The sequence below is a fragment of the Marmota flaviventris genome, chromosome X (assembly GCF_047511675.1).
Source record: "Marmota flaviventris isolate mMarFla1 chromosome X, mMarFla1.hap1, whole genome shotgun sequence".
NCBI lineage: Eukaryota > Metazoa > Chordata > Mammalia > Rodentia > Sciuridae > Marmota > Marmota flaviventris.
The window spans coordinates 74534790-74606878 of NC_092518.1; positions in this window are offsets into that span (position 1 = coordinate 74534790).

A 72089-nucleotide genomic window follows, 5' to 3' on the forward strand; every position below is an offset into this window, starting at 1 on the left:
TCTGGCCACATTTCTCCTGGAATAAAGGGGAGAAACACTTTCTACTCATCAAATACACAATTATGAAAGTATTAGGAAAGATGGCAGTCTTCTACATGAGATTGATTTTTCCCCCCAAAATATATTGTGGGAAACGTATGTGAATAACAATTAGATATTCACACAATCTAAAATCTGGGGGCAAAAACCAACCAAACAAACAAAAACCTGCTTTCTTGACCCACCATCAGAACTCTGGTGTTTCTTTTTCCTCAGAGTCTCCCATCTGCTCAGATTCTTAGTATGACTTTTGTAGGTCCCTCATCTACCTGACTTAAGGTACTGGGTTATGTTCAGCAACCTCTGACCAACTGGGAGTCCACCCTCACGTGAGTGTGTGTGTCTGTGTGTGTGTCTGTGTGTGTGTGTGTGTGTGTGTATGAATGATAGCTATCACAAGAAGAAATGGGGGAATTTTAATGGTTTTGTATTTGAATCCGGTTTCCTTTCAAGGGATACCACAGTTTTTAGGCTTTCTTCTCTCCTCAAAGGTGTGGAATGCCCTGGTCTCTGCACAACAAACTAAAATCACACCTGATTTCTGTAGAGGGAATGGGCTCTTCACAAGTACTTCCTCTCTTGATGACCTATAGTATTTTCTTTATATGCTCAGGTCTGGAGGAGGTCAAACAAAAGAAGAACCTTTTGATTCCTGGCTATTTTTCAAATCAAATGAGGATTCCAAGTGAATGCTAATTGTCCTTCCTTCCTCCCTTTTGTTTTTCTTTCTTTGCTTTCAAATATGCTTGTTTAAAAATTATGAAAGAGCTATGTTGTGATAAAAATTCAAATATTCAAAAGATCAATCATCCTTTTAATCCTGCTCCCCCCAAATCACTTTTTTGTTAATCAATTGGGATAAATTCATAATTTAATATGAATATCCTTTACATTCAGATGAATGAATTATTTTTTGTTTACCAAAGTCAGATGTATTTTACGTGTTTCTATAGTTTTCATTTATTAGTACATCACAGATACTTTTGCATGTACATACACATCGATTTCTTTCATGCTATGACTCCATAGTAAAAAAATACATTGTCTTATTCTACTTAACCATTACTCTATTAACAGAAATTTCATTTATTTAAGTTTTTTCTATATGAATTGTATTATGATATGTGCGCTTGTACAACACAATTTTTTGCAGTATAAATTCCTAGAAACAGAAATCATCAGTCAAAAGATCTGAGATGTGATGCAGAATTATTGGAATAGATGTGCTAATAATTTAAAATATGCAAGGCAAATCTACTTAAGAATATATGAAAAGAAATCAGCAATATAAAATAAAACAAGTTTGAAAGGATGAAATGGAAAATATTAGTTATAGTGTATATATTTCCGGACTGGGGTTATAGCTCAGTGGTAGAGCACTTGCATAGCATGTGCAAGGCCCTGGGTTCAATTCATACTATTCTCCCCCACTGTATATATAAATTTACCATTTCTGACACTCTTCATTCCTCTGTGTAGATCTCAATTTCCATCTAATATAATTTTCATTCAATCTGGAAAAAATTCCTTTGCTGTTCTTTTAAAAAATATACTCTGCTTTAGGATAGATCTGTATTTAGAAAAAATTGCAAAGATGGTAAAATTTCCTCATGCCCTGTGCCCTGTTTCTCCTGTCGTTAATATCTTACATTAGTATGGTACCTTTTTTATGACTAGTAAACCAATATTGGTACATTATTATTAACTGATGTCTATATTTTTTATACTTTATTTTGACCTAGTGTCTTTTTTTTTTCTGTTTCAGAATCACATCCATGTCGTGTTCCAGTGGACTCCTGTTGGTTGTGGCAATTTCTAAGACCCCTTATTTTTGATGACCTTGATAGTTTTAAGGATTACTGGGAAGGTATTTTGAAAAATGCCTTCCAGTTGGGTTTGTGTGATGCTTTTCCCATGACTAGACTGAGTTATATGTTCTTGGAAGAAAAAGTATAACTTTACAAATGCTATGTCAGCCAGATGAACAAGGTTAACATCATCAATGATAAGTCACATTGATGTAATTTACCATTGTTATGATGTCATAAGAATGGCATTTTATATCCACATGAATTATCATTGATGATATTAACCTTGTTCACTTGTCTGACATAGTATTTATAAAGTTGGTCTTTTCATTATTTTCCATACTGTGATCTTTGGAAGGAAGTTTCTATATGCAGTTTACATTTCAAGAGTGGGCAGTTATGTTCCATTTCTTTGAGTGGAGAGTATCTGCATGAATTACTTGAAATTCTGTTATATGAGACATTTGTCTATTTTTCTCTATTTTTTTAGTAAATAATTTATTTATGTTATGGATATTTATTTCATATTTTGAGTTATAATCCAAAACTATGTTATTTTCTTGTTCCAATTGTTTCAACTTTGGCTATTGGGTTGACTGATATGCTCTTTGACATAAAGCTATCATTTTTTTGGCATTTCTTTACTTTCTGGTACTAAGCAATGCTCCAAGCCCATCTTTTATTGTCTTAGCTCCAGTTCTAGAGTCAGCCATTTTTCCAAGGAGCCCTGGTTCCTTGTATTGAAGAATGATACTAGAAACCAAAATTTGGACATTGAGTGTAGCATTTATTTTTGTGCAGGTTTTCTGCTGAAAATTCTCTCAGCTTTGGTTTGCCTTACAAAGTATATATTTGGACTTTATTTTGGAAAGACGTTTTTCCCCTCATGGATATAGAATTCTGGGTTAAAAGGTTTTTTTTTTTTTTTTTCTTTAGCACTCTGCTGTCTCTCCATTGTTTTCCAACTTATATTATTTCCAAAGAGAAGTCAGTGTTAATCTTTGTTACCTTGTACCTAATACATAAGGTATTCTTTTTCTCCTTTGGCTGAATTAAATTTTTTTCTTTGTCATTAGTTCTCATCAACTTGATTATGATGTGCCTTGGAGTGATTTTTTTGTATTTATACTGTTTGGGATTTGTTGAGGTTTCTTGACCTATGCATTTATAGTTACCATTGAATTTGAAAACTTTTCAGTCATTTCTTTACATATTTTCTCTGAACCCCATTCTGGGACTCCAGTTACTTGTATAAAAGACTGCTTGATATTTTCCCGCATGCCACTGAACCTGTTCCTTTTTTTAATGTTTTATCTTCTTTGTTTCAGCTTGGACAGCTTCTATGGCCATGTCCTCAAGGTTATTCATTTTATTTTTTAAAAAATATTTTTTAGTTGTCAATGGATTTTTATTTTATTTATTTATATGTGGTTCTGAGAATCAAACCCAGTGCCTCACACATGCTAGGCAAGCACTCTACCACTGAGCCACAACCCCAGCCCCAACGTTACTCATTTTCTGCAATACATAATCTGTTGTTAATCTTATTCAGAAAAATTTCATTATATAAATATTTTTCAGTTAATATAGTTTTATTTGGTTATTTTAAAATCATTTCTAATTTTTTCTTATTATGTTCATGTTTTCCTTTAAATTCTCAAACATATTTTAGTAGCTGTTCTGATTTTTTAATATATTTTTTTTAAGTTGTCAATGGATTTTTAACTTTATTTATTTATTTATGTGTGGTGCTGATGATTGAACCCAGGGCCTCACATATGCCAGACAAGTGCTCTACTACTGAACCACAGCTCCAGCTCTGTTCTGAATTTTTAATCTGTTAATACTATTCTATCATTTCTGCATAGTTTTTGTCATCTGTCACTTTTCTTGGCTGAGTCATCTTTTCCAGCTTCTTTGTTTGTCTAGTGGTTTTTTAATTGGATACTAGATATTGAATGTTTTGTGGTTGAGTGCGTGAATTTTGTTGTCCTACTTTAAAGAATGTTAAATTTTATTTCTGTAGGAATTTAAATCAATTCCATGTCAAACTTTCAAGGCTTGTTTATAAGTTTTGTTGTGGTAGTTCTAAGGTAGCCTTTACTCTAGGATGAGGTTAGTCCTTCTACTAAGGTGTGATCATTATGAAATCTATTCTAAAATTTCTAGTGCTATGGTTTATATTTGGTTTGAGTGTCCCCCAAGGGTCCATATGTGGAAGCTTGTTCTTAAGCATGGCATTATTGGCAGGTAAGATTTATATGATCTAAAGAGAAACCAGAGTATTAGAAATTTTAAAAGAGGTAGTATCTAGTAGAAGGTCCTTGGATCATAAGGGGCATTGTTCTCAAAGTGATTCAGGTAGTTCTCACAAAAGGGTTGTTATAAGAGAACCAATGCTGGCCTCTTCTCTCTGTGCTTCCTTGTTCAAGACATGACCATTTGCTGTTACACATTCTTTTGCCACCATATGACACTGTCACCTTTACCAGAGGCCAAAACAAGTGGAGCCAGCTGATCTTGAACCTCCAAAACTGTGAGCTAAATTAATGTCATTTTTTCATAAGTAAGCCCACTTCAGGTATTTTGTGTTTTATATATATATATATATATATGAAAAGCTGACTAATTTACCTGGATATTCAAAATTTCTCCACTCTGTCTGACTGAAACTTAAGCATTTGCCTACATTGAGTGAACTCTAGAAATTATTCATCTTATAGTTACCCAGCAGTTTTTCATTGTTTAGCCTCATTGGAGTTTTACTACATGCTCAATATTCAACAAAAATCTAGGGGAAGTGTTATGTCAATTTCTGGAGCTCTTTCTTTGTAATGCTCTTTTTTTCCTATACCTGTCCCACAAATCATACCTGCTTCCACTCCATTGAACTCTAATCTCTGTCTCCTAAATCAGGAAAGTGACCATATTTGACTTGGGTTCTCTATCCCTATACTCTGGCCCAGAAATTACCTCCAGCAGCAACTGGGGAATCATAGGTTTACCTCATTTGTTTCCCTTTTTTCAAACAAAGTTCATAATTCTGTTTTGTTTGTTGTCTGTTGTTTGAAAGCAATTCTTTCCTATACTTTGTGCAGTTTCCTAGCCATGTATCCTATGAGGGCAAGTCCAGTGTTAGGTATTCTGTCATAGATGGAAGTGGAGATTCTAGTCATAACAATATAATAGTTGAAATAACACAATTGATGGAATTAATAGTAGGATTAATGTAGCTAAAGAACAAATGTGAGTTACAGATGAAATTGAGGAATTTTCTCAGGAGGCAACAGAGGAAAATAAGAAGATAAACACAAAAAAGTTAAGGGATATAGAAGATGGAACTAAACATTTCAGTATCAATAAAATGAGCCTGAGAATTAAAGAAAATAAAAAATATAGAGAAGTTATTAATTTAAGAAATAATAGAGACAAATTTCCTGGAATTGAAAAGTACTGACTTAATGTTGAAAATAGTCAAAGAGAACTAAACAGCACTGAGGAGGAAAATCTAAACTGGACACTCCATAGTGAACATTAAGAACATTTTCAAAGAGAAAATTCTAAGAGCGTCCTTAAAGAACAAACAGTACACCTACAAAGGGGCAAGAATCAAGTTGATCTCAGATTTATCAGTAGCAACATGAAATATAAAAATAATATCTTTGGGGAGACGAGTAGGAAAGTTTCACAGAGAAACAGCCTGGAAGAGAAGAGGAACTAGAAGAAGAACTAAATTGATAATGGACCCAAAACCCCACCATTAGAGTATCATGATACAAAAGGTCTTATGCATATCATTCAGGGTAGAAAATTAGGTATTAATTTTTTCCCAATGGAACATCATTCTCCTCTGGAGTCAGGAAGAATAATTCCATTTCCCCTTTGTATTATATTTTATACATTTTAAATTGCTTTAATATTTACTGCCACTTATCCAACTTTTATGGATCAGGAAGCTTGGTTGTTCTTGTGTTCAAGTTGTATATTCTCCATTGTTATAGACAAGAAAACTGAAACCTATTAAGGTCATGCCATTGATCAGAGCCAGAGCCGTACCTAGTCCCTCCAGTTTCTAATTGTCACATTTCTGCTGTTTATTCAGCATTCTGAGCCAGACTGAAAACACAGTTGAGTTGGGTGGATCTGATTTGTCAAATTGATCCTTTTTTTGAAAGTCCTTTTGGTTAGGAGTGGGCAAACTCAAGTAAATTGTTAACTGTATCACCCCTGAAAAGTCTTTGTTCTGCTGTACTTGTATATACATTATGATTGTCCTCAGCTCTGAGATATGATCCAATAATGACAAAAAGTCTCTTTTTCTCCTTTGGAGTTATTAGTCATTTATGTGAATAAGGTTTTATTGGGGTAGTTATTGTAAATATAGTGTACATGAAGAGTAGCTCAATTACATTTTTAGAATATAAATGCATGATAATGAATTTCATGGTAACTCATCCAAATGTTCTTGCCCTAAAAGCTCCCAGCAGGTGAGATGTTACTATCTGACATAGAAATGACAGATAGGAAGAAATCCCTTCTCTAATTTTTCCTTTTCTAAATATGAAGTAACTCTTTTCCCTGGAGCCCATAAAGACCCTTACTGTTGTCAGGCATATATGAGAGTTCTTTTTACCAACTACCCTAAGCTTCTAAAAGATCCAGTGTGGTAACAAAAAGAGAATTATAATTCCAAAAACTGACTGAATGTTGCAGTCCCAGCATCTCCTAATCAGAGAGGATGGAATCATGAGTGCCACAGCATGTCATTCCCATAGCTAGTCTCCTCTTTTGAAGGGTAAATATCCTCAAAGGACCCACTTGATAAACAAATGTAGTCTCCTACCTTGTTATTATGGTTTATTTTATGTCTCCATTTGAAAGATGCACTCTTTGAGAATACAGAGACCCACATGCTTCCACATTCTCTTCAGCAGAAACTCTATGCTATGAAAGTGCATGCCTTTGCCTAGCCTGCTGAAAATTAAGGTAGAAATAAGATAGATAGGGCCTGAATTGTATGTTAGGAAATTATCGTGCCCCATGCATCAAAACTTTAAATAAAATATTCAAATCCTGATCTGATAGTGAAGTGTCAAATGGAGCTTCAAATGTAAAGGGTGGCTGTAGTGGCCCAGAGAAAATGAACTGGATGTACCAATGAGTTTAAAAATCTTTCAGGAATAAGTATTTATATGTTAATGTCTTTTGAAATTTTAAGATTAGTAACTCTGCCTTACACTTGAAACATGTTTTTATTTTAATCAGAATGCACAGAAATCAGAACGCTTTGGGCATGTATTTTTATCACTGGATTCAAAATAAAATGTAAAACTCTTGCAAAGCCTACCTTGGTTCAGGTGGGGTTGGCATCTTCCTCTTCAGATCCCATAGCTGTTTGCTTAAGTTCCAAGCTGAATTGTCACTGGGAAGATAGTGTAATTGGAAGAGTTGACTTTAGGGCCCCTGGGCCTCTTTATTTTGTCCTCTTTTCTCTTGGTGCAACTCTCCCACCCTTTGCTTTCAGGCTTCCAGTACTGCCTATTCTCTTTTTTCCCAATAAAGCTGTTCTAAAGAATGGCTGTAATATAGTCATTTATGACTCAGTATGAATTTAAATCAACCTTTTCCTTCACACAGGGAAATTTCTTGCAAGCTTTATTTCCAATTATGGAATTAAAGGCTTTGTCCCTTATTAAAGGGATTTGGGGCATCAGTGGGCTTGTGGGGGGTAGATTTTTGGCCAAGAGGAACTTAAAGCATCTCCAAAATTGATGGATGATTGTACCACCCACAATACTTAACACAGTGGCTATCACACCTAGTCGTAGTTCAATGAGGATTTGTTAATTGGATAAGTGTTTGTCCATTCCTCCTAATAAGTTAGGCTTTTTCTTGGGCTTTTCAATGCCTCCCAGGTGGATATTGTGGAACTTGGACACATTGTGGATCCTGATATTACACTGGAGTTTGATAATGAAAAAGGTTGCAATATTTGAGATTGAATCTTGAAATATAATTCGATGAACAGTTGCAGGACAGAATCAGAAAGTTAAACAGACATATGTGAATCTTCCAGAATTGAAAACTGTTGAAATTGCTGGAAGATTAGATCATATTAGTCATTTGCTGTAAACTTGCTTTGGCTGTGCCTTCAAAGGAGGGTTTATTTCCTGACTGTCAGTCAACTGTGGCTTGATTAGAGGGAGCAGGATCTAAGGAGGTCAGAATCTGGCTCTGGAGTCATTTCTGATGAGTTTTTCTTTCACCTAAAACCCAGCAGGAAAAGAGAGTACAAGGTGGAGAAAAGATTTACATTTTTTCCCCTTACTGCTCATATGATGCTTATATTTCCATTAAAAATCTTTTCACTGAAAGGTCTTGGAAAAATTGACCCCTGAAGTGAGCATTTTTTTGGAGAGTTTGGGACGTGGCTTTCTGGCAAGGTGTATGTTTGAATGTGATTAGCAGACAAGCCCTTTGCTGAGCTTCTTAGCTTCTGCTGGCTGGCACTCATCCATATACCATGTGGCTTTCCCTGCTTCTGCTACTACTAGAAATGCTCAGCTACTGTTCATAAATTCTATATTACATTCTCAAACCCTCTTTCATTGTCATCTGGGAGTGACCCACCCTCTATGTACAGAAATAAATAATTATAATTTTCCCTACGAAATCCTAGGAGGAGGGACTTGGGGTTGAGCTCAGAAGGAGATACTTCTTCCCTAGTTCCCAAAACTGTTTTAATAATATAGGGTCAACTCCTATTTGTTTTAAGGGAGGAAATGGGAAGAAAACAGGAGTGCTTTGCTCTCTCCTTGGCTAAGGCATTTGCCCTACTTGCTAAGTACAGTTTTGTACCTTTCTTTGCACACTCTTATTCTTCAGAAACTCCACAGTTGCTCCCTTTTTTGGCCTCATATTACTTTTTAATAGGTTAAGACTATAACTGTTAATAAGCAAGGGCTTTTGCTCCAGGCCTGTCAAGCTAGCCCTTTTCAAGTCTGCAAAATTTGTTTAGCAATTAAAATAAAAGAGATATGAGATCCCACATATGCATGTAAGTGACTCTTCCTTTCATGTTTTTGTCTGGCTATAACTTGAGATGCTTTTTAACCACAAGCTTTTCATTAAGTAGAAAATGTAATTATTCTTTTAGAGAGGAAGGGCAAAACACCCCCAGTGACCTGTCTAAAAATTCCCTTTAACTAATGACAGCTTCTCTCAAATTAGAGAAAGAATGGTACTGATTCTGAACAATATAGGGATAGGACAATAAAATCAGGAAAATTTTAAGAATAACATTACTTCCATGATAAGTAGTTTGGGGCTATAAAGAGTTCATAAGCACTTTGTAAAAGGTATATTTGGAAAGATAAAAAAATCCTTGCATTGTAGGCTCAATAAAGCAAAATAGTAACGGTGAATAACCTTAAAGATCTTTCAATAATCAAGATTTACTGGAATGTCTAAGAATTTTAGAGCTTTATTTGAAGTAAAATTTTATATAATGAAATTCAAAATCTCATTATGATGAGCTTCAAACAACTATTGAAGTGATTAATACAAGTTGCTTTAACAAGGACTCTTAATTAACTGAACTTTTTTATTGAATTATATATTTACAGAAAGAGGTGTATTAAAAGATAACCATCTTCATCTTCTATGGGTTTTGTTGACAGACTTTTAGTGTATTGTAGGTTCTCCATGGGTTAAACACAATCTCTTAAGTCTTTTACAACTACATTACTAGTCTGGGCCAATGCCATTGATGGTTGGAAAGATGACTCCAAGACCCGGCAATATCTTTAATCTTCAAATATTGAATTTTGTTCACTAATGTAACTTACTATACTGTACTCACTAAGGCAGGAAATTGGACTCATAAGATTTTTGGTAATAAATTTTGAAAAATAATAGGGGTTTCAGGTTAACCCTTAGTTACCCAGAAAAAAACCAAATAGGCACAATATTCTCAGATCAAATAAAGAAAGGATTGGCCATGCTGGCATGCCATTGTACTAAATGGAGCAAAAAATGATGTCCTATGGCTTGTATATAGTTTTGTTTTACAGCAAACTTGTAATACTAGAAAATGACCTGGGACATTTTATTGTTCACTATGTATAGCCACCCAAAACAGAGCCTGGCACATGATAGGTGTTTTTTGTTTAAATATGAGAATGAAAGTGTGTCCTGTATATTTTTGTGATACTAAAGGTGTTTTGTCACTTGCTTCTGATAACATGTTTCCTTGTTGTCCTGTTCTCCTATGACTCAATCAATCAATTATTGCTTCAGGGGAATACAGATAAGACCTAGAATGAACGTGTCATTGCTTAGCTCTGAGTTTCAAATTGAAACTTTTTTATTTCAGAGTGAATAGTAGATTCAAAAGCCAGGCTTTGGTGAAGGTGAAGATTTGCTTTAGAAACCAAGAACAAAATGTGGCGATCTTAAAATAGTACTTTACAGTTAGTCATTGCATAGAGAGGATGGGGAATAGTAACATAAGGGGGAATTTCTGCCATTCAAGAAACCAAAGGATATTTTGATGCTCAGAGGACCTTGGGGACATTTAGGGAGGAATGTGCCTGGGCTTATGATGCTGACCCCAACACTCTAAGTAATGAAAGGGACTGATATTGCCTTTCATATTTATGATTTATAATGAGGGTCACTTCACATGGTACCCCATTATCAACACAGAGTAAACACAGTTGACTAGAAATGGCACCTTTGTGACATGATAAAACACAGAGGACTATAGGCCATATACTTGGTCTTGAAGGGTTGTAGAGGATATCTTAAGTTCCCACATGCCCTGGTGGTAGAAGCAAGTGTGAAGAAAGGACAGGTAAGTAAGATGTCAGGGATCTGGATGAGAAGGGAGTACAGTAACATTTGAATTAGAGTAATAGCAAGGTTCATAGTCCTTAGCAACGGCTCTTGGCATGGTTTCCCAAAGGCTGGGTGTACCTGAAACACTCTGCAGTGGGCACCTGTGCAGGACTCACACTGAGCAACCATGATTAGGGACATCTCAGCAGAGATCAGAGAAGAATCAGACCAACATATAGTTCAAAGGCCCCTCCTGTACCAGCTACTTTGAGGCTGCACAAGCTTTACCTTCATGTTCTGATGGCATCTTAGGGAAGGAGAAGGGAAGATATATTGAGAAGATAGAGTCAGCATTAACAGGATGTTTTAACTTTGAATTGATTAGAGATTGACCTGCAAGATATTGGGGGAATTGAGACTCCAGAACAAGATGAAGTCAGATATAGAAAAAACATTGTTTTTTTTTTTTTTTTGGTAACTGAGTCAAAGTGTATAAATTTGCATCCCCTGATATTTTATGGACTGACATAGGCTCTATCAGCCTTTCCAATTTATTATGAAGTATTTACATGTATTTTACTCTGGGAAAGATATGAAGGACAGTGAGATGATAAGGGAGAAGTTCTCTATTAAATGCAGATTCCCTTGGAAGTAGTTACACCTTAAAATTATATCAATTAATACTGTTATTATTACCAAATTAGTTGTACATTAACATGTCAGTAGGGGCTTATAAGAAAGGAAGACACAGACTAAGTATTTTGGAGGTGGCTAAGGAGGAATTAAGAAGTGGGTGTAGCATTCTTTACATAACTGGAGCTGCTTGAAAAGCTCCCATGGTTCTTTCTCCTTTGTTTAACCTGCTAGAACACAGGAGGAAACTGTTCTACATTTCTGACTGTTATTAAGTCAACCATTTAGGTATTTAAGAGCATGGTCTTTGTAGTCAAATAGGCCTAGGCTTGAATACAAGTATTGTCATCTTGGTTTAAAATACTAGCTGTGTCGCATAAATCAAAGGCATTCCTGTATATCAGTGATAAATCTTCTGAATTGGGAATGAGGAAAACCACCCCATTCACAGTATCCTCAAAAAAAAATAAAATAATTGGGAATCAACCTAACAAAAGAGGTGAAAGATTTATACAATGAAAACTACAGAACCCTAAAGAGAGAAATAGAAGAAGATCTTAGAAGATGGAAAAATATACCCTGTTCATGGATAGGCAGAACTAACATCATCAAAATGGCGATATTACCAAAAGTTCTCTATAGGTTCAATGCAATGCCAATCAAAATCCCAACGGCATTTCTTGTAGAAATAGAGAAAGCAATCATGAAATTCATATGGAAAAATAAAAGACCCAGAATAGCAAAAGCAATTCTAAGCAGGAAGTGTGAATCAGGAGGTATAGCGATACCAGATTTCAAACTGTACTACAGAGCAATAGTAACAAAAACAGCATGGTATTGGTACCAAAACAGGCGGGTGGACCAATGGTACAGAATAGAGGACACAGAAACCAATCCACAGAATTACAACTATCTTATATTTGATAAAGGGGCTAAAAGCATGCAATGGAGGAAGGATAGCATCTTCAACAAATGGTGCTGGGAAAACTGGAAATCCATATGCAACAAAATGAAACTGAATCCCTTTCTCTCACCATGCAGCACAAAAGTTAAATCAAAATGGATCAAGGAGCTTGATATCAAATCAGAGACTCTGCGTCTGACAGAAGAAAAAGTTGGCTCCAATCTACATATTGTGGGGTTAGGCTCCAAATTCCTTAATAGGACACCCATAGCACAAAAGTTAAAAACAAGAGTCAATAAATGGGACTTACTCAAACTAAAAAGTTTTTTCTCAGCAAGAGAAACAATAAGAGAGGTAAATAGGGAGCCTACATCCTGGGAACAAATCTTTACTCCTCACACTTCAGATAGAGCCCTAATATCCAGAGTATACAAAGAACTCAAAAAATTAGACAATAAGATAACAAATAACCCAATCAACAAATGGGCCAAGGACCTGAACAGACACTTCTCAGAGGAGGATATACAATCAATCAACAAGTACATGAAAAAATGCTCACCATCTCTAGCAGTCAGAGAGATGCAAATCAAAACCACCCTAAGATACCATCTCACTCCAGTAAGATTGGCAGCCATTATGAAGTCAAACAACAACAAGTGCTGGGGAGGATGTGGGGAAAAGTGTACACTTGTACGTTGCTGGTGGGACTGCAAATTGGTGCAGCCAATTTGGAAAGCAGTATGGAGATTCCTGGGAAAGCTGGGAATGGAACCACCATTTGATCCAGCTATTGCCCTTCTCGGACTATTCCCTGAAGACCTTAAAAGAGCGTACTATAGGGATACTGCTACATCAATGTTCATAGCAGCACAATTCACAATAGCTAGACTGTGGAACCAACCTAGATGCCCTTCAATAGACGAATGGATAAAAAAATGTGGCATTTATACACAATGGAGTATTACTCAGCAATAAAAAATGACAAAATCATGGAATTTGCAGGGAAATGGATGGCATTAGAGCAGATTATGCTAAGTGAAGCTAGCCAATCCCTAAAAAACATATGCCAAATGTCTTCTTTGATATAAGGAGAGCAACTAAAAACAGAGCAGGGAGGAAGAGCATGATAAGAAGATTAACATTAAACAGGGACGAGAGGTGGGAGGGAAAGGGAGAGAGAAGGGAAATTGCATGGAAATGGAAGGATACCCTCATTGTTATACAAAATTACATATAAGAGGATGTGAGGGGAAAGGGGAAAAATCAAGGGAGAGAAATGAATTACAGTAGATGGGGTAGAGAGAGAAGATGGGAGGGGAGGGGATGGGAGGGGGGATAGTAGAGGATAGGAAAGATAGCAGAATACAACAGTCACTAGTATGGCAATATGTAAAAATGTGGATGTGTAACCAATGTGATTCTGCAATTTGTATTTGGGGTAAAAATGGGAGTTCATAACCCACTTGAGTCAAATGTATGAAATATGATATGTCAAGAGCTTTGTAATGTTTTGAACAACCAATAAAAAATGTCAAAAAAAAAGAAAAAAGAAGGGAAGAACAGAATATCAAAAGATGTAAAGAAGATCATTAGTGTAGAAAAAGAAGATTGAGAGGCACAGAGGGAATGGGAAAGGGAAGGCAATGAAGAATGAAATCTTTAAAATTCATGTTATATGCATATATAAATATACCACAGGGAATTGCACCCTTATGTATAAGTAAAAAGAATCAACCAAATATAAATAAATAGACAGGTGAAAGGAAATCCAGGAGAATAGGAGGGGGAGAATGGAGGAGGAGGGGTAGAACAGGATGGAAAAGAGGGAATCAAGGACTCAACTGGAATTCCATGCATGTATGATTTTGGGGGGATGAACTCAACTACTATGTAAAACTATAAACTCTAATAAAAATAACATTGAAAATGTAAAAAAAAATAAAATACTAGCTGTGTGACCTTGAGAAAGTGATCTAATCATTTTGCTCTCAGTTTTCTCACCTGGAAAATGTAGGAAATAATATTTACCACAAAGATTTGTTGTGAGAAATAAATACAATGTAAAAACTTTCAAAGATAGTCTCCAATATATGATAGGTGCTCCATAAAATTTTATTTCCTTTCCCTTCTCAAACCACACTAGGCGTCATCCTTTGCTTCTCTAGACCTGTTCTTCACCCTTTTCTACCCTATTGCATGTTCTGGAAGACTGACCTACATGGAATCCATCACTGGGCTTCCTTGTCTCCTGGTTCCCAGTGGGTTAGGCCAATGGGAACACTAGTGGGACATCAGAGTGAGGAGAGTGAAGTTATGATATTGGCTCCTCTAGCTTCCTCCCTGAAAGATGCTATGTGCTGATTGTGCCCCTCAATGAAAAGTTATAGACCCCCTGAAATCCCTCTCCATATAACTCTGTGTATCCTTCTAGAAGTAGCTCCGTACTGTCACTCTTTCAGGCCTGAGTTGATAAACCTCCTCCATCTTGTCCTAAGACTCCATGACCTTTTTCTTGTAGTTTACTACAACTTTGTTAATAGTACCTTTATTAAATTCTCCTCAAATTGCTTGATTTGAATGTTCTTGCTTGTTTCCATCTAGGATCCTGATTAGTAGGTAAATTCTCTCATCTTTTCTAGGTATCTGTGAGAAACAAAAGGAAGACCCATGTATTTTTACTTTATTTAATATACATTTTTGCAGTACTGGGGATCAAAAAAGCTAGTGTTCTATCATTGAGATATAGTCCCAGTTTCATATACATTCCTTACTTGGCTAATTTTCTTCTTACAGGTTTGTATTAGCTACCTAAATTCTTGTTTGAAATGCTGAATTCCAACGAGGGATCATTTTGGTCTACTGAAAAGAACACTGTGGTAAGTGTCAGAAGACTCGGAGATGTGTTTTATTTCTGCCAATTCTTTCTGTGAGTTTGCACAGTGACATGGCACCTTTGTTCTCCTCAGTTCTTCTGTAAAATGAAAGGATTGAATTAGATGACTTCCACAGTACCTTTTAGTGCTTACTCCAGAAGTGACTTAAAATTTTCCTAGTAGAATTGTAGCAGACATTCCTTTAGTGTTGACTCACTTAGCTTTCCACAGAAGAGAGGACACTGATGCATCTCCCAATCTTTCTTAAGAAAGTAAGTTTAAAAAAGGGGAGGGAGTGAGCAAGCCCTTAAAAATGATAAGTGAAGCTTTTAGAACCTTCCAATCAATCTCTCTGCCCTCAGATTGGCAGATTAAGGCTCTTGACATCTGAATGATTTATTATGACTTAAAGTCCATGCCTATAGCACTTTAGCTTGATTTCTTCACAACAACAGGAGGCAATGGAAGGAGACAGATGATAGGCAGGAAGCAAAAGACCAGTCACTAAAGAAATGGAAGCTTAAATGGTGATTTTTCCATGTGATTTCAGAATGCCTCAGAATATTTTGTTGTTGCTCTACTTGCTTGATTTGCATAGTTAATAAGTGGGGAAAGCAGAGAGGCAAGGGAATGTCTAGGTACATCTGGAAAAAATAATCATCAATGGATATGGATAAGAGTAAAAGTCCAAGGGGAAACTTTGGAATGTAGGAATGTGGCTATGAATTGAGGTCTCCTTTGTTCGAATCTACTGTTTGCTAGACTTTACATATGTTATATCATTTAACCATCACAGCAACTATGTGAGATAGCAATTATGGATTTTACAGAAGAAGAAATGAGTTCTAAATTATGCCTAAAATATGATTGGTGCTACATAGATGTTTATTTCTTTCCCTTCTCAAACTATGCTAGGCATCTTTCTTTGTATCTCCAGACCTGTTCTCTATACTTTTGTACCCTATTCTGTGTTCTAAAAGACTGATGAACATGGCCTCCATCACTGGGCTTCCTTGTCCTCTGTATTCCTAATAGTTTAGGCTAACAGGGTGCCCTAGTGGGACATCAGAGGGAGGAGAGTGAAGTTAGTATACTTATTTCCCCAGCTTCCTCCTTGCAGGATGTCATGGGCTGATTGTGTCCCTCAGTGAAAAGTTACAGATCCCTAGAATCCCTCTCCATGTAACTGTATTTCTCCTTCTATGAGCAGCTGACTCCTGTCACCCTTTCAGCCTTGACATGATACCCCCCTTTCTAGTCCCTCCTAACACTCCATGATCTTTCTTATGGTTTATCACACCTTTATAGAGGAACTATTTACATATTTATATTCTCCTAAATACTCAGCTAAGTTCATCCAGCTTTATTAGTGAGGTGATAAACTTCAATTTAGACCTGTTTGTCTGGTCTCAAAATTCATGCTTTTCAGAGATGACTAAGGAGTGATACCATGAATTGCATCTGGCAATTTATGGTGATACAGATGGTTTAGAGCTGTTTATGCATTCATTCAAAATTATATTTATCATGTATAGTCAGCCCTCTATATCCATGGGTTCCATATGGGCAAATTCAACTATGGATCAAAAATATTGAAGGAAAATTGTGTTTGTACTGAACATGTATGTAAATGTTTTTCTTGTTATTATTCAGATAATACAGTTGAACAACTTTTTCATATAGCATTATATTAGGGATTATGAGTAATCTAGAGGTAATTTACATCATACACACATGATACAAGAGGATGTGGCTAGGTGATATGCAAATATCACCTACCATTTTATCTAAAGGGCTTGGGCATCCTCAGATTATGTCCATTTACATCCCTCCACAGATACCCAGGGACAACTCTATCTGCTATGTGACAAGCAATGTTCTATGTGTTGAGATATAGTGGTGAAAAGATAAGATGAATCCCTGTTGTCACTGAGTTTACCTCCTATTGGGGGAGATAGTCAACACATACACAAGGAATGCAATGATGAGCAATGTGTTTTGAAGAAGATAAAATAAGGAGAAGGTGGTCACAGGTGGATTCTCTGAAGAATTGACATCGAAGATGAGTCTATAATGACTCAGTAGTCAACCTGTGAAAATTAGGAAGAAAGAGAATGTCAGAAAGAAGTGTAAGTATAACTGGGGTTAGGGGGAGAAAAAGGAAGAAGAAGAGGAAAAGAAGGGGGAGGAAAAGGAGGAAGAGGAGGAAGAAGGGGAGGGGGAGAGGTTGATTGATTGGTTGGTTGATTGATTCAGACCTGTAGAGAGTTTATGAGCAGGTCATTTAGATCTCTGAAAGTCTATTAAAATGAAGGGTTTGGATCTTTTAAGGGTAATAGAGAATCATTAGTACCCTTAACTATACTGTTTCCATCTAGGTCTCAACTGAAGGATTTAATGAGAATTAACTTAGTGACTTAAGATCTCGGTTTGAAATGTTAGTCATCTCTGAGTTCAATGGAGTTTAAGTAATTAATATCCTTCATGATAAAAACGCTAATGAGGTGTCCATTTGTACCTGGCATTGGGCTCCAATTCAGTAGTTACCATCCCTGAGGTGTGTGTGAGGGGTAGGGAGTGTTGCAATAGGTGTGATATGCACACTGCAAGATCTAAAAGGTCAAGAAAGTATGTAAGTAAAGTTGAGCAAGTGGATCAATCATGGGGAGGGATGGTGAAGGGAAAGGGAAGGTACTGGGGAACAAGATTGATAAAATTATGGCATGTACAAATATGTCATAATGAATCTAACTATTTTGTATAATTATAATACACCAATGGAAAATAAAAGAAGGTGGATAGCACTACTCACAAACCTCATTAATCCTCTGTCCTATCACCTCTCCTATTTAAGGACTCTTGATCACTTTTCCTTGGTGCTTGAAGCTATTTCCTAATCTACCTGCTGGAGTCACTCCTGAAGGAACTATAGCTTCCAGTGAAAATGAAAGGAAGGTGTTTGCATGGCTTTGAATCTTGCATAGGCAACTCCAATGAATGCACAGAACATATTTACATGATGCTGAAAGAATTTACATGATGCTTGAGTCACATAGTTTATGGAGAGGAGGTTGGTTATTCAAATGTAAACTGAGAGGTCTAATTTGATTCCCTAATTCGGCTTAAGACTGTGATGATAGGGCATGTAAATAACTTGCCCACTGATGGAAGGTTTCTTTTTCTATTAAAAAAATAAAAGGAAATAAGGAGAATAGTGTCTGGAGAAGGGAACAAGGGAAATTCTTGTATGCTAGTTATTGAACCATGTGCTGCTTCAGTTTGTGAAAATTCTCTGAGCTATATACTTCCGAACTGTGCCCTTTTCTATATGTATGAATATGTATGTGTGTGTATATATTTATATACACACACATTAATAAAAGTCAGCAAAAAATGGAGCAAGTGAGATGCAGCCCTGAAGACATTTGCAATATAATGAAGCCAGGATATTATTAATGAGCACTCAAGTGGGAGTTTGGAGACTTAGGTTTAGAATAAGCTCTTGCACTATCTCACATGAATGAACAATAATAATACAGGGGTTTAAGGTGATCTAATAAATAACACCTATTTTTTTCTTTTTCCCATTCTGAACTGACTGAGAGAGACAAATAGCATGTAGATATCAGGAGTTTTATTTGTAGTGGAAGTGCTAGAAAAAGTGACATAGGAATATCTGCCAAGTAGGCTTCTTACTTCTCAACCCCAGAATTAGGCAGATAGCCCCACCTAGGCACAGGAAATACAAGAACACTACAGATCTAGCTCATAAGGAGGATTGTTTTCACTCTTTTTATTTTTTCCATATTTTATTGGTGCTTTATAATTTTACACAATGGTGGGATTTGTTGTTACATATTTGAACATGCACACAGTATATAATATAATTTGATCAATATCATTTCTCAGTATTTCCCTTTTCCCTCCATTCCTCCCTCCCTCATGAGAATGATTTTATAGCTGTGAGTAGACTAGAGCTTATTTCTTCTAAAAGCAGATAGACCCCTATTGGCTACACATGTCCTATTCCTGCTCCCTAAACTCAGTCAGAATTACCTCCTCTTGAGGAGGAGGATAAAAGAGGGATGAAGAGAAGACAACACTATTATGCTAATTAATGTTTCTCTTCACTTGGGAACATAAAGCTAAGAGAAAGGGTGTCCCCCAGCTTTCCTTAACAACAAAAACAACTTTGGCTATAATGATAATAGGGACTTCTGTTTACTGAGTACTTACTCTGGTGAGGCACAGGACTATGTGGTGTTTACTCATATGTGTTTTCAAGTATAATATCTAATTATATTCTCATAATAACTCCAAGAAATAAGTAATGCTATTGCTTCCATTTCATAGATGTCATAATTTATACCAGGTTACATAGCAGGAAAATGGTGGTGCCAGGAACAAACATAGACTCTAAAATTCATTCCCTTAAAGGTTGCTGTAGCACAGTGAAGAGTAGAGATGGGATTGGGATATCTGGGTTTTTAAAAGTCAGTACCACTTACTACTTGTGTGACCTTGAGAAAGTTACTAAACTGCTTATTAGTTTCCACATCAGTAAAGTGGTCATGTTCTTTCCTTTCTATGGGACCCAATTTCCTTATCTGTGAAATGCATAGAATAGGTTAGTGTTCTCAAAGTGTGGTCCCTGGGCCAGAATTGTCAGCATCATCTGGGAACTTGTTAAGAAAAGTCTTTCTGTCAGACTCTGTAGGGTGGGGCCTTGTAATCTGTGTTTTAATGAGTCCTCCAGAGGATATGCTGGAGTTTAAGATCCACTAATCTAGATGATCTTAACATTTTTTCTAGTCCTGCCATTCTGATATCTAACCTCAGTGTTTCCTGTTAGTCTTTCTTCTTGTCAAGTGTACACGATTAGAAGAGACACTGCTTCACTCCATGGAAGCTCCCACTGTCATACTGGTGGTAGTGCTGTTGGGAGGGCTCAGAGATGCTTTGAGGCATGCCTTTCTGAAGGGAGAACCACAGTATTTTAGTCTCATGGAAAAGCCTGGTCATAAGGCTTAATCAGGTCAGTTTCCCTACCCCAGATTGTGCCAGTGACAGGTAAGGTAAAAGACAACACAGACTCTCAGCCTAGGATGGGAATTGTTATTGGGTTTCAGCAGTTGCCCAGGAGTGGCTGGGCTATAGGTTTGGCCTGCAGTTCAGACCATTAGAGTATTAGGTTGTGGGACAGGTAGAGAAGATTGCCTTTTCAGCACTTCACCTGACTTTCCTGGCTTTCTTCCTATTGTGTCTGCTTTTACCCTCATCCCCTAGATTACCTGGTTATTCTGACTTCCCATGTCAGCCAGACAGGATTTGTCAAAGCAGGGCCAGGACCTGAAAAGAAACAATAGATTAGGGCTACAATTTGGAGCAGTTCAGGGGCACCTTCAAACATGCATTTGTATTTTATGGCAGTGGATAAAGTCCACATTAATACCTCAACACAACTAGGGGATAATATTTAGTAATTAAGTGAAAAAAATTTTACCAGTTAGAGAAATAGAGGGTATTATTATTAAGAGTACTGAATCAGGGCTGGGGTTGTAGCTCAGTGGTTGAGTGCTTGGCTCGCATGCATGAGGCACTGAGTTCAATTCTCAGCACCACATAAAAATAAATAAATAAAACAAAGCTATTGTGTCCATCTACAACTAAAAAATGTTTTTTTTAAAAAAGAGTACTGAATCAGACCTATAGGTTTCCAGTAGGCCAATGTAGGGGGTTACAGATATCTATATAATATGATTTGAGGGGGGCTGTCACTTAACATTTTTAGCATAGATTAATTTGTCAGATAAATAGCTATTATCTTGGTAATTCAGGAAGGATCCTGACAGTAGGGGACATGGTAGAAGAAAGTTCTGTCTGGATGCTGATGGTAAGGGCAGGAGGTCTACAGGGAGCTTTTTTAGGATTAAGTGATATACCATGTATAAAGTACTTAGTGCAGTAACTGGCATGGAGAAAGTGCTTAATAAAAAAAATTGAAGTAGCAGTGACTGGAAAAATTGGAAGCATGGGGTATCACTTAGAGCAGTTTGGAGGAAGCGTAGGTACTTAGTGACTATGGCTAGGGACATTTTGGAAAGTGGAGATGAAGAGAAGGGAGTGCAAAGAGGTGGAGAAGCAAGTCAATTGGCTGACCTGTTGAGAAAGGTAAGGGCCTAGCATCTTTATGCTGAAAGGTTCAGGGAGACAATGACAAAAAGGCTGGTTTGTTTTGCGGTTAAGGAGGTTATTTTTAAATCTTGATTTTTATTCTAAGCTTCCTTGGAATGTCTGTGCCACACAGAAATCATGCAGGTCAGTAACCTGTTGGCATGGGAAATCACTTTATTTTCTCTGGACTCTTCTGACAGAGTAATAATATACTGCAGCAAAATCAAGAGAATTAACATGATTCCTGTAGCTTTCTTTTACAAACAAACAAACAAAAAACAGTGCTTAACTGTGGTAAAGAAACATTTCAGGCCAGTGCTTTCCTTGGGTTGAACAAAACACTGGCTGAAACCAAATTAGGGCTCTCTCACTGTTTCTGTGAATTTGGGAAGTCATATGCCCATACCAGGTGATCTTGCTTCTCCAGAAAAAAAAAAAAAAAAAAAACAGTTTCTAAGATCCTGCTTTGGATTTCTAAATCTTTGGTACTCAATAAACTTATAAACTTACATACTTCCTCCTTCCACTCCACTATGGCCCTCAACTTCCCTGGCTGCTTTCAGAAGGCAAGAGACTGCTATAAAGTTTGCATATTGACTGTAATCATAAATGCATAAAAGCAAGCCATGCCCCAAACACCAGTTATCATCATCTTCAAACCCTGCCACATCCCAGAGAAACAGAACAAGGACTCCAAGAATGAATTATGTCCTGATTCTAGATACCAAAATGTCATATTGTGTTGGCCAATTTCTGCAGATGTTGTCAAGCAAGAGGCATCAGGAGACATTAAAAATTCTCTTTGTGACTACAGAGTGCCAAACATCAGGCTTGCCTCTCTCTAGAGTTACAAACTCGGCTGCTGACTGATCCTTGCCTTTTCCCCTTCAGCTCTTTGATGTGGGCAGAGGCCAAGTGCAGGTTTCCTTGGCCTAACAGCAGTCTTTTATGTGGAAATTGCTGGAATCCTCCAGAAATGTCTCTACAAAACTTATGAACACAACAACACAGTGATTTGCTCTTCTCAATAGGCTATATATATGGAAAATGTAATTTACAGGAACTCTTTAAATGATTGCTCGGACTTTGAGAAATTGCATAAAACTGCTTTAATTAGGAGTTTCAAATTTGCTTTGTATTTATTCTGCTTCCAGTTCTCTTCACCTTTTCTTCCCCATCTCCTAAGTGTTTTAATTCAGCAGCAGTTCTCCTTTATTGGGACCCCAATTTCCTCTCTGGCACTCTCCCTGTTCTCCCCAGCCACAAGTCACTTAGAGTCCTATGCATTTGGGATGGTACCTTTTCATATTCTACCATTTTTCCATGCCCACCAGCCTATCCAGAGCCCCTGTTACTTCTACCTCTCTCTTAAACCTCACTTTATATGTCTTTGAGATCCTCGGAGCATCACTGGAGTCACATGATATATGTGAAATCCATTTTAACTTAAAGAAAGAACAAGGTTCACAGGGTCAGGTTTCTGAATAAACTGTGATTAGGCTGATGAGCCTGAAATAGGCTGGCAGAAAAACGGCCTTTGTATGTGTTTTCCTACAGCCAGAATGCCATTTCCAAACTTCTATCTTTTAAACCTAGCTGACCATTATATCTACTACTTCTGCAAAGGTCAGCCTGGATATCTTCACCTTCTTTGTGGAGCTTTCAATAAACTCTGCTCGACTGGAGTTGTTTGTCTTCTTACACACCATTAACAACAGATAACATTCATTGAGTACTTATGTGTCAGACACTTTCCATGTGGTAACTCATTTAATTCTCACAATCCTTCTGTAAGGCAGGCATTCGATTATAATTCCCATTTTCCAGATGAAGAAACTGAGGCACCGATAGTTTAAGCAATAGTTGGAAGGTGGTAAACTAGAATTCAAACCCAGGCATGCAGCCTCTGAAGCCCAAACTCTACTGCCTCCCCCTGTGCCAGCATAGCTAATGTAGCCATTGTTGCTACTAGTGTACTTTCCTGTATCTATAATTGTATTGAAAACTGTGCAGAGCATGTTATCTCCACATCTCTAGGACCTGGCATAGTGTTTGGTGAAAAACAAATGTTCTATAAGAGTTGAATTAATGAACAAATAAATGATTTTATTGAAGTACAAAGCACAAAAAGATACTAGAATTAGGAATCTGAATTGAATCCTGGTTCTACCTGTGTGATCCTGGTAAAGAGAGATAATTTTTTTCAGCTTCAATTTTTTATTTTATGAAGTGGAAATAAAAGACTACTAAGTCTTATCCAGACGATTAATTATGATGATGTTTTTAAAGCACCCATCACAGTAAAGGTATTCAGCATATGATTTTATTCATTCATCCATCCATTCATTTATTCATTGAAGAAATAATCATTGAGCATATGGTATGTGTCAGAAAGTATATTTGTTGGGAATATGCTGTGAAAAAAAACAGAGCTCTTACCTTGTGGAATTATATTCTATTGGGAAAGGGTGCAAAATAAAGGAATAAACAAGTTCAGAAATATACATTTATAAAGAAATAGAAAATAACTGGAGAGCTATTTCATTTAGATAAGATAGCCAGGAAAGGCTATAGAAGAGTGATGCTAACATTTGAGACTTGAAGTTGAGGAGGAAGCAGCCACATGAAAAGCCAGAAGGTGATCATTCCAGGAAGAAAGACAAGTCAATACAAAGCCTTGAATTTAGAAAGAGATCAAATGTTCAAAGAAGAGAGAGGAGGCCAAGATAGCTGGCACCTGGTAAATGAAGAGGAGAGGGCAGGAAATAAGATTCAAGATTCCAGTAGAGGTCAAATGATTGTCTTTCAGTCCCTGTTAAAGATTTTGGATTAATCTAAATGCAATAGGAAATTAAAGCTAGGTTTTTAGTGAAGGAGTGGCATGGTGTTATTTATATCTGTGACAGCCCCATTTTGGCTGTTATGTGGTTTTTGGATTTTAATGGGCAAGAATAGAAGAAGAGCCACCTAGCAGTTTATTGAGGTAGTTAAGGTAAGAAATTATAGTAGCTGGGACTAGGGTGGTAACAGTGTAGACGAAGAGAAACAGACATATTTGAGGTAGAACTGTCATAAGTGGATACTGGGAATCATAGAAATGGAGGAACCAAGGATGATTCCTCAATTTGGGATTGAATTACTGAGTTGGTGGTGGTATACTCATTGAAACAGGAAGGAGCAAACTTGGCAGAAAAACAAGAGTTATATTGAAGATATGCTAAGTATGACATGTCTACTACATATAAAAGGAGATGTCAAATAAACAGTTGGATAGATGAGTCTGAAGATTGTAGTGGTTCATTTTCTTTGTCAACTTATCTGTGTTAAGGAATGCCCAGAGAGCTATAAGGCCATTCTTTCTTTTCTTTTTCTTTTTTTTTTTGAGGTAACTTTTTTATATAACTTTATTTTATTCATTAATTTTTAAAATGTGATTGTGAGGATTGAACACAGGACCTCTCACATACTAGGCAAGTGTTCTACCACTAAGCCACAACCCCAGCCCATAGAAGGTCATTATTTCTGAATGTGTCTGTGAGGGTATGTCCAGAAGAGTTTAGCATTTGAATAGTAAACTGAGTAAAGAAGATACATCCTTCACCTAATATGAGCAGGCATCATCAAATCCATTGAGGTCCTGGATAGAATAAAAAGGCAGAGGATGAGTGAATTACCTCTGTCTTCTGAAGCTGAGTCATCCATCTTCTCCTGCTGTCAGACATCAGAGCTCCTGGTTCTTGGGCCTTCAGATTCTGGGTTATACCATCAAACCCTTGGTTCTCAGGATTTCAATCTCAGAGTGGGAACTATGTCTGGTTCTCAGGTTTTCAGACTTAGATTGAATTTTACACTGTACTTCAGCTTCCCCCATTTGAAGACAGTATATGATGGCACTTCTTCATCTCCAAATCACATGAAGCAAATCCCATAGTAAATCTGCTCTCTATTTTCTTCCCTCAAGCCCACCCTCCTACCCTCCCTTCCTTCTTCTGTCTGTCTTTCTTTCCCTCTTTCTTATCTATCTATCTATCTATCTATCTATCTAATCTATCATCTATCCCTCTCCTATTAGTTCTATTTCTCTGGGCAATACTAATTCAAAGGTTAAGAGAGAGGTCAGAGTTGGGGCATATCAATTTAGGTGTCATTTACCTATGACTGATATTTAAGATTATAGGAGTGAAAGAGAAATACCCAGGCAAAAGTACAAATAAAGAAAAGAATAATAATGTCATAGTAAAGATGGTGATCATGATAATAATGAACACGTATACAGTGCTTATTATATGCTAGGTACTATTCCAAATGCTTTGAATCTACATTAACCCATTTAATCTTACAATAACCCATGAGGGTTGCTATCATTATACTTTACAGATGAGAAGCTGGAGGCAATGATAGATTTAGGCAAATTATCCAATTTGACATGAAGATTGATAAGATTAAAAACGTATCTTTGATAAGATTCAAAACTAGGCATTTTGACTTTAAAGTCCATTCTCTTAACTACTATGCTATTATTGCCTTTCAAGAGAAGAGAGTCCATAATCAAGTCCTGGGGCTCTATCACATACAAAGTGCAAGAAGAATAGGACTCAGCAAAGGAAACCTCTAAGGTGGAATAGCAGAGTGTGGCATCATGCCAGGCAAGTGAGTAAAATATATTAATAAAAAGGAAGTGCTTATGCATGTTAAATATTTTTTAGCCATTAAATAAGAGGATACAGAGGTTTCCACTGGATTCTCCAATATGAAGCTTGCTGGTGTCCTAACAAGAGCATTTCCTTCTTTATTAATGCTGACCATTTTCCAAGACTCCACTCTTCAGTCTCTACCTTCCTTTGTCAACCCTTGTGACTCCCTTGACTTCTTTGTGAATTTCATATGCCACTAGGTATATGCAATTAATTAAGTCACTTCAATTTCCTATGGGATGTGTTTCTGATGGCATTTTATATTTGAACTTTTATCTCATTGTCTTAATTTTGGATGTCACAATCAGTTTTCATTGAGTTTTTAAATTTCTTCTGGAGATATTTTCTCATGTCATCAAAGGAGTTACATAAGAGGCCTTCTCTTTAGCTCTATTACTCCCACTTCTTCAGCTGGTTGATTCAGAGTGGGAAAGAGGACAGGATTCCTGAGTGTTTCTGAATGACTAACTCAAGAGCTATGTTACTAGGTGATTCTAATGTACAACAGTCCTTCCCTCCTTTCTACACTTGAGTAATCAAGAAGTAGTACCTGAAGGCTAAATCTCCTTCTAGCAAGGATAATGATTCCTAGTAGGCAGTTTAGAGTAAGAGAGGTCACATGACTAGTGGTGCCTCTAATTAGCCCCTCTGCAAACTCTAGTCTAGATTTCTTATTTAGGGCACAGTGGTACTTAAACAGGGTGTGATTCAATCCTGCCAGTGTGTTCAACAACAACTGAATACATAAAAAGGAAACTCATTTCCAGATGGAGTCCTCTTGAGCAGTGCTGCCTGGAGAGGGTGAACAGTGACACACTTCAGCTTCAATAGGACAAGATGCTTGGAGAGGGAGCTTCCCTTTGCTCTCTGATGAGGAAAAGAAATGCCCCCAATTGGATGTCATAAGCCTATAGATTCTCTCTCAAGCTTAGGAGAACAGATGGCACAAGCACAGCAGGAAATTGACAAATGCTTATCACTCTTTCTCACTAGCTTTCTTAAAACATGTCAACATTGACCTTCCCTAGAGATCTCAGTTAAGTCATTACTATCAAGGAAAGCATTCACAGAGCTGAATTCAGGAATTCACAGAGAATTGAATTCTTCAATTATATTTGCCATTTCATATGAGATTTGGAGTTCTTAGGGGTCAAAAAGTCAAAACTTTTGGTCTGTCATAAAGTGTCTTGCTTTTGTAGAAATGGTTCAGAATGAACAGAAACTCCAAAACACTATATTCTTTGGGCTTTTTTTATCCTTTAGAGTCATGGAATCCTTCAGCATAGATAGAGAAAAGGTCACCATTGTTGCTGAAGACACCAGCAGAAAGGAATGAGTTAGAGGAGGACCTGCAATCCTGGAACAGTAGAATTTTTATTTTTATTTTTATTCTTTAGTTACACATGACAGTACAATGATCTTGACATATCATACATTTGAATCAAATGGGGTATAAGTTCTCATTTTTCTGATTGTACAGGTTGCAGAATCACATGTAGAATCAATCTGCAGACTGGCAGCTGGATAAAGAGACTGGGAAGAGAGAGATCTTAAAGATAATTAAAGAAAGGAAAATTGGAATCATGAGAGGAGTTGTGAGGCCAAATTACCTTCTAGAAACAGAGATGAGGCAAATAGCCTACGAGATGATGAAGATCCACATGAGTAAGAATAAATAAGTTTCCCACTCTTTACCACTTGCAATCCCTCCTATGTATCTAGAAGTAGGCAATAAGAGATTCTGTGGACTTTTATTCCATCTAGTACTAAAAGCAACGAAATGCATGAAGGGAACAGAAAGGAAGGCAGAGGGACCTTCCCATTAGTTCAGAAATAGAAACATCTGAAACTTTCCACTGGAAAAACTTGGCAGGATCAGATCCTCATGGGACTGTAAAGGAATCTCAGTTTAACTCTTATTGGCCTGCATAGTGCAAGGGTGTGGTGTGCTTGGAAGAGCTTGCAATCCCAGGAGAGAAACGTGACCATGAAAAGTTACTCTCCTATGTGAGAGTTGAGGGTGGAATATTCTTTCTTCCTTTTTTTTCTTTTGTACACCACTTCAGACTCACTGGAAATTTATGATCACAGTGAAATCTGTCTTGAGGTCTACACTTTACCTTGACCAACTCCCACTCTGTCAGTGATGACTTTACCTTCTTTTGAGTTTCTAGAGAGAATATACTGTTAATGCCAAGCAATCAGTTTTTATGGATCTCTGCCTGGAATTTAAGTTTAGAGTTAGATTCTTTATAATAAGGACAGTTTATTGGCCAAAGTTAGACCCAAGTCATAATCAATGTATGAGCCAATGTAATAGCATCAGACTGATGAATACAAGGGACAATTGACCATGATTTTCCAGAAGTCCATCAGAACTTGAGACTCACCCTAAAAGAAGTGGGTGATGAAATATTGCTGGAACAATTTTTCTGGGCTCTGGGAGTTTTGTACCTAAAGGATTAACTTTGGCTTCAAAATCTACTCCAGTTAGAAAAGTAGAGGACTAGAGGGGGCAGGGTTTCAGGGTCACATTCTTAAAAAATACACCACTTCTCCCATCTACTGGCAGATGACTAAAATTATTTTAGAAGGGGACAATGCCTTCATTCTGTAATCTTTTGACTCTCCCAGAATTTCTAACATGGTCATGGTTACCCAGAGGTGTTATATCATTTGGAGAGCAAATTTTCCTAGCATAAAGGAAGGGTACAGCACAAGGGTACTGCCTGCTTGAAGTGGGAATGTCAAGCACTGGGAGGGTGAAGAGGGAAAAAGTGAAGTTATGGAAGCCAAATTACTAACCTTATACTTTTTGTAAGGATCACTAGCCTATTCAAGTAGAAATTTTAGGAAAATTTCACTCTAAACTGATGGTAAGATTCTTCTTAAATTAGTTAATATTCTCAGCTATCTGATATGTCAGAATTGTGCCTTTGAGAAGTACTTAAAGGGCTGCTGATATTTTGCATGCAAATTATTGTATTTCTTTCTTTTTCTTTTTTGGTACCAGGAATTGAACTCAGGAGAACTTAACAACTGAGCCACATTTCTGGCTTTTTAAATATTTTATTTAGAGACAGGGTCACTGAGTTGCTTAAAGCCTCACTAAAATGCTGAGGCTGGCTTTGAACTTGTGATCCTCCTGTCTCAGCCTCCTGAGCCACTGGGCTTACAGGCGTGCACCTCCGTGCCTGGCTGCAATAGTATTTCTGACTTAGCAGTTCTTTTGTCATTTCTTGCAAGTTTGATGAAGCTTAGACTATCATTCTTTTTTCAAAAATGTCAATTTCTGATCAGTCTGGTTGGGTTAGATATTGCTTTACATCAATAATCCATAGATTTGGGGGAGGAGGTGATAAGATTGAATCCAGGGTCACTTTTACCACTGATCTACACCCCTAGCCCTTTTTTCATTTTTTAAATTTTGAGACAGAGTCTCACTAAGTTGCTTAGGACCTCACTAAGTTGCTGAGGCTGGCCTTGAACTTGCAATCCTCCTGCCTCATCCTCTTCAGTCACTGGGATTATAGTTTTGCACCACCACACCTGGATCCATAGATTATTTAAAAATCCAATATATTCTGGGTTGTACATAAAACACTTTCTATCTAATAAGGAGATATCTTGATATTCCCTTTGAGGGGGGAAACGTTTATAACAAAGGAGACCTGCTTTCCAGCTTCAAGGCCTAGTATGTGCTGGATCTCTTGGGGTGCCATGCATCTGAGTTCCTCCTTAGTCATGGTAGGGATGGACTGCTGTATCTGGGCAGTGATGTTCTGCAGTAGAAAAATAGTCACATAAGCAAGATATAAGCCAAAATGATGTCTTAAGTTTCTCCTTCTTTTTCAGCTAGACACCATAGCCATCTCTATGATTATCTTTCCAGTTTGTTTGTCCAAAAAATGTTTCATAGATTTTTATTTCAGTTGAGCTGGGGTGGACCAACAACAACCAAAGGCAAAGGAGTAGCACATGGCTGGTCACATAGTTCAAATGGATGCAGGGAAACTCAGGGTGTATTTGCAGCATTTTTGTATTGTGTGGAGTGCTTGTGTGGAGGAACATATGTTGAAAGCAGTGAGACTTATGTACTTCATTCCAAGTAAAACATTCTCAGTCTATGTGGCATCCCACTAATAGGCTTCAAGAAGCCAGCATTGCAGAATGGTGTGCCAATGCTAAAGCTCATCACCAGCTCCCAGAGGATTCCCAGAACTTCTGCATCATCTCTTTTATTAACTTGTAAACAGCACTGAACTGTAAGCTGAATTGTAGCAATAAGAAAAGGAGATGGAGGCAAACAGCCAGGAGAATGTTAGGCTAAATACACATTCATCAGGAATGTTGATTCCTGTCCTTCAAGTACCCCTGCCTTTAATCTGATGGAATGATTGGACCAGGATAAGTTGTGTTGAGGAATAAACTCAAGACAAAACATTCTACATTATAGCATATGAGGTGCCTGATCCTGAAAAGTCTCACAACTGAGACTCAAATCTAAGTGATTTGTTTAATAAACACTGAGAAATATAAATATAAATAATAAATAATAAATATAAATATATTTATATTTATTAAATATAAATATAATTTTTAGACTCAAATCTAAGTGATTTGTTTAATAAACACTGAGAAATATAAATATTTATATTTATATAAAAAATATTTATATAAATATAAATATAGCTTAAAAATTATAGGTGTTGGATCCAGGATACTCTACTACTGAGTAATATCCCAACCCTTTTTATATTTTATTTTGAAATCGGTTCTTGTCAAGTTGACCAGGCTGGCCTCAAACTTGCAATCCTACTATCTCAGCCTCCTGAGTAGCTGAGACTACAGATGTGCACCACCATGACTGGCTATAAGAAAAAAATTTTCAAACAAAAGAACACCCTCAAAACCTCTAACACAGTGGCTATTTTCACTTTTCCATTTTTCTTCCTGTGAGTCTGCATCCAAATGTATACACATGTTTTTATATAGTTGTAACTGAAATGAGTATAAACTACGTATTCTGTTTTTTCCTCATAGCATCATATCCTAAACATTATTGATGTTTCCACCTAACTTACAGTCTTTTTCAAGTTTTCATTTGATTATTTGTGATTATAAGATTATCATAATTACAGATATTATCATTTATTTTAACGTTATGATTATTGTAGAAAATTTGGAAAATGCAGAAAAGAATAAGTCAGGAAAAGGTCATCCAAAATTTCACTTTTCAAAGGTAACTACTGAAAACATATTGAGTTAATAATTCCTCTTCTTCTTACAATGTATATTTCTTTATATAATTAAGATTATACTATATATAGATGCTAAGAGTCAGCCAAGTATATGATGCATGGCATTTTTGGTTGAAAGGTGACGCCAGCTAGCCATTGAGATGATATGATTATGTTAAGATTTGCATTCATATGGATATTGGGCTCCTGCTGTTCACCTGGGCCTGCTATGGGACTCCTGGAGAGTTCCCATTGGTTGGGGAAGTACAGTAGGAGGGAGTTCCGGGGGAGGAACTCTCTCTGGGGGTGCCAGGAGAACACAGCATGTGTGGATCGGCAATCTTCCCGGGGACATACAGAACATTGGCGGCAGTTTCAAAAAATAAAGTTTGTTCCTGCTTGAGTGGCTTGTGATTTTGTGCCCAGCCAGACTGCGGCATATAGAGATATGATGCTATGAGGAAAAAACAGAATGTGTAGTTTATACTGGTTTGTTTTAGTAATATTATGCAATGAACATTTCAGTGTGCCTTTATAAATAATTATAAACATACTACATGAGGATTGCCTCATTTTTCATCTTTGGAAGTTCCCTACTATTAGATTGTTTTGATATTTCTCTAATGCTGATGATGCTGTGATGATCATTGCATTAGTTGGGACAATGCCAACTCCTGTTACAAATAGGCTGCCTAAAATGCAATGGCTAAAATCAGTCATTTGTTTCTCTTTCAAGTAATGGAATGAATTCCAAGTCAGCTCATGGTTCTTAAAGCATTCATTCAAGAATGCAGATTTTTTTTCTTTTATTACCTTGCTAAAAATCATGTCACTTCAACCAGTGTAACTCCACATCATGTACAACCACAATAATAGGGATTTATATACCATGTATGTATGATATGTTAAAATATATTCAACTGTAATGTGTAACTAAAATAAACAAATAAAAAATTTAAAAAAAACTGTGTCACTTGAACATCCATGGTCAGATTCACAGGAAAAGGAAACAGCAGGTCAGAGTTATGCCAACTTCTTAAGAACTCTAGTTCAGGAGTTGCACATTCCTTTGCTTGAATTCTTAGTCATACCAGTCACACACAGCAAGGGAAGCTTGACTGTAGCATAGATGGGTAGCCATGTGTCTGGCACATATACTACTATGGAGGAAGTAGAAAAGAGTTTGCAGGTAGAAAAGATAGTAGGAATGAGATGAACATTATTACCCAAGGCACATGTGTGACTGCACATGTAGTGTGACTCTACATTGTATACAATCAGAGAAATGAAAAGTTGTGCTCCATTTGTGTACAATGAATCAAAATGCATTCTGCTATCATGTATAACTAATTAGAACAAATAAAAAATAAATTTAAAATAAAAATATTATGCTAGGTTCTTACCTACTTTTCTATAAATCTACCACCAAGAAGGCCTATTCAACTTCATGTACCACCAAAAGGACTAAGTAATCCCCATAGCTACCCCCTTCTAATTTTTCTTCAGCAATGTCAAGCAAGATAAATGAATAAAGGTTATCCAAATTAAAAAAAGACTTTTGAGGAGATAGCTAGTAGTTTCTGCCACAAATATGTATGTACACAAATATTTGTTGGCATTTCAGAACTCTTTTCCTTAGGATATGTTCTTAGACTAAGTATGACTCCTTTTAATCCATAACTGTTTCAGTCTTGCTGTCTTAATTTTAATTCATATCTTGGCTATCCTGAATGTCCTAAACAATTTCTTTTAAGAACACCTGATGTGTTTTCTGGGCTCTTCTGAGATTTGTGTGTGTGTGTGTGCCTTCACATATGAAAGACAATTTCTCTTAGAATGATTGACTAACAAACTCCCCCCTTAATACTCTGTAGCAATGTTTCTATTGTCTTCCGATATTCACTCATTCAACAAATATTTATTTAAGCAATTACAAAGGCCAATGATTTCTACCAATGCTTAAAATATAGCTGTGGACAAAACAGATATAAATCCCTCACCCTCATACAGAAACCAGTGGGTTGTCTTGGGTTTATTCTGTTTGCTCCCAAGTACTGAGCCATTCTATGCCTGCTCTGTATCTTGAAAGACTGACTCCTATACACTGCCTTCCCCTGACTCCCTTGATGTCTAGTTTTCATTTTTTCCCCTCAATGAGTGATACCAGTGAGATATTGGAGGTCAGAGGAGAGAATCTAGAGTATTTCTTATCTGCTTCCTTCCTATTTCTGCATCTCATCTTTGCCAATAGCTGCATCCTTTCTGAAATACAGCTCCTTTAAGGCAGCCTCAGTTACATTTTTCTCATTTAAATTATTTGGGACTAATTCTGTTTATTTAAAAATAATCCTGCTATGGGTGTAAACTATGAGGGTCACAGCAGGAAAGACATAGCTTGCTCAAATGGTTTAACTAGGTATAGTTCAATGACAAGACTGTTTACAGAGTTATGTGAAGGGTTAAGGAGCCCAAAAGGATCATGAGGCATCCAAGTGTATCAATAGTAGAAAGGCATTACTACTGGTAGGTCCAAAAGCACAAGAGGAAAACCAGGTAAGACCTATTGCTACGCTAGAGGGCCTTCCAAATAGGTAGAAATATGTAACCATTATCCAGATGGGGAGAAAACAGAGTTGTAGAGGAAGTGCCCTGACTTCACTCTCTTCCACCTTTAGATCTCCTGCCATTTTCAACTTTCCAAACCCAACTGGAAGCCCCAAATAAAGGAAGGTCTGGTGATACAGTCCATATGGCTCACCCACCAAGACACTGTGGAAAAGTCAGATAGATCTGGGGATACAAATGGAGACTACCAAATGAATATAGGTTAATATTTATGCTTAATATTGCAGTCAAGAACGAGATTTGTTCTTTTATTTATTTTACTTTTCATTGACAAATAATAATTGGATATATTTATGAACTACAATGATGATATTTTGACATAGATATACATTGTAGGATGATTATCATTCCACTTATCTTTTTTTAATTTTTATTGTTGGTTGTTCAAAATATTACATAGTTCTTGATATATCATATTTCACACTTTGATTCAAGTGGGTTATGAACTCCCATTTTTACCCCGTATACAGATTGCAGAATCACATCAGATACACATCCATTGATTTACATATTGCCGTACTAGTGTCTGTTGTATTCTGCTGCCTTTCCTATCCTCTACTATCCCCCCTCCCCTCCCCTCCCCTCTTCTCTCTCTACCCCTTCTACTGTCATTCATTTCTCCCCCTTGTATTATTTTTCCCTTTCCCCTCACTTCCTCTTGTATGTAATTTTGTATAACCCTGAGGGTCTCCTTCCATTTCCATGCAATTTCCCTTCTCTCTCCCTTTCCCTCCCACCTCTCATCCCTGTTTAATGTTAATCTTTTTCTCATGCTCTTCGTCCCTACTCTGTTCTTAGTTACTCTCCTTATATCAAAGAAAACACTTGGCATTTGTTTTGTAGGGATTGGCTGGCTTCACTTAGCATAATCTGCTATAATGCCATCCATTTCCCTGCAAATTCTATGATTTTGTCATTTTTTAATGCAGAGTAATACTCCATTGTGTATAAATGCCACATTTTTTTTTATCCATTCGTCTATTGAAGGGCATCTAGGTTGGTTCCACAGTCTTGCTATTGTGAATTGTGCTGCTATGAACATCGATGTAGCAGTGTCCCTGTAGCATGCTCTTTTTAGGTCTTTAGGGAATAGACCTAGAAGGGGAATAGCTGGGTCAAATGGTGGTTCCATTCCCAGCTTTCCAAGAAATCTCCATACTGCTTTCCAAATTGGCTGCACCAATTTGCAGTCCCACCAGCAATGTACAATATACCCTTTTCCACACATCCTCGCCAGCAGTTGTTGTTGTTTGACTTCATAATGGCTGCCAATCTTACTGGAGTGAGATGGTATCTTAGGGTGGTTTTGATTTGCATCTCTCTGACTGCTAGAGATGGTGAGCATTTTTTCATGTACTTGTTGATTGATTGTATGTCCTCCTCTGAGAAGTGTCTGTTCAGGTCCTTGGCCCATTTGTTGATTGGGTTATTTGTTATCTTATTGTCTAATTTTTTGAGTTCTTTGTATACTCTGGATATTAGGGCTCTATCTGAAGTGTGAGGAGTAAAGATTTGTTCCCAGGATGTAGGCTCCCTATTTACCTCTCTTATTGTTTCTTTTGCTGAGAAAAAAAACTTTTTAGTTTGAGTAAGTCCCATTTGTTGATTCTAGTTATTACCTCTTGTGCTATGGGTGTCCTATTGAGGAATTTGGAGCCCGACCCCACAGTATGTAGATTGGAGCCAACTTTTTCTTCTGTCAGACGCCGTGTCTCTGATTTGATATCAAGCTCCTTGATCCATTTTGAGTTAACTTTTGTGCATGGCGAGAGAAAGGGATTCAGTTTCATTTTGTTGCATATGGATTTCCAGTTTTCCCAGCACCATTTGTTGAAGATGCTATCCTTCCTCCATTGCATGCTTTTAGCCCCTTTATCAAATATAAGATAGTTGTAGTTTTGTGGATTGGTTTCTGTGTCCTCTATTCTGTCCCATTGGTCCACCCGCCTGTTTTGGTACCAGTACCATGCTGTTTTTATTACTATTGCTCTGTAGTATAGTTTGAGGTCTGGTATTGCTATACCGCCTGATTCACACTTCCTGCTTAGAGTTGTTTTTGCTATTCTGGGTCTTTTATTTTTCCATATGAATTCCATGATTGTTTTACCTATTTCTACAAGAAATGCCATTGGGATTTTGATTGGCATTGCATTAAACCTATAGAGAACATTTGGTAATATCGCCATTTTGATGATGTTAGTTCTGCCTATCCATGAACAGAGTATATTTTTCCATCTTCTAAGATCTTCTATTTCTCTCTTTAGGGTTCTGTAGTTTTCATTGTATAAATCTTTCACCTCTTTTGTTAGGTTGATTCCCAAGTAGTTTATTTATTTTTTTTTTTTGAGGTTATTGTGAATGGAGTGGTTGTCCTCATTTCCATTTCAGAGGATTTGTCGCTGATATACAGGAATGCCTTTGATTTATGCGTGTTGATTTTATATCCTGCCAGTTTGCTGAATTCATTTCTTAGCTCTAATAGTTTCTTTGTAGACCCTTTTGGGTCTGCTAGGTATAGAATCATGTCACCTGCAAATAGTGATAATTTAAGTTCTTCTTTTCCTATTTTTATGCCTTTAATTTCTTTCGTCTGTCTAATTGCTCTGGCCAGTGTTTCGAGAACTATGTTGAACAGAAGTGGTGAGAGAGGGCATCCCTTCTTGTTCCAGATTTTAGAGGGAATGCCTTCAGTTTTTCTCCATTCAGAATGATGCCAGCCTGAGGCTTAGCATAGATTGCTTTTACAATATTGAGGTATGTTCCTGTTATCCCTAGTTTTTCTAGAGTTTTGAACATAAAGGGATGCTGCACTTTGTTGAATGCTTTTTCCGCATCTATCGAGATGATCATATGGTTCTTGTTTTTAAGTCTATTGATGTGGTGAATAACATTTATTGATTTCCTTATATTGAATCAGCCTTGCATCCCAGGGATGAATCCTACTTGATCATGGTGCACAATTTTTTTGATATGTTTTTGTATCCGATTCGCCAGAATTTTATTGAGGATTTTTGCATCTAGGTTCATTAGAGATATTGGTCTGTAGTTTTCTTTCTTTGAAGTGTCTTTGTCTGGTTTAGGAATCAGGGTGATGTTGGCCTCGTACAATGAATTTGGAAGTTCTCCCTCTTTTTCTATTTCCTGAAATAGCTTGAAAAGTATTGTTATTAGTTCCTCTTTAAAGGTTTTGTAAACTCTGCTGTATACCCATCCGGTCCTGGGCTTTTCTTAGTTGGTAGTCTTTTGATGGCTTCTTCTATTTCCTCAATTGATATTGGTCTGTTTAGGTTGTCTATATCCTCCTGACTCAATCTGGGCAGATCATATGTCTTAGAAATTTATCTATGCCTTCACTATCTTCTATTTTATTGGAGTATAAGGATTCAAAATAATTTCTGATTATCTTCTGTATTTCTGAAGTGTCTGTTGTGATATTGCCTTTTTCATCCCGTATGCTAGTAATTTGAGTTCTCTCTCTTCTTCTCTTTGCTAGCATGGCTAAGGGTCTGTCGATTTTATTTATTTTATCAAAGAACCAACTTTTAGTTTTGTCAATTTTTTCAATTGTTTCTTTTGTTTCGATTTCATTAATTTCAGCTCTGATTTTAGTTATTTCTTGCCTTCTACTTCTTTTGCTGTTGTTTTGCTCTTCTTTTTCTAGGATTTTGAGATGAAGTATGAGATCATTTATTTGTTGTTTTTTTCTTTTTTTAAGGAATGAACTCCAAGCAATGAATTTTCCTCTTAAAACTGCTTTCAATGTGTCCCATGGATTCCGATATGTTGTGTCTGTGTTTTCATTTATCTCTAAGAATTTTTTAATTTCCTCCTTGATGTCTTCTATAACCCATTGATCATTGAGTAACCTACTGTTCATTCTCCAAGTGATGCATGATTTTTCCTTCCTTCTTTTATCTTTGATTTTCAGTTTCATTCCATTATGATCAGATAAGATGCATGGTATTATCTCTACTCCTTTATATTGTCTAAGAGTTGCCCTGTGACATAATATATGATCTATTTTTGAGAAGGATCCATGTGCTGCTGAGAAAAAAGTGTAACTGCTTGATGTTGGGGGGTATATTCTATATATATCAATTAAGTCTAGGTTATTAATTGTGTTTTTGAGTTCTATAGTTTCCTTATTCAACTTTTGTTTGGAAGATCTGTCCAGTGGTGAGAAAGGTGTGTTGAAGTCTCCCATGATTACTGTATGGTGGTCTATTAGACTCTTGAACTTGAGAAGAGTTTGTTTGATGAACATAGCTGCACCATTGTTTGGGGCATATATATTTTTGATTGTTATGTCTTGTTGGTGTATGGTTCCCTTGAGCAGTATGTAGTGACCCTCTTTATCCCTTTTGATTAACTTTGGCTTGAAATCTATTTTATTTGATATGAGTATTGACACTCCTGCTTGTTTCCGAAGTCCATATGAGTGATATGATTTTTCCCAACCTTTCACCTTCAGCCTATGTATGTCTTTTCCTATCAAATGCGTCTCCTGTAGGCAGCATATTGTTGGGTCTTGTTTTGTGATCCATTCTACTAGCCTGTGTCTCTTAATTGGTGAGTTTAAGCCATTAACATTTAGGGTTATTATTGAGATATGGGTTGTTCTTCCAGCCATATTTGTTTATTTGTGTTACTAAACATGGTTTGTTTTCCTCTTTGATTATTTTTCCCGCTTTACTGTCCTACCTCCCTCTGTTGGTTTTCATTGTTATTTTCCATTTCCTCTTCCTGTAATGTTTTGCCGAGGATGTTTTGAAGAGATGGTTTTCTAGCTGCAAATTCTTTTAACTTTTGTTTATTGTGGAAGGTTTTAATTTCATCTTCCATCCTGAAGCTTAATTTCGCTGGATACACAATTCTTGGTTGGAACCCATTTTCTTTCAGTGTTTGAAATATGTTATTCCAGGATCTTCTAGCTTTCAGAGTCTGTGTTGAAAGATCAGCTGTCATCCTGATTGGTTTACCCCTAAATGTAATCTGCTTCCTTTCTCTTGTAGCTTTTAAAATTCTCTCCTTATTCTGTATGTTGGGCATCTTCATTATAATGTGTCTAGGTGTGGATCTCTTATGATTTTGCACATTTGGCATCCTGTAGGCTTCTAGGATTTGGGATTCTGTCTCATTGTTCAAGTCTGGGAAGTTTTCTCGTATTATTTCATTGAATAGATTGCTCATTCCTTTGGTTTGGACCTCTATACCTTCCTGTATCCCAATGACTCTTAAGTTTGGTCTCTTAATGTTATCCCATATTTCTTGGATGTTCTGCTCATGGTTTCTTAACAGTCTTGCTGAGCTGTCTATGTTCTTTTCAAGTTGAAATACTTTGTCTTCATTGTCTGATGTTCTATTTTCTAAGTGTTCTACTCTGCTGGTAGTATTCTCAATTGAGTTTTTAAGTTGGTTTATTGCTTCCTGCATTTCTAGGATTTCTGTTTGTTTGTTTTTTATAACCTCTATCTCCCTGTATAGTTGATCTTTTGCTTCTTGGATTTGTTTATGTAATTCATTGTTGAAGTGATCTTTCATTGTCTGATTTTGCTGTCTGATGTCTTCCTTGAGACTCCAGATCATCTGAAGTATGTATATCCTGAATTCTTTATCTGACATTCCATCTGCTGCAGCTATTACCTCTTCTAACGTTGAGTTGACCTGCATTGCTTGTGGTCCTTTCTTTCCTTGTCTTTTCATACTGCTCACGTTTCTTTCTGCTTGGTAAAACTGTTGTGTTTTTGAAATTTTCCCCCTATATATTTATATTGCTCTTGTATAGTTGCAAAGTCTCCCTTGCAGGGGCAGGCGGCGGCCGTGCTCCTACTCCAATTGGGGTGATCTGTCTACCACTCTGACGGGCCGCTGGGCCTGTTCTGCCGGTTGGTCGCAGGTCTGCCTACCTTGCAGGCGCGGGCGGCGGCTCTGCTCTGCCCCTCCTCCAATTGGTGTGACGTGTCTACCACGCCCGCAAACCCCTGGGCCTGTTTTGCCGATCGGTCACAGGTCTGCCTACCTTGCAGGCACAGGCAGCGGCTCTGCTCTGCCCTTACTCCAATTGGGGTGACGTGTCTACCACGCCGGCGGGTCTCTGGGCTTGTTCCAAGCACGGGAGGTGGCTCTGCTCTGCCCCTACTACAATTGGGGTGACTTGCCTACCGTGCCGGCGGGGCGCTGGGCCTGTTCCAGGCGTGGGCGAAGTCTCTGCTCTGCCCCTACTCTAATTGGGGTGACGTGTGTACCATGCCGGCAGGCCGCTGGGCATGTTCCACCAGTCGGTCGCAGGTCTGCCTACCTTGCGGGCACGGGCGGCGGCTCTGCTCTGCCCCTACTCCAAATGGGGTGACGTGTATGCCGCGCCGGCAGGCCACTGGACCTGTTCCGCTGGTCAGTCACAGGTCTGCCTACCTTGCGGGCGCGGGTGGCGGCTCTGCTCTGCCCCTACTCCAATTGGGGTGTCGTGACTACCACGCCGGCGGGCCGCTGGGCCTTTTCCGGGCGCGGGCGAAGGCTCTGCTCTGCCCCTACTCCAATTGGGGTGACGTGTGTACCACGCTAGCAGGCTGCTGGGCCTGATCCGCCGGTTGGTCGCAGGTGCCTACCTTGCAGGCGCGGGCGGCGGCTCTGCTCTGTCCCTCCTACCATGCCCGCGGACCACTGGGCCTGTTCTGCCTGTCGGTTGCAGGTATGCCTACCTTGCGGGCGCGGGTGGCGGCTCTGCTCTGCCCCTACTCCAATTGGGGTGACGTGATTGCCACGCCGGCGGGCCGCTGGGCCTGTGTCGGGCACGGGCTTTGGCTCTGCTCTGCTCCTCTGGCTTGATGACAAAGTGAGAGAGACTTGGGTGTTTGTGACTCACTTTCTTTACCAGGAGACCAACTGTTTCTGTCGCCGCTGGTATCAATGAAGTTCTCTCCTCCGCCGCTTTCTGATGACATCATATCTCTGCCATGTTGGTATCCCATGCGAATGGCAGCATTTCGTTCCCTTTGCTGGGTGACCAAAGCAACGGGTGAGTCCTGACCGGCCCTCATAAGCCCCGTCTCAGTCCTGTTGCCACTGCCTATGAAGGCTCGATTGGTATTTACCTCCACAGTATTCAGTAGGACCTGGACAGAGAAGCAGTTTCCGCATGTTCTTTAGCCCTGGGCCAGAGCAGTTTCGGGAGCTGGAATTCGGCAGCACTGGGCTCGGTGTATGTTCTGATAGGAGCAGGCTCCAAGAAGCAGTTTCCGCGGGTTCTTTAGCACTGAGCCTGAGTAATTTGTCTGCGAGACGCAGGCGAATGGCAGCCTGAAATTACCTGTTCTATGGCTGAATGAGCTGTGATCAGTCGAAAACAGGGATGGTGACGTCAGCTCTCCACGATGGTGGCCGCTGGCTTCCTCTGTGGTCTGACTGGTGTGGAGAACCGAATTGGACCGCTTCCTTCCCCCGTCTCAAACCCAGAATTCAGCACTGAGCATGGTGATTGCACAGCTGGCAGAAGCCCGCAGAATCCACAGCGCTGTATCTTTGCGTTGCTATCTCGTCGTTTCCCAGTGCGCTCCGCAGACTCTAGCCGAGGGGCGATTTGCTGATTTATCAGCGTGACCCTCCGTGCAGACAAATCTCTCGCGTTTGAGTCCCCTTAGCTGATCCTCGTGCGATGGAAATCCTTCCTCTAGGATTGGGAGCACCCCAATTTTGCTGGAAATTCCTTACAAGATAGCTTTTAGCCGTTCTAACTCGTCATTCTCCCGCACAGTGACACGGTACATAGGGGTGATGCACTCCCTTTGCCGCCATCTTCCCCTCCTAAACTTACTTATCTTTCTGGTGAGAACATTCAAAATCTGTCCTTTTAGAAATGTTGAAATATATAATGCCTATATTAACTATGGTCAAAATACTGTGGGATGATCACACTAAAACTTATTCCTCCTGTCTAAATAAAACTTTTTACCCTTTGATCAACATCTTCCCTTTACCCATCTGTTATGATTTGGATTGTCAGGTGTCCTCCAAAACCTCTTGTTGATGCAAGAATATTCAGAGATAAATAATTAGATTGTAAGAGTTATAAACTAATTAGTCCATCCTGGTTTGAATAGACTGACTGGGTGATAACTGTAGGCAGGTGAGGAATGTCTATAGGAAGTGGGTCACCGGGTACATGCCCTGGGAGGGTTCTTCTTCTCTGTGACATATCCCCACCCACTCTTTGCTTCCATGAGGGGAGCAGCTTCCCTCTTTCACACTTTCCACCATGTTCTCTTGCCTCACCTTGGGCCCAGAGCAATGGAGTTGGATATTCTTGGAATGAGAACTATGAATCTGTGAGCCCACAATAACTTTTCCTCCTCTAAATTGTTTTTGTTAGGAGTTTTTGTCAAATAATGCAAAAGCTAACTAAAACATCATTGTATTCACCTATTCACCTCAGCCCTTGGTAAGCATCATTGTACTCTCTACTTCTGTGAGTGCAACGTTTTAAGATTCCACATATAAATGAGATTATGAAATGTTTGTATTTCTATGCCTAGCTTATTTCACTTAGTTTAATGTCCTCCAGATTAATCCATGTTGTAAAAAGTGACAGAATTTCCTTCTTTTTAAAGACGAGTAGTAGAACAGGCCCAGCTGCCCGCGGAGGGGCAGAGCCGCTGCCCGCGCCTGCAAGGTAGGCGGAACTGCGACCACCTACAGAACAGCCCAAGGGGCCCGCCAGCGTGGTAGACACATCTCCCCCGTTGGGGGAGGGGCAGAGCCGCCGCCTGTGCCTGTAAGGTAGGCGGACCTGCGACGGACCAGCAGAACAGGCCCAGCGGACCGCGGAGGGGCAGAGCAGCCACCCGTGCCTGTAAGGTAGGCCTACCTGCGACCCAAGGCAGAACAGGCCCAGCGGCCCGCAAGCGTGGTAGTCACATCTCCCCGGTTGGGGGAGGAGCAGAGCCGCTGCCCGCGCCTGCAAGGTAGGCAGACCTGCAGACATAAAAGGCCCAGTGGCTGCAGAGGGGCAGAGCCGCAGCCTGCGCCTACAAGATAGGCGGACTTGCTACCTACTGGCAGGACAGGCCCAGTGGCCTGCCGGCATGGTAGGCACATTGCCCCAATTGGAGGAGGGGCAGAGCCGCCGCCCGCGCCTGCGAGGGAGACTTTGCAACTATACAAGAGCAATATAAATATATAGGGGGAAAATTCAATAACACAACAGTTTCACCAAGCAGAAAGAAACGCGAGCAGTATGAAAAGACAAGGAAAGAAAGGACCACAAGCAATGCAGGTCAACTCAACTTTAGAAGAGGTAACAGCTGCAGCAGATGGAATGTCAGATAAAGAATTCAGGATATATATGCTTCAGATGATCTGGAGTCTCAAGGAAGACATCAGACAGCAAAATCAGACAATGAAAGATCACTTCAACAATGAATTACATAAACAAATCCAAGAAGCAAAAGATCAACTATACAGGGAGATAGAGGTTATAAAAAACAAACAAACAGAAATCCTAGAAATGCAGGAAGCAATAAACCAACTTAAAAACTCAATTGAGAATACTACCAGCAGAGTAGAACACTTAGAAGATAGAACATCAGACAATGAAGACAAAGTATTTCAGCTTGAAAAGAACATAGACAGCTCAGCAAGACTGTTAAGAAACCATGAGCAGAACATCCAAGAAATATGGGATAACATTAAGAGACCAAACTTAAGAGTCATTGGGATACAGGAAGGTATAGAGGTCCAAACCAAAGGAATGAGCAATCTATTCAATGAAATAATACAAGAAAACTTCCCAGACATGAAGAATGAGACAGAATCCCAAATCCTAGAAGCCTACAGGATGCCAAATGTGCAAAATCATAAGAGATCCACACCTAGACACATTATAATGAAGATGCCCAACATACAGAATAAGGAGAGAATTTTAAAAGCTACAAGAGAAAGGAAGCAGATTACATTTAGGGGTAAACCAATCAGGATAACAGCTGATCTTTCAACACAGACTCTGAAAGCTAGAAGATCCTGGAATAACATATTTCAAACGCTGAAAGAAAATGGGTTCCAACCAAGAATTGTGTATCCAGCGAAATTAAGCTTCAGGGTGGAAGATGAAATTAAAACCTTCCACAATAAACAAAAGTTAAAAGAATTTGCAGCTAGAAAACCATCTCCTCAAAACATCCTCAGCAAAACATTACAGGAAGAGGAAATGGAAAATAACAATGAAAACCAACAGAGGGAGGTAGTACAGTAAAGGGGGAAAAATAATCAAAGAGGAAAACAAACCATGTTAAGTAACATAAATAAACAAATATGGCTGGAAGAACAATTCATATCTCAAAAATAAATAGGATCGACAGACCCTTAGCCATGCTAACGAAGAGAAGAAGAGAGAGAACTCAAATTACTAGCATACGGGATGAAAAAGGCAATATCACAACAGACACTTCAGAAATACAGAAGATAATCAGAAATTATTTTGAATCCTTATACTCCAATAAAATAGAAGATAGTGAAGGTACGGATAAATTTCTTAAGTCATATGATCTGCCCAGATTGAGTCAGGAGGATATAGACAACCTAAACAGACCAATATCAATTGAGGAAATAGAAGAAACCATCAAAAGACTACCAACTAAGAAAAGCCCAGGACCGGATGGGTATACAGCAGAGTTTTACAAAACCTTTAAAGAGGAACTAATAACAATACTTTTCAAGCTATTTCAGGAAATAGAAAAAGAGGGAGAACTTCCAAATTCATTGTATGAGGCCAACATCACCCTGATTCCTAAACCAGACAAAGACACTTCAAAGAAAGAAAACTACAGACCAATATCTCTAATGAACCTAGATGCAAAAATCCTCAATAAAATTCTGGTGAATCGGATACAAAAACATATCAAAAAATTGTGCACCATGATCAAGTAGGATTCATCCCTGGGATGCAAGGCTGGTTCAATATAAGGAAATCAATAAATGTTATTCACCACATCAATAGACTTAAAAACAAGAACCATATGATCATCTCGATAGATGCGGAAAAAGCATTCGACAAAGTGCAGCATCCCTTTATGTTCAAAACTCTAGAAAAACTAGGGATAACAGGAACATACCTCAATATTGTAAAAGCAATCTATGCTAAGCCTCAGGCTGGCATCATTCTGAATGGAGAAAAACTGAAGGCATTCCCTCTAAAATCTGGAACAAGACAGGGATGCCCTCTCTCACCACTTCTGTTCAACATAGTTCTCGAAACACTGGCCAGAGCAATTAGACAGACGAAAGAAATTAAAGGCATAAAAATAGGAAAAGAAGAACTTAAATTATCACTATTTGCAGGTGACATGATTCTATACCTAGCAGACCCAAAGGGTCTACAAAGAAACTATTAGAGCTAAGAAATGAATTCAGCAAACTGGCAGGATATAAAATCAACACGCATAAATCAAAGGCATTCCTGTATATCAGCGACAAATCCTCTGAAATGGAAATGAGGACAACCACTCCATTCACAATAACCTCAAAAAAAAATAAATAAACTATTTGGGAATCAACCTAACAAAAGAGGTGAAAGATTTATACAATGAAAACTACAGAACCCTAAAGAGAGAAATAGAAGATCTTAGAAGATGGAAAAATATACTCTGTTCATGGATAGGCAGAACTAACATCATCAAAATGGCGATATTACCAAATGTTCTCTATAGGTTTAATGCAATGCCAATCAAAATCCCAACGGCATTTCTTGTAGAAATAGGTAAAACAATCATGGAATTCATATGGAAAAATAAAAGACCCAGAATAGCAAAAACAACTCTAAGCAGGAAGTGTGAATCAGGCGGTATAGCAATACCAGACCTCAAACTATACTACAGAGCAATAGTAACAAAAACAGCATGGTACTGGTACCAAAACAGGCAGGTGGACCAATGGTACAGAATAGAGGACACAGAAACCAATCCACAAAACTACAACTATCTTATATTTGATAAAGGGGCTAAAAGCATGCAATGGAGGAAGGATAGCATCTTCAACAAATGGTGCTGGGAAAACTGGAAATCCATATGCAACAAAATGAAACTGAATCCCTTTCTCTCGCCATGCACAAAAGTTAACTCAAAATGGATCAAGGAGCTTGATATCAAATCAGAGACACGGCATCTGATAGAAGAAAAAGTTGGCTGCGATCTACATACTGTGGGGTCGGGCTCCAAATTCCTCAATAGGACACCCATAGCACAAGAGGTAATAACTAGAATCAACAAATGGGACTTACTCAAACTAAAAAGTTTTTTTTCTCAGCAAAAGAAACAATAAGAGAGGTAAATAGGGAGCCTACATCCTGGGAACAAATCTTTACTCCTCACACTTCAGATAGAGCCCTAATATCCAGAGTATACAAAGAACTCAAAAAATTAAGCAATAAGAAAACAAATAACCCAATCAACAAATGGGCCAAGGACCTGAACAGACACTTCTCAGAGGAGGACATACAATCAGTCAACAAGTACATGAAAAAATGCTCACCATCTCTAGCAGTCAGAGAAATGCAAATCAAAACCACCCTAAAATACCATCTCACTCCAGTAAGATTGGCAGCCATTATGAAGTCAAATAACAACAAGTGCTGGCGAGGATGTGGGAAAAAGGGAACACTTGTACATTGCTGGTGGGACTGCAAATTGGTGCAGCCAATTTGGAAAGCAGTATGGAGATTTCTTGGAAAGCTGGGAATGGAACCACCATTTGACCCAGCTATTCCCCTTCTAGGTCTATTCCCTAAAGACCTAAAAAGAGCATACTACAGGGAGTCTGCTACATCGATGTTCATAGCAGCACAATTCACAATAGCAAGACTGTGGAACCAACCTAGATGCCCTTCAATAGACGAATGGATAAAAAAATGTGGCATTTATACACAATGGAGTATTACTCTGCATTAAAAAATGACAAAATTATAGAATTTGCAGGGAAATGGATGGCATTATAGCAGATTATGCTAAGTGAAGCTAGCCAATCCCTAAAAAACAAATGCCAAATGTTTTCTTTGATATAAGGAGAGTAACTAAGAACAGAGTTGGGACGAAGAGCATGAGAAGAAGATTAACATTAAACAGGGACGAGAGGTGGGAGGGAAAAGGAGAGAGAAGGGAAATTGCATGGAAATGGAAGGAGACCCTCATGGTTATACAAAATTACATACAAGAGGAAGTGAGGGGAAAGGGGAAAAATCAAGGGGGAGAAATGAATTACAGTAGATGGCGTAGAGAGAGAAGATGGGATGGGAGGGGAGGGGATGGGGGATAGTAGAGGATAGGAAAGGCAGCAGAATACAACAGACACTAGTATAGCAATATGTAAAACAGTGGATGTGTAACCGATGTGATGCTGGAATTTGTATTTGGGGTAAAAATGTGAGTTCATAACCTACTTGAATCAAAGTGTGAAATATGATATGTCAAGAACTATGTAATGTTTTGAACAACCAACAATAAAAATTAAATAAAAAAAAGAAGGAAGGAAGGAAGGAGGTGAAAAAAAGACGAATAGTATTTCATTGTTCTAGTCAACTTTGCATCATTATGACTGCAATAATTGAGAAGGAAGAAAAGTTTATTTTGAGTCATGGTTTTAGGTCTCATTTCATGTTCAGCTAACTCCATTTCTTTGGGTCTGAAGTGAGGCAGAACATCATGGAGGAAAGACATAGCAGAGAAATTCCACTCACCTCATGGCAGCAAGGAAGAAGAAGAAGAAGAAGAAGAAGAAGAAGAAGGAGGAGGAGGAGGAGGAGGAGGAGGAGGAGGAGGAGGAGGAGGAGAGGAGGAAGAGAGAGAGAGAGAGAGAGAGAGAGAGAGAGAGAGAGAGAGAGAGAGGCCAGAGAGAAGATAAACCCTTTCAGAGTGCCTACTTCCTACAACTACTTCCCATATCCTAGTAGTTCATTCAGTCTTCAATGGATTAATCCACCGATGAGATCATAGCCATTATAGTCTATTCACTTCCCAAAGCCCCACTACTGAGCACATGAAATTGGGGGGGATATTGCAGATAAAAACCATAACATCAATTGTGTGTATATATCACATTTTCTTTATCTATCCATCCATTGATGGACAAAGGTTGATTTCATATCATTACCTATTGTGAGCAATGTTACAGTCAACAGGGAAGTGCAGATATCTTTTTTACCCTAATTTCAGTTCCTTTAGATACATACCCAAGAGTTGAATTGCTAGATTATATGGTAATTCAACTGTTAGTTTTTTGAGGAATCTTCATACTGTTTTCCACCATGGCTATACTAATTCACATTCCCAAAAACATTGTGTTAGGATTCCCTTTTTCCTGCACCCTTGCCAATACTTGTTACCTATCATCTTTTTAATAATAGTCATTCTAATAATTGTGAGGTGATATTGTAGTTTGAATTTGCATTTTCTTGATTATCAGTAATATTGAGCATTTTTTATTATCTGTTGGCTATTCATGTCTTTTGAAAAATATCTGTTCTGGTCTTCTGTCATATTTTAATTGGGTTATTTGTTTTCTTGCTATTAAATTTCTCAAGTTCCTTATATAGTTTCACATTAGTCCCTTATCTCATGTGTGGTTTGCAAATATTTTCTCCAATTCCATAGGTCATATCTTTATTCTATTAATTGTTTCCATTTCTGTGCAGAAGCTTTTTAGTTTGATAAAAACTCACTTATCTATTTTTCCTTATCTTGTTGTTGGACCATCACTTACAATCATTCCAGAGGTAGCTACAGGTTAAAGTGAAAATCTAGGTGTCATTAACATATTTGCAGTATTTGACCCTGTGGGGTAGATAAGATTTCCTGGAGTGCATACAAAGAGTAGGAAAGAGGCAGGGATGGGATCCTGAAGAACATCAACATCTTTTTATGTTAAAGAGGTTTTTTTTTTTTTTTTTTTTTTTTTTTTTTTTTTTTTTGCTAAATACGGTGTTGCATAACTTTAATCCCAGCTACTCAGGAGGCTGAGGCAAGAGGATTGCAAATTCCAGGCCAGCCTGGGCAACTTAGTGAGACCCTATCTCAAAATAAAAATTCAAAGGTCTAGGGACATACTTCAGTGGTAGAGCACCCATGCATTCAATCCCCAGTACAAAAATATTAAAGATTTCTATGCTGATAAACTTATTAAGCACTTATATACTAAGAACTGTATATGTATTATCTCATTCAATTCTCACATTAGCCCTAAAATGTAATATAATTATTCCCATTTTATACATGTTCAAACCAAGGCTTATGGTTATACTAATAAGAGGTAGAGCTAGGAATGTCATCCAAGCTTTCTAACTCTAGAACCTATGTTGTTAATTGCTACAATCTCTAGGGTTCTGTTTAAAAAGGGGGATCCAAGGGACCTTATCTGCAATTCATTCTGAGAGAGATGGTGCTTAGGGGCAGAACCAGATGAGTGATACAAAGTGGCTTAGTGAATTAAGGGAATTGGAATGGGCTCATTGGAGAAAATGTCTGGGCACACACTAGAGACAGTTGTTAATATCTAGAGTAGGCTTTTTTTTTGGATGGGATGGGTTTGTTGCATGAATTTTCATGACTTGCTTTTAAGGATATGGCAGATTCATATAGCAGAGTTCCCTGGCTTAAATGGTCAGGTGTGGAGTGGATAATTCCTGGATGTTGGAAATGTTCTGATCATGTCAGACTGGGTTGGTTGGAATCTTACAAGATCAACTACTTGTGGAAGAGCCTTGAAGAGAGTTTCTGTGATCTGGTCTGTGGGAAGAACTGTGAGATATCTGAACATTTCTCCAGTCTCAGGGTGTTTTTTAGCCTTTGCTCTGTAAATGAACTGAGAATTTGGCTCCTATCAAACAGGAACAAAGTGGGCAAACCCTTTAGGAATTTGGGCTTATGAAAGAGAATAAATAGCCACTTTCTGCTATCCTGGCAGGCAAGGAAGGCATGAAAGAAAGAAGTCCCCACAGATGCTTTATACCTTTCTCTGAGCCCAGCATAACAATCAGCAAATTTGAGTTTCTCTGAGGAGGAAAAACTGCCTTAGTACACAGCTAGTGACTGTTGTTCAAACAAAGTGAATATAATACACCTGTTTTTTTTCAAAACAAATATGATTAAATGATGCTATATTTTAGAATAATTTATCTCTTACCACTCATCACTTGCTGTATCCCACTGCAGACTCTGCATGGTGGCAGGAACTTTATCTTCTTTGCTGCTATGGCATGCTGCCTAGAACAGTGCCTGGCATATTGTAGGTCTTCAATAAATATCTGTTGAATGGATGAACACAAAGATAAATGGATCATAGAGGAGGTGAGAGAGAGTCCTGTATTCATAGAGGTCTTTATAAAAAACAAAGAATCATTGTTTGGAACATGCAATCTGATACTAGACTGCCTGCCTTCAAATCCCATGCAACCTTGGGCAAGTTGGTTAAGTTATGCCTCAATTTTCTCATCTAGAAATGAGGAAAATAATAATAATAATAATAATAATAATAATAATAATAACAACAACAACAACAATATCTATTTCATTGGGTTGTTGATAGGACTGAATTAATAAGTGTAAAGTACTTAGAATAGTGCCTGACACATGGTAAAAGCTATATAAATATTTGCTGTAATAATAACAACTGTTATCATTTTGAAATGGGTAGTGAAAGAAAATACAAGTGGTTGCTCTATTTCGGGCACTTTGCTCCATAAATTACTTGTACTCCCTTATTGAACTACCACTATAACCTTGTTAGGTAGGTAGCATCACTATCTCACTTTAAAGAGGAGGGTACTGAGGTACTTGTTCCAAGTCATGAAGCACTGAAAGTGAACCCCAGTACTCCATCTGAGCTCTTTCCACTTGAGAATACTAAATCTAAGCTCCCAGATCACAGAAAGGGCCATGTCTATTTTTATCTGTTATTTAATTCTCAGCACCTAGCAAAGAGTAGGGACTCAAAACTAGTTGATGGATTTGAATGAATGATGAATGAATAAGTACATTAAATAGCAACAGAAAGAGAAATTCCAACCAAAGACTAAGGAAAAAGCAGCTATGGAGGCTGCCATTCTGAAGTAGGATACACTCTGGAGCATGGTGGACAATCTAAACCTGTAAGAGCTGGACTGAGTATGACCTTGGGATATTACAGTGTCAATATAAGCTACTCCTGGGTTTCTGGTCTATGGTTGGAGTTTACAATTATGGTCTCTAAATTAAAAGGGAAAATATAAGCATATAAAATAGGGTTTCATTAAAAAACACATTAAAGATGAAGCAAAGATTCTCTTTGATCTACCTTCTATCATCAGCCTGATGTGCATCCCTTAATTTTTTTTTTATCAATTTGTAAACATATTGAAACATACTTTTGGGTTGCATGGTATTTTACATAAATAATATCCTACAGTATTCATTGTTTTAAAGCTTGCTTTTTAGTTCAACAGTATGTGTTACAGTTCTTTCTGTGTTAGCATAGAAAGATTTATTTCCTTTTACATGGTTGCACAGTAGTCTATATTTTTTTTTTCAGTAGTCTATGTTCCATTGTTTGGATAAACAGTTGATGTAAATATTCCCCTTTTATGCTTTCTCCTCCCTCCCTTCTCTCCCCACCTCTCCCTGACTCTTTTGACATTATAAACGGTGCTGTAGTGAGAACCCTCATAAATATTCCTTTCTGATCATGTGCAGGAATTGCTCTGCACAGATAATTGGAAGTAAAATTTCTTGACTGAAGAATATACTCATGTAAAATTTAGTATATAACTACCAATTTATAGAATTAGAGTTCATGAAAGTATTAGTGCTCTGTGAACTCATTGTATTCTGCTATTGGATTATTTTGCCTATTTGATTATTGTTTTCCTTAGCTTCTCTGAGAGATCACTTTTGAAATATTTTAGCCTATCTTGAAAAAACTAAAGAGGAAAGTTATTCTTTTATTGTTTTTTAAAAAATATTTTTTAATTGTAGATGGACACAATACCTCTCTTTTACTTATTTATTTTTATGTGATGCCAAGGATCGAACCCAGTGCTTCACACATGCCAGACGCGTGTGCTACCACTGAACCACAAGCCCAGCCCCAAAGTCATTCTTGTTACACAAATTTCTTTGAATCTAGGGAACACCAAGAGCGCCCCTGGTGGTCACATCGCAGAAATGCAGCACTGGCTGCCGGGGTTCAGGTGGGGCAAAGAATCCAGAGAAGTTAAGAGTGAGATTTGTTTGGAGAGAATCTGGACGGCTTTGGTATTCATCATTTTAGACTTAGAGCGTATATACATAACACCTTACTTTTCTCCGAGGTCTTTGAGAACCCAGCATCGTGGGTAATCCTTTATCCCCGCCCCCCCCCCACCCTACGAAGAAAAAGGGAAGCCATACATTTTATAGAGAAATGGGCATTCTGAAGAACTAGTGCCATCTACAGTCCTATAAAGTGCCCACAAGATTTCTTGATAATTTCTTTACAGGTGTCTGTATACTTTTTCACTTGCTTTATATTGTATGTGCTTTCCCCAAAACCTTTTAAGTCAAAATAATAGTAATAATAAATGGATGATACATAATTTATAATTCAGCGATGTTTTTCTGTTAGGGTTTTTAACCACTCGTGTAGCAATTTTGTTTATTAGTATTTTGGTTTTCATACATTTGGCCATACTAGCATACTCACAATTTGTATATCCCCTAGAGTTTCCAAAGCACTTTCCCATGCAACATTTTATTTACTACTGTAGCAACCCCCATTGTCCTTGATTTTATAGGAAATGATGTTCAGGGAAGTTTAGTTACTTGCCTAAGATCAAACAGCTTGTAAGTGACAGAGCCATGCTCCAACTCAGGGCTACTTGTACCTATTTTCCTTGACCATTATATTGTAATACATTGAACCTGGGGTTAATGGATTAATTCAATTTTGTCACCTATGGATATCCTCTGAAGGTAACGAAACTAAGGCTTGCATTTTAAGTTTTGGGTTCCTCAAGGCTTATAAATGAATTTCTGCTGAATAAGATAAACTGGAGATGAAGATAGCTTTTTTTTATGGTTCTGGGACTTGGACCCAGGGCCTCATGCATGCCAGGCAAGTGCTCTACCACTGAGAAACATCCCCACCCCTAAACATAGTTTTGTACTTGGATTTTTAAGGGGTAACTCCTTAGGCATTAGGTGTGACAGAGGAAACCAAGCTACTGTCTGATAGCACACCCTCCTCCCTCCAACTCCCATCTGCAAATGAACTGAGCTGCTAGTGCTGCAGCTGTCATTTGTTGATTCTGGCTCTGTGGGTGATTGCTGCCTGGTTCCCATTCTCAAGAGGAGGCTTCCCCTGTTGGATGCTGGTATACTTGGTAGGGCTGGTGCCTCTGATTTTTTCTTAATACTCAGAACATTAAACAAGTTTAACTCTAAAGTGACACTAAAGTCTTCTTCTCCATCTCTTTTATAATAATGTATAAGTAATTTTACTGAGTGCTTGTTAGGTTCTAGGCACTGTAGTAATAAGATCTTTATATACATATTAGCTCACATAATTTTCATCTCTATGAATTAGGAGGTATTATCATCAAATATGTTTTGCAAATGAAGGAACTGAAGCTCAGATGTTAAGTGACTTGCTGGAATTTACAGAACTAGTGTGTAACACAGTTGAGACATGATTCCAAGTTCATCTGATTTCAAATCCTGTGTTCCTAACCATTATAACCCCCTTGAAAACCTTTTCCCCATCCTCTAACCCCATTTCAATAAGTCCCAAAAGAACATCTAAGATGTAACACAAAATCAGAAGTGAGATAGCAACAATGATCTTTTTATCTGGAATAATACTAATTTCCCAGTAGACAAATGACTTCCAAGCATAAATTAGAATACAAATTTTGGAGTCTCCAAAACTTGGATTCAAATCACAGCTTTGATTCTTCTCTATCTCTTGGTTATCTCACCTACAAAATCAAGATAAAGTTAATAGCTACACTGATACCCTGATAGGGTGTTTGTGAAATATAAATAAGTTAATACACATAAAGCGTTTAGAACTGCCCTGCTCCATAGAGCTATGTGGCAAGGATCTGTTATGAAGGTCTAAGAAAAATCTGAATACTTTGTCCTTTTTTTGACTTAGTGGGTGAAGAGGAGTTTAATCTAGATCAAAGGGAGCACAAGAATGGCAATAACATTGCCATTGAAAAGGACTGTTATTCACCTGTCCTGTTGAAGCAGCATGGGGTGGGGAGTGCATTCACAGCTTTGTCACAGCCCTTGTCAGTGCTGGCCTTGGACAGATTTATGAACCAGTCAAGTTTGCTTTGTAGTGGTATCGCCTTCATTTACCCTCCTTAGGCACTCTGTACAATTGTTCTCTTCCCACTCCCATGCCTTACTCCCATGCCTTGTGATTGTAGAAGTCAAATACTGCCTCTGGCTCTTGCTAAGTTGTCTCTGACTGATAAAACTTTCTCCATGCAGTTGCTTGCATTTGAAATAAATACTGGACATTTAGTCTAAACCGATGCTGGGATTTCAGGCAATAATCAGTGGTCATATCATAAATCATGCTACCATAATAAAGTACCAAAGATGGGGTGGCTTTGTGTAAGCCACATTGTATGTGGAAATTTATTTTATCACATTTCTAGGTGATGGAAAAATCCAAGATCAAGGGGCAAACTAATCTGATTCCTGGTGAAGGCTGTCTTCTTGGCTTGTGAATAATCACTGTATCATTATGTCCTCAAATGGTAAACAGAGATAGTCCTGGTATCTCTTTTTTTTTCTTACAAGGGCATTAAACCCACCATGAAGCCACACCCTCATGAACTCATCTGAACCCAATTGTCTCTAAAGGTCCCATCTACAGCCAGGTGCAGTGGCGCATGCCTGTAATCCTAGCAACTCAGAGGCTTAGGCAGCAGGATTGTGAGTTCAAAGCCTGCTTCAGCAACTTAGCAAGACCCTGTCTCAAAATAAAATATAAAAAGGGCTGAGGATGTGGCTCAGTGGCTAAGCACCCCTGGGTTAAATCCCCGGTGCCAAAAAAATGTCCCATCTCCAAAACCATCATTTTGGTGGGTTAGGGTCTCAGTGTATCAATTATAGGGGAACACAATTGAGACCATACTAGGTCATAAGAAGATTATTTGAACCTCAGGATCTTTAGGTGCCCATAAAACCATAGCATGTTGTGTAAGCCAAAGCTTTCTGCCCCGTGCCTCTACATGGTTCAGAGTGTACACGTTCTATGAAGCTTCCTTACATTCTGTATAGTAAGAAGTAGAGATTCTCCCTCTTACTTGTAGATACAGTTTAGGAGTCAGGTTTTGGAAACATGGACTAATACATATTATCAAGCTGTCAAGAGAACAGTTTAATTTGACTTGGTAATTGTTTTCTTTTATTAACTTTTCAGTGCAAAATATCCTTTCATTGTAATTAGACTTAGTGATTAGAATCTCTTGAGCTGGCTGTTTAAGTACCAGCAAGTGTTACATTGCCAGGGACTATGAAGAAAGCTTCAGTTTGAGTTGTTGGTGAAAAGGGAAGATTTGGGCAGACCCTCAGCCTCTAGCACTATTGATTTATAACAGGCATTAAGTGCCCAGAGAGACCTGGGAGAAAAGGTGTTTATAGGAGCCATTAATGAATGCATAGGTGAGACTGAATTATTTCTCTAATAACATGGTTCATTTATTTTTAAGATCATTTGTGGATTCCTTATATCTTCTAGCTTGTGGTGGGAAGAAAGAAAAAGAAATATTTTGTCCTTTTTGGATTTTGAAAAATTTTGCCCTGATGAACACATAAAGACTGCAGAACTATAATAGTGCCATAAGTGTGGAGATACTCTCTAAAAGGTAAGTATGTATGGTGGATACATTCTGATACTATCATTTTATTAATATATAAAGAGCTCTTACAGATTCATAAGAAAAAGACAAACACCATAACAAACAAGAAGTCAAAAGAGATGAATAATTTGTACTCAAGAAAATAAAGAGAAATAAACAGATATGGACAGTAGACATATTTTAAAATAACAATGATTTCATGTGCTCCATTAATGCCTAAAACATTGATAATCTTAAACAAAAGCAAATGACTGTAGCCAGTGTTGTCTAGGTAGAGGTAACAGAAACAGACATCACAATGTGTTTTTTTTTTTAATTTTTTCCTGCAGTACTGGAGATTAAACCTAGTGCCTCACACATGCTAAGCAAGCACTTCTGCCACTGACCCACAACCCCAGCCCTACAATATGGTTTTAGGGGAGGTATAAAATAGTTTATCCTTTCTGAAAGACAGTTTGAAAATGTATAACAAAAGCTTTAATATGTACATATTTTTGATTCAGCATTTTCACTGTTAGGTATTTTAACCTAAGGATGTGTAAAAGGATTTGGCTATAAAAACAATTGTGGTAGCAAAAATTGGAAGCAACTGTATACCCCCCAAATAGGAAACTGGTTAAATAAATTATGATAGAGGCATAGAATAGAAAATTATGCAGCCATTAAAAATCATGTTTTTGAAATGAGAAAATGCTCATGTTATCATAATATTAAAATAAGAAAGTAAGATATGAAGCTGTGTATACAGAGTATGATCTCAATTTCATAAACAGAATTATATTAAAAGACTAGAAGAAAATGCACTTAAATGTTAACAATGATTATCTCTGGGTGGCAGAATGACAGATAATCTTTACTTTCTTCTTTTTAGGCTTTTATGTCTTTTACAAATTTCAAACAGTGAATATGTGCTACTTTTATAATTAGAAAAAAACAACAGCAACACAGAATCTATTTAAAAAGACATTTAGGACTGTTTCTGAAAGCTAATCTTTGATTTAATTTTTTCTCTTCAAATTTAAACACAGCCATTTCCTTTAGAAAATGAGGAAAAACATTTTAACTGTCTGGTGGGAGAAATTAGATAAACGCATAATTTTTCTGGGGTATATGGGGAATACCCCAATATAAAAGAGCTCCACTGGAAAATGTGTATTCCATACTGACCCTTCTTTGAAAGGCTTCATACTACCCTTTTTTAAAAAAATCTGCTTCGTTGAGATATAATTCATACACCATAAAATTCACTCATTTAAATTGTACAAATCAGGTTTTTAGTATATGAACAAGGTGTGCATTAACAAGCTATATGTAATTCCAGAATATTATCAAAATTTTAAAAACAAAATTCATACTCCTTAGCAGTCACTCCAGGGTTTTCTTTTTTCCTCAGTCCCGGGTGACTGTTAATTAACTTTCTACCTCTATAGATTTGCCTGTTGTGGACATTTCATATAAATGTATCACACAATATGTGAGCTTTCACTTAGTAAATTTTCAAACTTTATTCATGTTTTAGCATGAGTCTGTATTTCATTCCTTTTTTTTTAAATCTAGGAAACAAGTATATGGAAATTTAAAAAATCATGGTGAGAGCAGATATAAAAACAGTCATGCAGAATTTCTAGAAGGGAAAAATATAAAGTGGATTTTTAAACTTTTCATTTTAAGTAATTATGGATTCACAGGAAGTTGCAAAGGTAATATAGATAGATCCTATAACCATTCACCTAATTTCATCCAGTGTTTACATCTCATAACAATGTCAAAGTCAGGAAATTGACATAAAGTGTGTATTTATTTCTGTGTCATTTTATCAAAAACATATATCACCATGCCAATCAAGATACAGAAAACTATTATATCACCACAATGCTCTCCTTTTAAGTCATGTTCGACCCCTTACCCTCCACCATTCCTGATCCCTAGAAACTACTATAACATTGTCCTCTATAACATTGTAATTTTAAGTATGTTATAAAAATGGAACTATAATGGGGTAGGAAAGACAGTGGAATGAGACAGACATCATTACCCTAAGTACATGTATGAAAACACGAATGGTATGACTCTGTATACAACCAGAGACATGGAAAATTGTGCTCTAGTTGTGTAATATGAATTGAATTGCATTCTGCTGTCATATATAACAAACCAGAACAAATAAAATTTATTTTTTTAAATGAAACTATAGAGCTTGACTTTTTAAGCTTGACTCTTTTTTTACTCAGCATAATGCCCTTAAATTCAAATTCATTTAAGTTGCTGTGTGTATCAATAGTTAATTCACTTTTATTTGTAATATTCAATGGTATAGTACTTCATACCCTTTTATAGCTGAGGAGTATTTCATTATATGTATAATAAAATTGTATGTATTCATAAACTATGTTGTGTTTATCATCTGATAGACATTGCAGTTGTTTTCACTTTGGGGTTTTCATGGATAATGCTGGCATGGATATTTGTGTACAAGTTTTGGCCTGAAAATATGTTTTCATTTTTCTTGAATATATACTTAGCTGAATCACATGATTAACTTCTTGAGGAAATGACAAATGGTTTTTCAAAGTGGCTGCATTCCCACATGTTACCTTTCACTAATAATTCTTACATTCACAATAAGAAATATGTAAAAAGATGATCATTTGTAATAGTAAAAACTAGAAACAATCAAATATTCATAATAGAGGCTTAATTAAATCAATTATGTTCATTTAGATAACAGAGGACTAAATTACAGCTGCTGAAAAGAATGAGTTTTTATGTTATTATTGAGAAAATATCCAAAAAATATGAAGTTGAAAGAGCAAGTTGTAAATCAATATGTTTGATATTATTTGTGTAAATATAATTATTATGCATGTGTATTTATGGGACATTTTTTGGAAAGATACCTAAGCAATTACTAATAGTGGTTACTGCTAGAGGGTAGACCTGGGATATATTGGTGGTAGTCTGGCTTTCCAGTTTAAAGTCTTCATTGCATTATTTTTTCAAAAATAATATATATTATTTTATAATAAAAACTCTTAAGGAAACCTGAATTAATAAAACTTAGTTTTTTCACTGGTATAGACGGTTCAATTTTCATTATTTGTGCAAGTGCAGTGGAGGGAAGTACACATTTAGTAGTCTTTTTAAAAATTTATTTAAATTAGGTATATATGACAGCAGAATTCATTTTGATTTATTGTACACAATTGCAGCACAACTTTTCATTCCTCTGATTGTGCATGATGTAGCGTCACACCATATGTGTACCTAGGGTAATGATGTCCATCTAATTCCACCATCTTTCCTTCCCCCATACGCCTGTGTTTCCCCTCCTTCCCATTTGCCCAAAGTTCCTCCATATTTCCCATGCCCCATTTTGGATCAGCATCCACTTATTACAGAGAACATTTGGCCTTTGGTTTTGGGGGATTGGCTTGCTTTGCTTAGCATTATATTCTCCAACTCCATCCATTTACCTGCAAATGCCATAATTATATATATAATCTCACAGTTTCTTTATCCATTCATCTATGGAAGGGCATCTAGGTTGCTTCCACAGATTAGCTATTGTGAATTGAGCTGTTGTAAATATTGAAGTGGCTGCATTACTATACTATGTTGATTTTTAAGTCCTTTGGGTATAGACTGAGGAGTGGGATAGCTGGTTGAATGATGGTTCCATTCCAGGTTTTCTAAGGAATCTTCATACCGCTTTCCATATTGGCTGCACCAATTTGCAGTCCCACCAGCAATGTATGAGTGTGCCTTTTTCCCCACATCCTCACCAACACTTATTGTTTTTTGTATTCTTGATAACTGCCATTCTGAATGTCATGAAATGAAATCTTAGAGCAGTTTTAATTTGCATTTCTATAATTACTAGAGGTGTTGAACATTTTTTTCATATATTTATTGATCAATTATATATCTTCTTGAGGTACGTTTCTACTATCCCTAGTTTTTCTAATGTTTTTAACATGAAAGGGTGTTGTATTTTTTCAAATGTTTTCTCTGCATCAATTGATATAATCATATGCTTATCTTTTGTTTCAGTGGTTTAGAATAGTTTTTAAAATTTATTCTAATTTGTTATACATGATGGCAGAATGCAATTCATTTCATATTACACATATAGAGCACAATTTTTCAAGACACTGATTGTATACACAAAGTATTTTCCCACCATTTGTGTCTTATACAAGTACTTACAGTAATGATGTCTAACTCATTCCACCATCATTCCTACCTACTTGTTTCCTTCTTTCCCCTCCCTCCCCTTTGCCCTATCTAAAGTTCCTCCATTCCTCCCATGCTCTTCCCACCAACACCATTATTAGTCAGCATCCTCATATCAAAGAAAACATTTGGCCTTTGTTTTTGAGGGATTGGCTTGTTTCACTTAGCATTATATTATCCAACTTCATCCATTTGCCTGCAAATGCCATAATTTTATTCTCTTTTAATGCTGAGTAATGTTCCATTGTGTATATAAACCACAGTTTCTTTATCCATTCATCTGTTGAAGGGCATCTAGGTTGGCTCCACAGTTTAGCTATTGAGAATTTTGCTGCTATAAAGGTTGATATGGCTGTGTCCCAGTAATATGCTGTTTTTAAGTCTTTTGGGTATAAACTGAGGAGTGGGATAGCTGGGTCAAATGGTGGTTCCATTCCAAGTTTTCCAAGGAATCTCCATACTGCTTTCCAGAGTGGCTGCACCAATGTTCAGTCCCACCAGCAATGCATGAGTGTGCCTTTACTCCCACATCCTTGCCAACAATTATTGTTGTTTTTATTCTTGATAGCTGTCATTCTGACTGGAGTGAGATGAAATCTTAAGAGTAATTTTGATTTGCATTTTTCTAATTGCTAGAGGTGTTGAACATTTTTTTTCATATATTTGTTGATTGTATATCATCTTCTGAGAAATGTCTGTTCAGTTCTTTCGCCCGTTTATTGGGTAATCTGTTTTTTTTTTTTTTTGGTGTTCAGTTTTTTGAGTGCTTTATATATCCCAGAGATTAGTGCTCTATCTGATGTGCTTGTGGTAAAGATTTGCTCCCATTCTGTAGGCTCTCTATACACTTCACTGATTGTTTCTTTTGCTGAGAAGAATCTTTTTAGTTTGAATCCATCCCATTTATTGATTTTTGTTTTTAATTCTTGTGCTATAGGAGTTTTATGAAGAAAATCTATTTTTTAGTTGTACATGACACAATGGCTTTATTTTATTTGTTATTTTTTAATGTGGTTCTGAGGATTGAGCCCAGTGCCTCTACCACTGAGCTACAACCCCAGCCTCTGATTCTTATCTTTAAGTCTATTGATGTGATGAATTATATTTATTAATTTCCATATGTTGAACCAGCCTTGCATCCCTCAAGTGAACACCACTTGATCATGGTGGACTATTTTTTTAAATATGTTTTTGGATGTGATTTTCCAGAATTTTATTGAGAATTTTTGCATCAATATTCATCAGGGATATTGGTCTAAATTTTCTTTCCTTGAGGGTGTTTTTGCCTGGTTTTGGTATCACGATGATATTAGCTTCACAGAATGAGTTTGAAAGAGTTCCCTCCTTTTCTATTTCATGGAATAATTTGAGGAGAATAGGTATTAATTATTCTTTGTAGATCTTGTAGAATTCAGCTGTGAATCCATCTGGTCCTTGGCTTTTCTTGGTTGGTAGGTTTTGATGGCATCTTCTATTTCCTTGCTTAAAATTGATCTGTTTAAATTGTGTATGTCCTCTTGACTGAGTTTGGGTTGATCATATGCCTCCAGAAATTTGTTGATGTCTTTGAGATTTTCTATTTTACTTAAGTGTAAATTTTAAAAATAATTTCTAATTGTCTTCTGTATTTCAGTAGTGTCTGCCATGATATTTCCTTTTTCATCATGAATTTCAGTAATTTGAGTTTTCTCTCTCCTTCTTTTCATTAAGCTGGCTAAGGGTTTGTCAATTTTATTTATTTTTTTGAAGTGCCGGCTTTTTGTTTTGTCAAGTTTTTAAATTGTTTTCTTTTGTTTCAATTTCATTAATTTCTGCCCTTATTTTAATTATTTTTTGTTTTCTACTACTTTTGGTGTTGCTTTGTTCCTCTTTTTCTAGGGCTTTGAGCTATAATGTCAGGTCAATTATTTGTTGCCTTTTTCTTCTTTTAATGAATGAGTTCCATGCAAGGAACTTTCCTCATAGCACTGCATTTATAGTGTCCCATAGATTTTGATAAGTTGTATTAGAGTTTTCATTTACCTCTAAGAATTTCTTTCTTATCTCCTTCCTAATATCTTCTGTTATCCATGTGCCATTCAATAGCATATTGTTTGTCTCCAGGTGTTAGAGTAGCTTCTACTTTTTATTTTATCGTTGATTTTTAATTTCATTCCATTATGGTCAGATAGAATGCAGGGTAGTATCTCTATTTTTTTATTTGATAAGACTTGCTTTGTGGCATAGCATATGGTCTATTTTGGAGAAGGATTCATGTGCTGCTGACAAGAAAGTGTATTTGCTCATTGATGGATAAAATGTTCTATACATGTTCCTTAAGTCCAAATTATTGACTGTATTATTGAGTTCTATAGTTTGTCTGTTTAGTTTTTGTTTGGAAGATTTATCCAGTAGTAATAGAGGTATATTAAAGTCACCCAGTATTATTATGTTGTGATCTATTTGGTTCTTGTTGTTGAGAAGGGTTTGTTTGATATACATAGATGACCTATTGTTTGGGGCATAAGTATTTATGATTGTTATGTCTTGTTGATGTATAAATCCCTTAAGCAGTATAAAATGTCCATTTTTTCCCTTTTCACTAGCTTTGGTTTGAAGTCCATTTTATCTGATATGAGGGATGGAAACCCCTGCTTGTTTACGTGGTTCACCTGAGTGGTACATTTTTTCCCACCCTTTCACTTTCAGTCTGTAGATATCTTTTCTTGTGAGATGAGTCTCTTGAAGGCAGCATATTGTTGGGTCTTTTTAAAAATCCAATCTGTCAGTCTATGTCTTTTAATTGATGAATTTAGGCCATTCACATTCAGGGTTATTATTAAAATATGATTTGTATTCCTGGACATTTTGGTTTATTTTTGGTTTTTAACTTGACCTGGTTTCTGCTATGATTGGCCTTTACTTTAGTGTAGCTCCCTTTGCTGATTTTCATTGTTGCTTTTCATTTCCTCCTTCTGGAATATTTTGCTGAGAATGCTCTGTAGTGCAGGCTTTCTTGTCGTAAATTCTTTTAACTTTTGTTCATTATGAAAGGTTTTTATTTCATCATCATTAATTTTGGTGGATATAAGATTCTTGGTTGGCATCCATTTTCTTTCAGAGCTTGGTATATGTTGTTCTAGGATCTCCCAACTTTGAGAGTCTTGGTTGAAAAATCTGCTAAGATACGAATAGTCTCCCTATATGTGATCTAAATCCTCTCTCTGCAGCCTTTAAAATTCTATCCTTATTCTGTATGCGAGGCATTTTCATTATAATGTGCCTTGGTATAGATCTGTTGTAATTTTGTACATTTGGTGTCCTGTAAGCCTCTTGTATTTGATTGTCCAATTCATCCTTCATGTTTGGGAAATTTTATGCTATTATTTCATTGACAAGATTGTGCATTCCTTTGGTTTGAATCTCTGTGCATTCCTCTATCCCAATAAATCTTAGATTTGGTCTTTTGATGCTCTCCCATAATTCTTGGATGTTCTGTTCATGTTTTTTTACCATCTTTACTCTGTGGTCAACTTTATTTTCAAGATTGTATATTTTGTCTTCATTATCTGATGTTCTGTCTTCCAAGGGATCTAGTCTGTTGGTGATGCTTTCTGTTGAGGTTTTAATTTCATTTATTGTTTTCTTCATTTCAAGGATTTCTCATTGTTGTTTTTTTCAGAATCGCTATGTTTTTCTTGAAGTACTCTTTTGCTACCTGTATTTACTCTTTATCTCTTTGTTGGTATGATCAATGGTTGCCTGTATTTGCTCCCTTATCTCTTTGTTGCTGTGATCGATGGTTGCGTGTATTTGCTTTCTTACCTCTTTTTTGGAGTGATCAATTTTTGCCTGTATTTCGTCACTTATATTATTCTTTAATTCATAGATAATTTTAATTATGTACATTCTGAACTCCTTCTCTGACATTTCAACAACTATGCTGTCCGTAGATTCTATTATTGTAATATTCTATCATAATAACTTTCCTCTGTTGCCTTTTCATGTTGTCTATGTGTCTTCCTTTCTTGCAGTGCAGATCTGAGATATTACAGATTCTACCCTATAATCTTGTGGTGTCCCTGTAGATTACACGTACCTCACCTTGGTGTTGGGCTTCTAGTCCTCAGCTGGTGTCCCATGATAAATGCTACTGCAACTAAAGGTGGTGGTGGCAATAGCAGAGGTAACTCAAGATAACAGTGGGGGTGTCCCAAGATGGCTACAACCACTTTAAGAGATGGGGCTGAAAGGGTGGGCCACCTGTTCAGAGATGCAGCTGCCTCCAGGCCCTATCTGTGGTCCCAAGATGGAGGCTACTGTACTGCATTGGGAGGGCTATGACAATAGCTGCAGTGTCCCAATGTGAAGGCGGGCTAGGCCTAGGCTCTGGTGTGGGTCTGCCAGTTGTCAGGGACAGTCCTGAGCCAGAGCCTTGGCATCAGCATGGTCAGCGGGGTCAGTCCTGGGCCTAACATTATCCTGGGCTCCCACGTGGGTCAGTGGGGAGGTCCTGGAACTAATCTTGGCCTCGGTTCCCACGTGTGGCTGTTTAGAAGTCTTAACAGTACCTGACTATTGGGTAGAATATCCTCTATATTAATAGCCTAGTATTGGTCAGTTTTACCTTTCTATATAACAAAATACCTGAGGCTTAATAACTTATAAAGGAAAGAGGTTTATTTAGCTCACAGTTCTATAAGTCCAAGAGTATAGCACTGGCCTCTGCTTATCTCTGGTGAGTGTGCCACAGTGGATGCCATGAGAATGTCAGGGGCATGTGCAAGAGGGAGAGATCACATGCAAGACAGGAAGCCAAAGAGTAAGGACGGGTTCTCTTATAGCAGCTATTTTTTTTTTTGAGAACTAAATCAACGCCCCATGAGAACTACTACTTCTGAAATGAAGTACCCCAGTACATCAACCAATTCCTATTATGTTCCACATTTTAAAGGTTCCACCATCTCTCACATCCACACTGGAGACCAAGCTTCCAACGTATGAATGCTGAGGAGACATATTCCAACCCTATGCAAATCATAGCACCTAGGATTTTTTGATATCTTATAAAATATTGGCCAACAGTGCCATTTGGTTTTTTTTTTTCCATTCTATCCAGATAGGTAAATTTATGTTATAAAGAAACATGTTTTGGGGGCTGGGGTTGTGTCTCAGTAGTAGAGTGCTTTGCCTAGCATGTGTGAGGCACTGGATTCAATCCCTGGCACCACATAAAAAAATAAAAACAAATAAAATAAAGATACCGTGTTCATTTACAACTAAAAAAAACTTAAAACAAACAAACAAACAAACAAACATGTTTTGCCAGGCCTGGTGGCATATGCCTGTAATCTCAGTGACTTGGAAGGCTAAGCCAGGAAGATCACAAGTTCAAAGCCAGCTTCAGCAACATAGTGAGGACTTAAGGAACTTAGTCAGACCCTGTCTCTGAATGAAAAATTTTAGAAAAGGACAGGGGATGTGGCTCAGTGATTGAGCACTCCTGGGATCAAACCCTGGTAGAAAAAAACCATGTTTCCAGCCAAAATTTGTGGCTTGTAAACATGTCACTGAAAGCATAACCCTCAAGACTAAAGTAGGAAAGAGAGACAACAAGGGGATATATTTGTTGGCAACCAATGTTCAATAAATTGTATTTTCTAAAAATAAAGTTCAGAAAAAAATAGTTTGTGCCAAGTGTATAGTTTGTGCCAATTGTAGTGGAAATTTTAAAGCCATTTCTCAGTAAGAAAAAAATAATTGGACAATAGTGGACCATGTGACTCTTCATAGGATTTTATCATTTCAAATGAATATGTTGTTGATAGGAAATGGACAGATTTCTTCACCCTATGATATATGATATGAAGCCATGTATTGGGGAAAGAGTAGGCAATAGGGCTTGGTGTAGTTACTCTTTCTCCTAATAGGAGAAAGTGAGTGACCTTCATTCTCAAATTAAAAGAGCCACATGAAGGGCTGGGGCTGTAGCTCAGTGGCAGAGTGCTTGCCTAGCACATGTGAGGCACTGGGTTCAGTCCTTAGCACCACATAAAAATAAATAAAGGCATTCTATCTACAGCTACATTTTTTTTTTAAAAAAGAACCACATGAGATCAAAAGCTTAGCACCCTTGGTATAGTCAGGATGTAACTTGCATGGTTAAATAGCTTTACAATGAGGTTGGGGTTGTGGCCCAATAATAAAGAGCTCACAGAGCATGCATGAGGCACTGGGTTCGATCCTCAGCACCTCATAAAAATAAAGCTATTATAAAGCTATTGTGTCCACCTACAAGTATATATATATATATATATATATATATATATATATATATATATACTATATATATATATATATATATACTAATATATATATATATATACTATATATATACATATATATATGTGTGTGTATTTAAAAATATCTTTACAATGGATTGCCACTGTTAATTCCTTTCTACTTGGTTTACACACCCTTTTCAATTCAATTATAAGAAACTCTATCAAGACCTACCAAATGCTAGGCACTGTGATAATCCCTGTGCTGGATACAATTATTAATGAGACAAGGTTCCCACCTGCATGGAACTAATTTTTGGACTATTTACTGCTAATTTCTTGAAGATTTCCCTTTTAAATTCAATGCACATTGTATATGCATATTACCAATTGTGTTTTTGTTGAGCTTTTAAAGGCTTAAGAGGCAACTGGAACACCGATTTAGTGACCTAATTCATTTCAAGGAAACTGTAAAAGTCACCTGGGAAATGTTCTTATGTAGAATGTGTTCTGTTATGCTGTAGGTAAAAGAATTTCAGGGTGTTTTCATCTGCCTCTGACTTTCCTTTCCTAAGACCTAGAACACTCCCACCACTGCCACATCCTAGAATAACTGTGTTTCACCAAAGTTTTCTAAATCTAAAATTTTATGACAGGAAATCTATGTCCATTGACCTCTTAGAGCAAACAATCAACAAATGAAATATATGTAGTTCAACTAAAAATGTGATCCTTACTTGTGATATAATAAGTAAACCTTGGCAAAGAATTATTCCTCCTCCCCACATCATGCTAGTGTTTCTGCTAACTGGATCTGTAATTGATTTAATTTCATAAATAGCAACAACCACCCACTGTCAGAAATAATTTACAACAAAGAGGAACTTTAGTGCTTTTCAGCCCTCTTTTGCTTTACATACTGTTCCTCTGGAGGAGTATCAATCCCTAAAATTTTAACACATGTGCTATTTTACACCAACCTTGAATTTCCTCAGCATTTCTAAATATATATACAAGATGATTCTATTGTTATTTCTGGCACCTTTCACATCCTTCAAACTTACAGGCCTATTTTTAGACATTTTCTGATGATACCTATACAGTTCATTACAATTTTTTTTGACTGAAAGTAATAGCATCCAATGGGGAGGGACTGCATTGGCCTTCCTTGTTTGGCAATGTTTGCTTAGTTGCAGCTTCTGCTGGGAAAGGGTTCCACAATCTGCAGTAACACAATATTAACTAGATGCCTCATGAAGAGATGCAAATTCAGTACCTCCTGGCCATGGTTTGTTAAATGCATATTTAAAGACCATTGAAGATCAATTTGGCCATTGTACTGGGAACTTATTTTGTTGGGGGATGTGGGCAGCTTAAATCAAAATGGAAGAACTACTCCAGGCAAGCACATTTGACTTGTAAATCTGAAAATGTATCAGTGGCAATAATTTTCTGGATCTTGTCTACCTTATAGGGGTGATTTTGGACCTGAGGTTTAGTCAAAGGCAGTACAACTTTTGTATAAAGATAAGCTGGGGAAGGGAAAGGGGCATGTTAGAACAAGTTTCCTGCCAAAAAATTATTTTCTCTAGCCTTAACCATTTTTTAGGTGTAGAAATGTGGGTAAGTTACTTTAGGTCTCAGTTTCTGAATTTGTATAGTGAGCATAATAATTCATATCCTTTTTTTGGTACCACATATTTAACATAGTTGTGCTTAACCACTGAGCCACATTCCCAGCCATTTTTTATATTTTATTGTGAGACAGGGTCTCCATAAGTTGCTTAGGGCCTCGCTAAATTGCTGAGGCTGGCTTTAAACTTTTGATCCTCCTGACTCAGCATCCCAAGCTGCTGGGATTACAGTCATGCACCACCATGCTCTACTAATAATTCTTATTTTGTAGAGTTATTTTGAGGTTAGTGTGTAAAGAAGTCTGTGATATAGTAAAACAATCACAGCCAGAGTTTGGAGTACAATATGTTTATTAGGGTTTGACCTGTGAAAGGAAGGATAAAGTAGCACTTTGTTCTTAGATCCCATATTATAACCCAAAAAAGAAGATTTGGGACCTTAATACATACTATTCTTTTTGCCTGAAATGCTCTTGCATAAAGCCTCCTATGTCTATGATAATGACCACGAAGAAAAGAAAATAAAGCATGTTTCCCTTCCAAATCCTATTTCACTTAAAAAAAATCACATTTCAATGCTTTCCTTAGGAAAAGTCTCCTTAAACACAAAGCTTCTTAGCCTGCCACTCAAGGATCTCTCTAATCTACCGACAGCTTTGTGCATTTCTGACTTTTGTACCCCTCCAAAAAGTGTGCTGTCCACTGTTTCTGGGTCAAGGTGTATTCACTCCTCCATTTGTCTTCTCCTGATGACATTCATCCTATTCTCCTGGCTGCCCTTCACTAATTCAAATACTTCTCTTCCTCAAGGAGGAACTCAAGTGCATGCACATCTGGTATTTTACTGGCTTATCTCAGAGTAATTGCATCCTCTTTTGATTTCTAGTTCTTAGGTTTGGACATACTCATAAAGCCTTGCTTGTAATATCTCTTGTTTCATTGCCATGTACTGTTATTACAGCCATTACACAAGTATTTATTAAGCATCTTCTATGTTCTTGGCCCTGTTTGAGGAACTGAGGATACAAAAACATGTAAGTGGCTTCCTTTGAAGTGGATATATTCTAATGGTAGAGAAAGACAATAAAAAACAAGGAATAAATGAGACAATTTCAGGTAGCAATAAATACCATGACAAAATAAAGCAGTAAAATAAGGGATGGGAAGGCAGACATAGTACAATTTTATTTTATTCATGGTCATTATCACAGGCATAGGAGGTTCTAGGAGAAGAACATTTTAGGCAGAATGGATAGAAAATGTTAAGGCCTTCTTTATTTGGTTAGAGTTTGGGATCTTACTACTAAAGGGTTTATAAGGAAAAATACACAAAGAAGACTGGTTAGGGTTCTGGCTACTGAAACAGCTGAATCTTGCCTTGGTTATGGCATATGTTATTTTTTAATTTGCTTTATAATTTGCAATGCTATATAAATAGGTTTCCAAAACAGTTTACTTGATTATCAAAATTATCTTCATGTTTGTAACTTAGCTATTCTTATCCTTATTTTATACTTAGTTATTCTTATCCTTATTTTATCTAAGGAAACTAAGTTGTTAAATGACATTCCCACAATCACGTATTTAACATGTTGTTGGGTATGTCTCATTTGTCCCACCAGAATGGAAACACCTCAAGTTAGGGACATTAAAATGAGAGTAGTATAAAGAACTCTGGAGGCAGACAGATCAGTTTCAGTCCTGACTCTACCTCTTACTTGCTGTTCTGTCTTGAGCAAGTTATTCTACCACCTGTCCCTCAGTTTTCCTCTTTGTTAAATAAAGATAATAACACCCTTAGAGTTGCTTTGAAAAATAAAGAAGATAATGCATGGAGAGTCACTAGCACAGCATTTGGCATTGCTAATACATGATGGAAATTGTTATCATTACAATGAATATAATAAAAATTATAATCAACAATCACCAAATAGTAATGTTTCCCAAGACCATACTTCCTAGGGAGCTGTTCACTCCATTTATGTTACATGTAAGACACCATTAGCTATTGGAATGACATTCTTAACTGTGCCTAAAATGACCTCCACACATTATTATACACCAACTCATTTGATAAACAGTGATTTTGTCAAAGTTTGATTGAAAAAACCTGCAAAAGCACTTAGCTGAGATCCTGGTATATATTTGATTCTCAATTAGTGGTTGTTGATATTATGTAAGCCATTATTTCTAACTTTCTAGGTTGCATAGCATTGTGATGAGTGCACAGATGTTCAATTAATATTCAATGAACAAATGAATGATACACTTAAAATAAAATAGCCTTATTTAGTTGCAGATAAAACAGAAACAAATGAATGAATTCTGGGCTTTGTCTTTTTTTTCTCTTGGTATCCCCACTGCCATCTTAAGCAACCCAATGGAAGAAATCATATTTTCCCCTGCCCTTGTACCCTGCCCTAACCCCATTCCCATTGGTCATCATGCCTAGTACAAGATTCCTTATAGAAATGAGCAATCAATGAATACGTGCTAAATCAATTACCAATTTGCTTATCTAGAAGCTCATTTCTAACACATCAAATTTCATGACACCTTAATGACCTATGCCTGCATTACTGCATTCTTCAAGTGGAAATTGAGTCTGGGGACTTTGGAACTTTGATGAGGGGAGTTCACAATTCTGGGTTAAATTCAATACCTGGCATATAACAGGCACTCAATACATAGTTGTTTTTTTCTGGGGGGGGGGATGAATATCAAATTAACATATCTTTCACTCTTACTACCAGAGTCTTCTCCTTGTAACCATATGTCACAGCAGGGAATTCCACATCCTTTCTGGTTTTCAAGTGCTTAGAGCCAAAGGCATTGCTGAGAGGCTCCCTTAGGCAATGGCATCCTAGTTGAATGCCATTAGGTAAGTCTCTCAACACAAGCAATTTGGCCTTTGGGTCATCTAGTGTCTCATTTTCTGATGACTGTTCTGCCCAAGGCAGCAAGAAGCAGAATCTCTTTCAGCCCAGCCTGAGTGGGCTTTTGTGCCTGTGGGTATAGCCTATGTGAGACCCAGCAGGGTGGGGCCATGCTTCCACTTCCAGAGACATTAGGCTCTGAAAGTGAGCTGTGACTGAAATGGAGAACTTTCTTGAACTAACAGTGGAACCTGGTTAACCCCATTAGGTCTGCAATTTGAGAACTATAAATAGAATTTGGGTCTCTCCACATGAAAAAAAGCCATTTGTTTTCAGGATAACTGTGTGTTAGTGGCCTGGGTGAAGAGGCGGCAATTCTGTTTTAAAAATGTTAGGCATGATTTAAAGGGTTTTCTATTGCTTATAATAGGCTTTCATTTTTGCTGATTGAATTTATTTGCTTCTGTGGCTGTTGGGCAAGGTCCTGGTTGGGGGTGGGTGTGTGACCTTTTTAACTTTGTAGCACTTTAATGCAAATGAAATTTAAGGGAGGGGGAAGCAAGCAAAACCAACCTAAAGACAATGAAATCATTTTCTAAATATGTTTACAATCAAATATCTCCCTCAATAATTTGATTTGTAGGAAATGGCAGAGTGCAGCATTTTATACAGAAGCTTTTCAATAATTCATATCATCTCATTGATGTGCAAGCCTTTGGCTAGGCTAGTGAGTACAACAGGTGCTCTGGTACAGGGGAAAAAATTTATTTGAGCCCTGAAATGGATGTATCCCCTGTCTGACCCACCTGTCTAATGTTGCTTTGGCCTAAGAGTAGAAACTTTTCAACTTTATTATACTCCTGTAGTACCCCTTCCCAGGGTACTGGAGACATTTGGAAATTATGCTTTCTCTTCTTTTACTTTTTTTGGGGGATTTATATTTGCATAACTCTTATTAAATTGTTCAAGTGATTGAACTCCTCCACATAAACTTCTGGAAAATTGGTGCTCTCAAGTGTTAATTACTCAGGGCATGAGGAAATGGAAAAAGGGTGGGAAGAGACTATTGGAGGAAGGTCCTCTACTAGTTGAAACGATAAGCCTCTCATCTGGTCACAAGGTCAAGTGAACTTGAATACATGAGTAATGAAGGGACCATGGGACATTTGAACCCTCCAAACTTAAGCTAGCATTTATAAGTAGTGTATCCCCTGGGAACTTTTACTTTGATGGTGGCTTCTCAGAGAGCTTCTTCTACCTATCTGTAAGATAGGCTCTCCCTACTCCTAGGTGAAGGTGAGGGAAATGTTTTCAACTAGAGTTCCTGGAGCAGGAGAAGGCAGGATATTGGAAGGAGGTAGGTGGACAGAAAATGTCATGACATACCCCGTCA